General features: G+C 34.3%; 2 protein-coding genes, 1 long non-coding RNA gene and 2 pseudogenes across 5 annotated transcripts; 4 read left to right on the top strand and 1 right to left on the bottom strand.

The window, feature by feature from the left end:
• The first annotated feature begins 10,773 nt into the window (after window positions 1–10,773).
• On the top strand, window positions 10,774–11,976 carry LOC145600668 (F-box protein SKIP23-like). The gene has a single exon (XM_081656550.1). The coding sequence runs from the start codon at window positions 10,774–10,776 to the stop codon at window positions 11,974–11,976; it is 1,203 nt and encodes a 400-aa protein (XP_081512676.1).
• A 6,027-nt stretch (window positions 11,977–18,003) lies between these two features.
• Window positions 18,004–19,435, top strand: LOC145600667 (cytosolic sulfotransferase 15 pseudogene; annotated as a pseudogene).
• Window positions 19,436–27,336: 7,901 nt separating this feature from the next.
• LOC145603081 (valerianol synthase TPS8-like) lies at window positions 27,337–34,581 on the bottom strand. The gene is made up of 7 exons (XM_081659201.1): window positions 34,477–34,581; window positions 33,801–34,074; window positions 29,675–30,035; window positions 29,237–29,455; window positions 28,737–28,878; window positions 27,849–28,097; window positions 27,337–27,645 (listed from the first exon to the last, which is right to left on the bottom strand). The coding sequence occupies exons 1-7, from the start codon at window positions 34,579–34,581 to the stop codon at window positions 27,337–27,339; spliced, it is 1,659 nt and encodes a 552-aa protein (XP_081515327.1).
• A 5,590-nt stretch (window positions 34,582–40,171) lies between these two features.
• LOC145600666 (desmethyl-deoxy-podophyllotoxin synthase pseudogene) lies at window positions 40,172–42,228 on the top strand (annotated as a pseudogene). The gene is made up of 3 exons (XR_014104306.1): window positions 40,172–40,716; window positions 40,968–41,301; window positions 41,593–42,228. The product of XR_014104306.1 is annotated as a desmethyl-deoxy-podophyllotoxin synthase pseudogene (transcript).
• Window positions 42,229–47,193: 4,965 nt separating this feature from the next.
• On the top strand, window positions 47,194–49,954 carry LOC145602391 (uncharacterized). 2 transcript variants are annotated; one of them, XR_014104541.1, is made up of 5 exons: window positions 47,194–47,473; window positions 47,643–47,787; window positions 48,842–48,912; window positions 49,547–49,663; window positions 49,937–49,954. It is a non-coding gene; the product is annotated as an uncharacterized LOC145602391 (long non-coding RNA). The 2 variants fall into 2 exon arrangements; XR_014104540.1 differs by having other exon boundaries at window positions 47,194–47,787.
• Window positions 49,955–58,023: the final 8,069 nt, after the last annotated feature.

The raw sequence follows: 58,023 nt of genomic DNA, 5'->3' as shown, positions 1-58,023 counted from the left end.
ACGATTACTTTTTGGGGTGAGTGTGTTCTTGGGGCAGTTTATCTCATTAATCGTACTCCTTCATCTTTGTTAGCCAGTAAAACTCCATATGAAATACTGTTTGCTACACCACCAAATTTTGATGAGTTGCGTGTCTTTGGGTTTTTATGTTTTGCTCATAATCAAAAGGCAAAGGGTGACAAATTTGCCCCACGAAGTCGAAAATGTGTGTTTGTCGGATACCCTCATGGGAAGAAAGGTTGGAGATGTTATGACTTAGAAACCGGTGACATTTTTGTCTCTCTTGATGTCAAATTTCATGAGAACGATTTTCCGTTTATTTCTCAAGGGGAATCGAGTTTGAGTGTTGAGGGGGGTCACCCGAGGTTGTTGGGGTTGATAGTGATTTTTTGGATGACTTGGAGTACGTTTTGGAGGTTGGAGTGGAAGCTATTTTGGACGACACTCCTATTAGCCCCAACCACGGCCAGACCGTGGAGCTTCCTGCCACAGCTCCCAGCCACGGCCAACCCGTGGCAGCAGCCTCTAGCCATAGCAAGACCGTGGCCTCTACTGCCAACAACCCTCCAATGCTGTCCTCTGCCACGAACACTGCCAACAGCAGCCTGGACAACAGCTCCAGCGCTGCCAGCAGCTCTGATGGGGCGCCTACTTCCCCTGCTACGGTGTCGGACAGCCGTGAGGTGGCTGCTCGGACTTCCACTGATTCTACTTCTTCTCTTGTGTTGGATCGTAGTCAACGTCCAAGGCAAGAACCGGGTGGCACCGTGATTATGTCGCCCCCATTATTTCTTTACTTAGTCCATCTATCTCCCAACGTTCACCGACCGGTCCACGCTCCTCAGGTACTCCCTATCCTTTAGCACATTTTGTGAATTGTGATAAATTTCTGTGCGACACCGTGTGTTTATTGCAGCTATTGATACGGTGGTTGAGCCACATAATTTCAAGGAGGAAATGCAAGATGAGGGGTTGAAAGAAGCAATGCACAAAGAAATTGATGCATTGGAAAATAATGGTACATGGGTGCTTGAAAAATTACCTCTGGGTAAGAAAGCTCTTGGTTATCGATGGGTTTACAAGGTCAAGCTTAATTCTGACGGCACTCTTGAGAGATTGAAGGCTCGTTTGGTTATATTCGGTAATCATCAGGTTAAGGGTATTGATTATACCAAGACCTTTGCTCCCGTGGCTAAAATGGTCACTGTTCGTGCTTTTCTTGCTGTTGCTGCTGCAAAGAATTGGGAATTGCATCAGATGGATGTCCACAATGCATTCCTTCATGGTGATCTTGATGAGGAGGTTTATATGAAGCCTCCCCTTGGGTTTCATGGCTCTCAACCTGGTTTGGTGTGTCGTCTTCGGAAGTCGTTGCATGGTCTTCACCGGGAACCTCGTTGTTGGTTCTCTAAATCATCCACATCTCTGAAAAAGTACGAATTTTCGCAATCGTACTCTGATTACTCTCTTTTTACTATGCAAACTAGGTCTATTCAACTTAGTGTTCTGGTGTATGTTGATGACTTAATAATATCTGGCAATGAGTCTTCTACAATTGCAACATTCAAATCTTATTTGAGTGACTGTTTTCATATGAAAGTTTTGGGTGTATTGAAGTATTTTCTTGGCATTGAGGTTGCACGGAGTCCGGAAGGCATATTTTTATGTCAACGGAAGTACACACTTGATATTATTAGAGAGTCTGGCTTGTTAGGGGCACGTCCGGCAGGTACTCCTATTGAGCATAATCATACTCTGGCTAAATCAGATTCCTCTATTCTTTCTAATCCGGAAATGTATCGACGACTTGTGGGTCGTTTGATTTATTTGTCTTTTACTAGACTTGATTTGGCTTATGCAGTGCATATCTTATCTCAATTTATGCAATAACCGCGATAGGATCATTGGGAGGCCGCCTTTCGTACGGTGCGCTACTTGAAAGGATGTCTGGGTCAAAGGATCCTATTGAGTTCAGATTGTGATTTACATATTACAGGTTAGTGTGATTCCGATTGGGCTAGTTGTCCTTTGACGAGGCGATCTATTTCTGGTTGGTTGGTGTTTCTTGGTGCTTCCCCTATATCTTGGAAGACTAAGAAGCAGGACACTATGGCTAAGTCTTCTGCAGAGGCCGAATTTCGTTCAATGTCTAAAACCACTGATGAGTTGAAGTGGTTGAAGGCTCTCCTTCTGAGTTTGGGAGTCTCGCATCCCCGCGCAATAAGTTTGTTTTGTGATAGTCAATCTGCATTATATATTGCGTGAAATCCGGTCTTCCATGAGCGTAATAAACACATTGAGGTTGATTGTTATTATGTTCGCGATACGATTCAGGACGGTATTATTAGTCCATCTTATGTGACGACAACTGATCAACTAGCGGATATATTCACCAAGGCTTCGAGTAAAAGCCAATTCATGTATTTACTTGGCAAGTTGGGCATTTGTGATTTGCATGCTTCAACTTGAGGGGGGGGGGGGTGTTAGGGCCTATATTTAGTGTGTATAGTGTATAGCTAACGGGCCTATTTCATGAGCCCTATTCTCTTGTATACATATGCTACTCTATACTCTAATGAAACTACGGAAATTATTTCGTGACATAGATGTTCTTACATCCATCCGTCAAACTCTTTATTAACGGACTGAGGTGAAAGTAGGGAGAAACTAAGGCTCCGTTTATTTTGAAGGATAACGGTTAGAGATATCAGATATCGAAAAATATATGTGTGATATATTTTTCGTATGTGTCTTATTATGATAATAATATATTTTGATTTATTTATGTTAACCTAATATTTAGTGAATATATCATTAGGATATATGGTATATCTTTTAGAAATATTGTTTCCTATCTTATGAGCATAGGTTTTGTATCAATACTCAACCTATTGATGAATAATAATGAGGGAATACAAACCATTTAATTTTATTTTTCTCTAATTTGTCATGGTATCAAGAGCAAGTTAAATCTTGGGACCGTTCACAAAAATTTCCCCCCTGTCGGTGGGTTAGAAAATTGAACTCATCGGCGGGATTCATAAGTTTTACCCAAAGTTTTCCCTTGACGGTGGGTTAGAAAGTTGAACTCACCTGATGAATTCATAAATTTTATCCAAATATTTCGCTGTGCATTATTTTTTTTTTAATATTGTGAGTTGATTCGAGCATGATTTTGCTCCTTTTCACACGAGACAAATTTAAAAAGGGACTTTACATGTGAGGGGGAGTATTGAAGAATAGCCCTCCCAAGTGTCACTACATGTAAGTTTCCAGCATTGATTGAACAAGAGAGAGTTTATTACTTTATAAGGTTAAGGGGCTATTCCTCCTATTGCCATATGGTTTTTAAATGGAACCTCCTTTGGACTTGTGAAATAGACTCCCTCTCTTGGTTTGCGGGTGTGGCCCAGACCAGTATTTAACATGGTATCAGAGCCAGGTTCACAATATGGGACCTTAAATGGCTAAAGTTCACTGGGCCAAAGAGTAGGTCCATGTGAGGGGGAGTGAAGAAACACTCTAGCCCGAAAAATCACACGAGTCAAAGTTAAAATAAGGACCTTACATGTGAGGGAGAGTGTTGAAGAATAGACTTCCAAAGTATCACCACATGTAAGTATCCCATATTGGTTGAAGAAGAGAGAGTCAAACAATTTATAAGGCTAAGGAGCCAAACCTCCTATTGTCATACGGTTTAAAAAATTCTTTGTTTGTTTGATTAGAGGAAAAATTAAGGAGAAAAAGAAAAATGAAGTAAAAGTAAAGGAAGGATGGGAGGAGAGTATATAAGGAGAAGTAATCTTCTCTTCTATAGGAAAACGAATTTTCTTTTCTAAAGTGCAATTTTCCACCTTTAGAAAAGTTGTTTATTTTCCATCTCTTATCAAAACAAACAAAGTAAAATGAAAAGATAAAGGAAAATCATTTTTAAGGACACCAAAGAAAACAGAGCCATTACCCCGTGAACATCAGAAAGTGATAGGTGGCTGTTTCGGACTCGAATCTCAAAGTTCTTAAAGACCATTACGTGCTTCTATTAAGGTTTCCGTAAATCCTTTCAAAATAACGGTGGCAAATCTATTCAAAGTTTACAAATCACGCAACCAAGCAAAGTAGGGAGAGGTTAATTCCGTTTATGAAAAAACCAGGGTATAATCCCATCGACCGATCCCCTAAAACCATCTACAATTATACTTCAAATATACTTAGTTGTGAGAATCCATGACTTGAAACTACATAAAATATGCCAAGTTAGTATGTTTTGAGAGCATTTAAGACCAAAATATTTATACTTTATATCATTAGTATTTAAAAACACAAACCATCATCCCCATCATGCCACATGTAAACTTTATTTTTCACCAATGTCACATGTCACTTCCCTTAATTAATTAATCCCCTTTCTTATAATAAAAAAAAAGAATTAGCTTTAACTTGAGAGAATATGTGAATATTTGCCGCGGGCTTCTCATTCATCAAAGATTAGTATATATACAAGATTAGGCTTCTAGGTTAAGCTAAGCTAAACTAGGAAAGATATACACTAAATATATGCAAGATAATTACAAAAGATTATTTTCATAATCTAACAAACCTCCGCAGTCGAAACGGTAGGACTACGAGCGCTGAGACTGTCCCGAAATTTACAAATAAAACCTTGGGCAGACCTTTTGTGAAAATGTCCGCAATCTGGTATCGGGATGGAACATGTAGGACATGAACTTCGCCGCGTTGAACCTTCTCACGAAAAAAGTTTATGTCCATCTCAATGTGTTTAGTGCGCTGATGTTGAACCGGATTACTAGAGATATAAATCGCACTAACATTGTCACAATAAACCATTCTTGCTTTCGAAATAGGAAGAAATAGCTTGAGCAACAAATTGCGAATCCAGCAGGATTCAGAAACCACATTTGCAACCCCTCTGTACTCTGCTTCGCAACTGGACTTAGACAAAGTGGGTTGGCGTTTCGAAGACCAAGAAATCAGATTATTACCAAGGTACACACAATACCCTGATGTAGAACAACGAGTGTCCGGACACCTGCCCCAATCTGCATCCGTGTATGACACAAGAGAAGAAACAGGATATTTATGCAATTGTAAACCAAAATCCGTCGTACCTCTAATGTATCGTAGAGTACATTTCAACGCATCCATATGCTCAACACCAGTGAGTGCATAAATAAGCAGACCTGCTGAACTGCATAAGAGATATCTGGTCGGGTAAATGTCAAGTACTGCAAGGCACCACAGAGGCGCCGATAAGAAGTAGGATCGTCATACGGAGCACCCTCCTGAGTGCTCAATTTGCCTTTGGTGTCAACAGGAGTAGGCGAAGGCTTGCAATTTGACATTCCTGCTTTTTCCAAAATTCCCTGCGCATACTTCTTTTGAGATAAAAATAAACCATTTTTACCTCTAGTAACAACAATACCCAAAAAATAACTCAGAGGACCCAAATCCTTCATTGCAAATTCAGAGCTGAGCCGAGAAATAATATGTTGTCGGAGAGATTCCGAAGAAGCAGTGAGCACAATATCATCAACATACAGAAGTAGATAAGTAGTATCATTACCATGGCGATAGATGAATAATGAGGTATCAGTTTTGCTATTAGAAAAACCAATAGTAGCCACAAAATCTGCAAAACGTTTATACCAGGCACGTGGTGCCTGTTTCAAACCATATAGCGACTTCTCTAATAAACAGACATGATCAGGTTTATCAGGATCTTTGAATCCCATATGTTGATACATGTAAACCGTTTCATTCAAGTGACCATGTAAGAAAGCATTTTTCACATCTAGTTGATGAATTTGCCAAGACTTAGCCAAAGCAATGCTAAGAACCACTCGAATAGTAGCCGGTTTAACAACAGGGCTAAAAGTCTCATCATAATCAATTTCTTCCCTCTGAGTTTTACCATCATCAACAAGATGAGCCTTATGTCTCTCAAAAGACCCATCCGACTTTGTCTTATGCCGAAAAATCCACAATGACCGAATTATGCTTACATTCGGTGGTCTCGAAACCAACTTCCAAGTTCCATTTTCAATAAGAGCATCATATTCTTTATGCATAGCAATTTTCCAATCATGGTCACGAAGAGCATTAATCGGGTTCTTTAGAATGGGTGATATGGAGGTAGTAGTATGATGTGTTTGGTATTTGGGATTTGGCTTGACAATTCCATGTTTACTTCTAGTATTAATGGAGTGTGTAGGTGTGGGAGTATGAGTAGGATAAGAGAAGATATTAGGTGGCGGAGGAAGCACCCCACGCATGTCCTCACTAGCACCAGCAGGCTGGGCAGTGGGCTGCGTAGGTACGGCTCCCCTCACACCAGCACCCGCTGGTAACCCGGCGGGGATAGCAGGTTGTGGCACGAAGCCAGCCTGCTAGGTGCTAGGTGGAGGAGAGCCCCCTGCGTGCGTGGGGCTACGAGAAGGAGTGAGAGGCAGCATAGTCCGTGGGTCACCCACGGCCTGGGAAGCATTGCCGCGACTAGGTCGCGGAGTGGCCTGCTCAAGAGATGAAGAGTGAGGCAACAAGGTCCGCGGCTCACCCGCGGCCTGGAAAGGACTACCGCGACCAGGTCGCGGAGTGGGATGCTCATTTATGGGGGGAGGGTGAGTCGGGGTCATCAAAGATTGCCACAACAAGGGGTTATTTAGAGGACTTGGGTAGTCACCTAAAAAATCATATGTATGAGGTTGAGGCGTATGAATCTTTGAGAAAGGGAAACTAGACTCATCAAACCACACATGCCTAGCTATGAATATTTTCCGACTCGATATATCGTAACACTTATAACCCCGATGATTGGATGGATATCCAAGAAATACACAAGGAGTGGAGCGTGCTTGTAGTTTATTGATAGTGGAGGAAGAGAATAGAGGAAAACACAAGCAACCAAACACTCGAAGGTGAGAGTACTCGGGAAGTTTTTGATAAAGAATTTGAGAAGGAGAATTGTAGTCAAGTAGCTTTGTAGGCAAGATGTTGTGAAGATAGGTGGCCATATCAAGGGCATGATGCTAAAAAGAAGGGGGCATTGAGGCATGACACATGATAGTATGAACAATATTATTGATCGTTTTGATTTTTCTTTCGGCTTTACCATTTTGAGGTGAAGAATATGGACAACTTAAGCGGAAAACCATCCCATGTTGATGACTGAATTTTGTGAAAGGGTCGTTATGAAATTCACGGCCATTGTCACATTGGAAAGATTTGACCTCTCGTTCAAACTGAGTCTTTATGTATGTTCTAAGTCGAAGAAACAAGTTATAGACTTCGGACTTGGTTGAGATAGGGTAAGTCCACAGAAAATTTGTAAAATCATCAAGAAATAGAACATAATATTTGTGACCTTGAGAATTAGAAACGGGAGATGTCCATAAATCACTGTGAATGATAACGAAAGGCATAGTAGTATGAGACGTAGAATTGTAAAAATGCAATTTTATTAATTTTCCCAAAGGACAAGAGTGGCATAAATCAATTTTAGCCTTATTACATTGAACTGAATTACTACTACGCAAAGAACTAAGAATTGCATTTCCCGGATGACCAAAACGTGAATGCCACACAATAGGAGAAACAACTGCAAAAGCTGACGGAATAGAAGAGGATAGGACTTGACAATCAGTGAAGAAGGGATAAAGATCTCCACTGCTATTAAATCTCACTATTTTGCTCCCCGTATGCAAATCCTTCACAGAAAACCCAAAAGGATCAAATTCTATAGAAATTCGATTGTCAGTAGTGAATTTTCGAACAGAAATAAGACTTTTGATCAATTTAAGAACGTGTAAGACATTTTTGAGTTGAAGTGTGTTTTGGTAAAGAGAGTCATGACCATAACCTTTAATTGGAATTTTGCTACCATCACCAACAATAATTGCATTACTCATATTTTGACGCAAATTAAAGTATGGAGATAAATTACCTTGAGCATTTGTCATGTGAGACGTAGCACCCGTGCCCATTTAGTAATTTGGATTAGGAATAGACAATGTATGCATAGCTTGCTTAATATTGGTAGGCACATAACCCGTTGATGAAGGAGGATTGGTCACGTAGTAAGCCTGTTGTGGACGAGGGCCAAGAACTCCGGGCTGATTTGGCCGTGCTGACCACTGAGGCTGGGCTGGACCCTAAGATGGGTAGGGACAGGGAGGAGTGGCCCATGACCCTTGGTTCCAATAGGCCCAAGGTGGGGGTAGCATCCAGGGGGCCTGTTGCTGCTGCGGCGCGCCCTGCTGCTGCTGACCTGACCAGCGTTGCTGGTTCTGCGGCGGCTGCTGGTTGCTCCGGTTTGCGGTGGCAGGTGCGCCACCACCCTTCCCTTTACCGCCGCCCTTACCTTTGTTTTTCCGGCCACCTGTACGAGACTGCCCCCGGGAACCAGAATTTGTGGAGGTGTCTCCTTAACCCTGCTGACCCGCGAAATTGGCGTGAGAAAGATGAGCCTCCTTGTTGGTGTCAAGGGTTGTCTCGGCAGCGTTACCTTGCTCCTCAAGTTCGAGCATGGAGCGCAGTGTATCAAAGGAGGGCAGAGGATTCATATGGAGAACAGAGGTGCGAAACAGCTTGTATTCCTCCGTTAAACCTTTCAAAAGTTGAAGAGCCATACGATTATCGGAGACCTTATCCCCAACATTTTTCAAGCTATCCGCGAGAGACTTAAGATGAGTGCAATATGCCTTGACGCCATCAAATTGCTCCAACCGAGTATTTGTAAATTGAGCATCAAGTTGCAAAGCTCTGGCAGACTTGTTATTGAGAAAGAATTCCTCCAACCATTTCCACGCATCCAACGTTGTGTCATCCGGGTCAATAATTGAATTATAAGGTCAGTAGAGATGGTGTTATAAATCCATTGTCGAATGATGTCGTCAAGACGTTGGGTGAAAGCTTGTTCAGCGGGTGTGGGATCGGTTTTCTTGGCCGAAGGATCTACCTTTGGTGGAATGATGTGCTCGATCACCAAGTTCGCACGGCAGTGAAGATGGAAAAGAGTCGACCAAGTGTTGAATTGCTTGCCCTCATAATCAAGAGTAATGGGGATACAAGACTTGATGTTGTTCACAAGAGTAGCAGGATGAATCTTGCTTGATTCGGCCATGGAGGAAGGAAGAAGAAATGCGGAAGAAGAAGAGAAATAGGGTTTTCAGGAAAGAAACCTAGACTCGTGATACCATGAGAGAATATGTGAAAATTTGCCGTGGGCTTCTCATTCATCAAAGATTAGTATATATACAAGATTAGGCTTCTAGGTTAAGCTAAGCTAAACTAGGAAAGATATACACTAAATATATGCAAGATAATTACAAAAGATTATTTCCATAATCTAACATAATTCAATACATGTATGAATGTTCCCTTTTAAAAAGAAAAAAAAAAAAAACTGAACATGTATGAATGTTATATAATTGATTCATTTTTTCCTAACTTAATATCTCTAAAATTACATTCAATTATCACTGTACCCCTTCTTCTCCTTTATAAACTATTCATTTTCTAATTAAAAATATTATAATACAAAAGTTACTATTGTACACCTTATAAACTTTCCGTGCATTGCACGGGTCAGAAGGCTAGTTTATTTTTAGAACCCATGTCAAGACATGCAATTCTGTCATGTGTCACTAATTTGCCATTTGGCATATGATGCGGCGCCATGTCATACCGGTCCATTATGATCATTATTTCCTAAAAAAAATTTGTGACCATTGATATTTGAACCCATGACTTTATGTTTATTATGATTCAAGTTTTACCACCATTCTATAGACACGTTTTATGTCAATAATGTTATATTAAAAGAGTTAATTATGTTCATAAATTTCAAAAATACTTATATATATAGATTTTATACACGTATATTTAATCACAATTTATAATAACAAATGTGATCTCATCTCTTACATTTGCTCATTCATACAACTCTATAGTTTTTTGAAATATGTAATCCGAAAATGTGTTGCACTTTTTATGCTATATATATATATATATATAAAACAACTTAAGAACAAAATAAACTAATGATATCTAGGATACGTAATATTAGATGATAAATTTTAATGCTCAATTATGTTTGGAAAATAAATAAATTAATAGTACAAGTAATATTATAAAAATAATTAATCAATTTAAAAAATAAAATATAACTAATCTATATTAATAATTTAATATTTCACCTAATTATCATTAAAATCTAATTTAAATATATTCATAAAAATCCGGTGCATCGCCCGAGTTAAAAACTATTTAATCTGTTTTTATTTACTTGCAACACACCTTTTTGACACGCATTTTAAGGGAGATATTATACTAGGTAAACGGATAAATTAAATCACATAATTTTACCACCGATAAGAAGAAAGGGATAAGTTGCTACGGTGAATATTTCATAGCTTAATTAATTCGTTTACCTAATTTAATCACTTCCTTAAAAAGCGTGATAAAAGGTGTGTTGCAACTATTAAAAAATAGAGGAAGTATAATTCTTCTATTGATGAAACCATGTTGAGATTTATTTATTTATTTAATATAAATTGTTCATCCTCCTTTTATTCGTGAGTAATTGTTTAATATTTTATTGTTATTATCAATAATTGGGTTGTTACATAATCTAGACCCAAGCCTTATAAACACTGCACCAAAGTAGCACCTCATTTCATACTCATTAAGTCATTAATTAATCCATTCTATTTTTAAAACCTTCTTTATATTCAACAAGCTAAATAAGCTATCTAAGCCATGGCAACTTGGTCTGATCTCCCTCTGGAGCTCCTTGACCTCATTGCCTCCAGGTTTGATACCACGTCCGACACTCGCCCTTTTCGTTCCGTCTGCTCTACGTGGCGGTCCGCTATCCCCCAATCTCTCCCTATTTTTTTCCCTCCTATAAAACTCTTCAACTGTGACCTCCGCCTTACCAAACAAACATTTTTCCAACTTACTCCTTCCTTTGGTCACGACGACGCTCCCGAGTGGCTCATCAAGACTGAGGAGCACAACCCCGGGGCTCTCCATTTGTTCAATCCCTTCTCTAGGACCGTCACTAAACAATTAGCTCCTAATCTTCCTAGAAAATTTGATCTAACTAATATTAAAATCAAAGAGTTGGGTAGTGAGTACGTGTTACGTAACGTTATTATTAGTCCTAGTACTCGAAACATGGATTACTACAATATGGAGCATCAAAAGGTAGCAGTTACCTTTCTTAATCCTATTAGTAATAATGTTAATGTTGATTATGTTATTTTGTCCACGCATAACACGGGTAAATTACTTATGTATCAGTCCAAAATTGAGTCATGGGAATTTTTGGATGATTATACTTTGGGTTATGATGATAGGAGTATATATATTAATGATTGGTCGTTGCACTACGTGGATGTAGTAGAGTATGATGGTACATTTTATGCTGTCACGAATTCAGGTAGGACAGTAGCCATTAAGGTTATTGACTTTTCAGTCACAATAACATTAGTAAAAACCGCTATTATTGGTGGTAATAAAAAATGTCTTGTGAAAGTAGCGAATGATCTGTTAATGGTGGACTTGTATACAGATTTGACTCCTGAACTTATAAAAGTACACGGGGTTGAAATTTTCAAACTCGATAAAGCTGAACTGAATTGGATATTGGTTATGAATTTAGAGGAGCACACCATTTTTTTAAGCAACCATTCTTCATTTTCCGTGATTGGTTTAAAAGGATGCAAAGGAAACTGCATTTACTTTCATTTTAAGAATTTAGAAAATAAGGATTCATGTTTTTCGGAGATTAAAGTGGGAGATGTTGATGAGGTTGATGATTTTGAGTGGAAAAGTGACGAAGTTGGTGTTTTTGATTTTGAAAATGGAACTTTTGGACAAATGGAAGAATATTTGGAAGGTTGTCAACTATGTATTTGGCCTCCGCCAAGTTGGGTTAATTTAGCACGTATTACATAAAGTTCTTATAACATTCGTTCTTTCACAAATTACTTCCGATCTTATCATCTTATGTAAAAATGTGGACGTTTACGTTTATTCAAGATTCTTTTTGTTTTTTGTGGTTGTTGGTCCTCTATTCAATATTTTTATACTTTCTACATTTCACTATTGACATTTAAACACTACTCGTGGCCATCTGTTATGATTTATATGGTCTATAAAGTAAAAGTAGTTTATGTTTGTGTCAAGGGAACGAAATTAAAGTAAAAAACTTCTAAAACAAAATGAAATTAAAAGATAAATTAGGTCACAAAGTTCAGATTACAAACTTCAATTTCCTCGTGTGAATTAGTAGGAGGAGCAATTGTCTTCTTCTTTCAAAGCTTAACTTTCACTAATTTAATCGAAAAAACAGAAAATAAAAAATAACCTAATATAGGAAATTAAAATAGAAAATATATAAACATAACTCGAAATTGGTTGTAAAATAAGAATTAGTGATTAATTAACAAGGTTATATACGCAATCAAGGAAAAAAAGGAAGGAGGAAGAAGGAAAGAGATAATGAATGAAGCTAGACAAGAAAGAAAAAAGAAAAGGAAGGAGGAAGCCAACAAAAAAAAAAGAGCAATTGATCGATTACTATAATTAGTGCTGTCAAATTTCAAACCGAAAACGTTTAACTGTCCGAAACCGACCGATCCAAATGAGAACCGAACCGATTAAAAACCGATTTTTTTGAAACCGAAAACCGACCCGAACCATATTTTAGTAAACCCGAAACCGAATCGACCCGAATAATGTTAAACCGTACAAGAACCGAACCCGTTAACAAACCGAACCAAATATAAACCGAACTGAAAGAAAACCGAACCGAAAAAGAACCGAACCGTATCTAACCCGAAACCGGTTCCAACCCAAAACCGTTTAAACTGGCAAAAAAACCGCTTACACCGAACTGTTAGCAAACTGCTACCCGTTTGCACCGAACCATTTAAAAACCGAACTAGTTATAAACCGCTTCTAAATCGAACCGTTTACAAACTTTTTTATATAATTAAATGGATTTTTTTTTTGACGGGAATATAATTAAATCGAACCGTTTACAAACTTTTTTTTTTGACAGGATTATAACTAGTAAGATCAGTATGACTAAACTTGAAACAAAACATAATATGTATTCATAAAATCAATGAGAATTTGTTTATAATATGATGCCTAAATATGAAACGATTCACGACTTTATATAAAACTTGTGAACGCAAAAGGTTAGCAAGTACTATCAAATTTCAAACCAAAACCATTTAACTGCCCGAATCCAAACAACTCGATAAACAATTTATTTTTTTAAACCGAAAACCGACCCAAACCGTAATTTAGTAAACTTGAAATGGAACCGATATGAATAACGTTAAGTGGTTAAACCATCGAAGAACCGAACCATTTATAAACTGAACCGAAAAAGAACCGAACCAGTTAAAAACTGAACCGAAAAAGAACCGAACCAGTTATAGACTGAACCAAAAAAGAACCAAACTGTTTCTAACCCGAAACCGTTTCCAACCCGAAACTGTTTGAATCGGGATAAAAACCGTTTACACCGCACCGTTAACAAACCGCAACCCGTCTGCACCGAACCGTTTACTACCTGGACTGTTTACAACCCGAACCGAATTAAAACGGCTTAAGAATAATCTGAAACCGAATCGAACCGATAACCATTTAAACCGAACCAAAACCGACCCGTGAGACAATTAAACCGATTCCAAACCGACCCGATTAAATGCCGAACCAATTTCAAACCGAACCGAAACCGAACTGTCAAACGGTTTTGGCAGTGCTAACTATAATGAAAGAGGAGAAAGATGGAAGGTAAGAGAAGAGAGCTAGAGAAACTAAAAATAGAAACGAAGAAGAAAGAGGGATCCAAAAACAACAACAGGTGGTCACACGTGCAAACCGAAATTGACAGAGTATAACTTGCTTAATTAGGATTGATTTACAATACTGTTACTGTACATTGGGTGTTTAAAAATAGTTGAAAGATAAATCAAGTGACATAAACAGGGGAATAAACCCCAACCCTAAAGAAACAATTTCAAATAGAAATATCAATCGTCAAAGTTAACATATGAATATTGAAAAATAAAATTCCAACTTGTCAATTAATTAGGGATGGAGGGTATAATTTCCAAAGTTGCGATTAAAAGAAACAAGAAAGTGTATGCAAATTTTGTTATTTTCACCTTATTTTGCTGAATTGAAATTATTTTTTACTGAATTGAAATTATATTCTTTGGTCTAAAATTATTTTTTATTGAATTGATATTATTTTTACCAACCTACAATTTTTCTGCTATACTAAAATAATTTTTACAGAATAGAATTTTTTTTTATTGATTCTCTATTATATTAAATATATAAAGTTATTGATTTTTTTGAAGGGAAATTATTCTATTGAACTTAAATTTAATTTTCCTAATTTCTATTGTAATTCTTCTTGAAAGTTACCGATTTTACAAAATTGAAATTATTTTGACTCAACTGGACTTAATTTTACTAAATTGATTTTTTTAATTGATTTAACTTATTTTTAGTGAACATAGTTATTTTTACTGAATATTATGTTTTTTAAGATGAAGTGAATTTGGCCTAAATTGAATGTCTAAAGTACGTAAATTTTTTCCCAAAAATGAAACAATAATGCAATTAAATCCAACTCAAATTCAATTTTTCTTTGGTTCTTATTCACTTAGGTCCTGTACTCTTCACCTTAAAAAAATAATATTAAGTAAAAATAATTTTAGTTCAGTAAAATTAAGTTAAATTCAATAAAATTATGTCCAGTTCAGTAAAAATAATTTCAACTCAGTAAAAATAATAAGTTAAGTTCTATTAAATTCAGTTTTCTTAAAGAAGAATTATAATAGAAAATCAGTAAAAATAATTTCAGTTTAGCAAAAATAATTTCAGTTCAGTAAAATTAATTTAATTTCAGTAAAATTAATTTAAGTTCAGCAAATATAATTTTGTTTCAGTAAAAATAATTTCAGTTCAGCAAAAATAAGGTGAAGTGAACAGGACCTTAACCTTATTTTTATTAAGCTTAAATTAATTTTTTTTACTAATTAACACTTAATTATATATACAAATTATCTATTGTTACTTATAAAACTTAACTACTATAGAGATTAAAACTTACCTGAAATTAAATATAATTTATTTTTTACAAAATTATTTTTTGATGAATTTAATATATTTTATTATATTGAAATTATTTTGTTGGTGAAAAAACAAGGTCTAAATGAGTTGAGTCCTTATTGATCAACTGTATAAGTCTAGTCATAAAGTTTCATTCTCGCCCTTTATCATTTTATATGCAATAGACTATAGCTCACAAAAACATACAAGTACTTATACTTGACATTTTTTTAAAAAGAAAAAATATATACTTAACATTAAACAACTTTATTTAATTATATTAATTGACGAGGGTTATAGGAGATATTTAACAATCATGCCAGCTTGTTGCTATGATGCTATCATTAATATATTATGTGCTTATTAGCATCTCATTTGTACATACATTAAAAAACAGTCATGTATCAATGTATGTATTATTATTGCTACCTTTTTTTTTTTTTTTGATTCTTATTATTATTGCTACCTAATGCTTATTAACAAATCCCACATTATGAGAGTGAGGGATAGCTCAAGTGGTTAGAGCTTCTCTCCCGGTTTCAGGAGATCTTGGGATCGATTCTCACCCCCCCTCGTGGCTCTCTAAACACCAAAAAAACAAATCCCACATTATTAACAGGTGGGTTAATGACTACTCATAATAAAATACGTCCAATTTTAGAATCATATGGATTTATTTATAGAAAAATGCTATACATAACCGACTATATATATGAAGAGCTAAAAATGGAAAAAACAAATAGCAATATAATATTAATTAAATTGATTTGTGCGTATTTTTTTTTAATCAAAATTCCTAAATTAGGAAGGACATTTTGTAAAAAACTACCTTATAAAACACTCTTTTTGCAAGAAACTACCTAATAAAAAAAATGTTGTAAGAAACTACCTTATAAAAGGGTAAATGTTGTAAGAGACTACCATTAATCGGAAAGTCACCGTTGACTTTCAAATTCCGGCGTTGACCACATCACGTGTCAATCACGTGACTCTTACTTCACCCTTTCCCTCCTTTTTTCTTAATTGGCACGTGACGTGATTAACGCCGGAAAACAAAAGTCAACGATGATTTTTCGACCAAGGGTAGTCTCTTACAACATTTATCCTTTTATAAGGTAGTTTCTTACAACATTTTTTTTATTAGGTAGTTTCTCGCAAAAAAAGTGCTTTATAAGGTAGTTTTTCACAAAATGTCCAATTAGGAAAGATATTTAGTTCTTATACTTAGCTTAAAGACTACATATAACATTATCCTTATTTAAATAATCATACAATTTTTGTCAAAAATAAAAATAATCATACAATACCAAATATGTACAGAGAACCATTAATGGCATTATTGCATACGGAGTACCATTTATGGTATTATTAATGGCATTATTAGGAAGATGGTCGGACACTATAAAAACGTATAACCCTACCATGCCATTCATGATAATATTATTAGGGCAAAGGACATAAAAATGCATCAATATATTGTAAAATGATTTGATGCTTCGTGAATCTTTAATATACAATGCCTATTGGATTATTTTGAAAGAATCAAACAAAATTTGTATTATTTATACTATATTTTAGACAACTTTTCCTACTTATATTTTGTTATTTAACTAAGATTGCAGATAAATCACATGCCAACATATTATTGAAGTAAACAATTGCATGATCAATAGCCTTTGTCGACTCAAAAATCATTTGTAAAATAAAGAAAATCAAAGTCAAAGATTCCATTTGGTATGATTAGGGGTGTCAATCGGGTTTGCGGTTCGGTTTTTGGTTCGGTTTATCGGTTTTCGATTTACAACGGATCGGTTTTTAACGGGTTGGAATTATTATCGGGTCAGTTCGGATCAGTTTTAAATAATTTCGGGTCAGTTCGGTTAGGTTTGTTTTTATTACAGTTTCTTTTCGGGTCGGATTCTAATCGGGTCGGGTTATAATTGGTTCGGGTCATAATCGGTTCGGGTTAAAGTCGGCCGGTTTAAAAACGGTGTTTGTCAGTTTAAAGCGGGTTTTGGGTCAAAACATATCGGGTCCTAATCGGGTCGGGTTGTAATCGATTCAGGTCATAATTGGCTCGAGTTGAACTTAGTCGGTTTGACAACTGGTTTTGCCAGTTTTAAACGGGTTACGTTAACGTATATATCCTAGTATATCCTCAACATTCTATAATTAGTTATTCCAATAGATCATACGGAGTAGTAATTAGTTGTTTAGCTTTAATTAAGTCCCTTTTCTGTATAAAGATTTTCAGGAGCAAATAATAATAACAAATCTAGAGTTAGTTTTTGATTCAGATTTTTTTAATACAATATAGTGTTCGGCTTTAAGTTACAGGTTGTAAACGATTTGGGTTTATCGGGTTTTGTCAGGTTTAATCGGTTTCGGTTTACAATGGGTCGGGTTGCTATCGGGTTCGGAAGTACTCGGTTCGGGTTGTTCTCAGTTTCGGGTTGTATAAGTTCGGCTTGATAACGGGTACGGTTCATTAACGGTTCTCAAACATTCGAATCGGTTCAGTTTCAGGTTTTAAAAAATCGGGTCGGGTCGGTTTATGGTTTTAAAATAACAGGTTCATAGTGGTTCGGTTCCTTTTCGGAACAGTTCGAAACGGTTCGGATTCACCAGTTCGGGTCGGTTTTTGACAACTCTAGGTATGATCTTTGATCCATACTATTAGGTTCGATTATTGTATAAAAAGTAAAATATCAAAAAACATCTTTAATTAATTAATTAATTAATGAAATTAATGTAATAAAATTATGCACTTCTCAATTACTTCTTCATGCTCCCTTTCTTAGCTCTTAAATAGTACGTAGAACTAATTGTCCATTTCATGAAGCAATGGACTTCTCTAAAAAAACCACGTTATTCTCACCAAAAACAGAAGAAGAGCTAACCCGCCTTAAAAACTCACTACCAAAAGAGCTATGGTTCGATGGCAATCCCATGTACTTTTACCAAGATTTTTGGACCCCGAAATTTGAACCCATAGCCGCTTTTCAACACCATTTTGAACCTCAAGACACTGATGTCTTGGTAACCAGCTTTCGCAAAGTCGGTACAACTTGGCTAAAATCCCTAGTGTTTGCTATTTGTAACCGTACAAATCACCCACCTTCAAAGAGCCCCTTATTTGCCCATAACCCACACGAGTTAGTCCCCCATTTAGAGTCCATCATATACGGAAAATCAAAGATCCCGGACCTTAGCAACCTTAAAAACCCTAGGCTTTTTGGTACACATGTCCCATATCGGTCGTTGCCAATTTCAATCAAGGACTCCAATTGCAAAATCATCTATATTTTCCGAAATCCTTTTGACACCTTTGTATCCTCTTGGTTATTTTACCAAGCTGTAGACGATCTGAAGGCTAATATGATTAATCCTGATATGTTTAATCGGTTTTTTGACATGTTTTGTGAAGGGAAAGTTCCATTCGGACCTTTTCCTGAGCATGCATTGGGGTATTGGAAGGAGAGCCTCGAAAGGCCAGAAAAGGTTTTGTTTCTCAAGTATGAAGATTTGAAGGCCGATCCTAAACCTCAATTAAAGAAAATGGCGGAATTTTTAGGTATCCCATTTTCAAACCAAGAGGAGGAAGGAGGTGTTATTGATGAGATCGTAAAGTTATGCAGCATTGATAATCTGAAGAACGTTGCGATTACAAACAAGATTGATCAATTTTATCCAACCGTTGAGAATGATAAGTTCTTTCGAAAAGGAATAGTCGGAGATTGGATCAACCATTTGACTCCATCCATGGCAGAAACACTTGGGAAGATCATGAACGATAAATTTCAAGGGTCCGGCTTGACATATTTGTCAAAATGATTGTCAATTTCCTTAATTTGGTTATTCACTCAAGTTAATTTGCTGTTTGTATGTTATTTGCTTTTTTCATGGAATAAGTCTCAAACGACTATGTATTTTCTTTAATTTCCTTAAATATAAATGTTCTTATTTCATTGTTTTGTACGTAAGAACTGTAACAAACTTGTCACCTTAAATATTTGAACACGAACATTCATTATGTAATCTTTACAAGTTGATGTTGAATTGAATTTTTGTTAAGGGAAAAGGTTTTTTTTTTTTTTCCTTCACAAGAGGGTATGCACATGCATACCCATAGTGTTAAATAGTTCTGCCCATGGCGATGGGTATTGTACGTGCTACGTCCTATATTGCATCCACATTTGAAGCCAAAAAGTATTGACAGGTGAAGGGTATGAAAAAGTATAAAAATCAATCCCGAGTTTCAAACATGCATCAACTTATTAACATTTTGCTTGAGTTAGTCTTTAAACGATAATCATTATATTATTGCGTGTTTTTTCTTTTTTTTTTTGGATGGGAAGATTCGAGGTTTCATTTATAAAATAGCCAAACGACACTTATAAACAATTTTTGACAAATTTAAAATTCCAACAAAAATGTATAAAACCCTAAAAATAACATCGCAGAATTGATTGATAATAGCCTTAACAAAAAACTTCATCCGAAGCAATACAATCTGTGAGTTCGCTCTAATTCGGCATAAGATCTGCAGATGCATAATTTTTTGGATGAATATACTTCCGTGGTCTTCTAAACTCTGGTAGAAATTGCGAAACATTCGATCTTCATTCTTCAATAAACAAGTAATTAAAATCCCTACCATGTGTAGACACCAAATTTTGATCCTACCTTTTTAATTATCACTATTAATTATTTTTTATTACTATAATTATTGTTTTTTGCAAATAAATATTATTATTTTGCTAATTATTTTTATAAACTTAATGGCGTTTGTTTTATTATTTAAAACGAAGGAAACGAGTAATAACAATGATTTTCATTCATAATTTCCAAAATACATGTTACAATTTGTACTTCTAAATTACTAAATTACAAAATATTGAAGTACAACTGACACTACATGCATTTTAACCCTGCTCCACCAAAGTAATTTTCGGGTTTTTACTTGTGGATTAACAAGTAAATTAATACGGCCATTAGGAGGACCACTAGCCCCACAATGTACATGAAATACACCCTTATCATCCTCATGTCTTCCTCAAATGTAAAGACAGGCTGATCTTCTTGGTTTTTTTGAAACATGGTGGTTGAGTTTAATGGTGGTTTTTGTTTGATTTTTTCGGGTAAGGAGGAAGATGGAAGAAGATAAGAATTAAGTGGTGAGTGGAGATTTTGGATAAGGGTAATTTCTTTATATAGTAAAAAGTAAGTATTTTAGACGGTATTTTTATACGTATATGTATAATAATCGTATAGTATAAAGTACAATATTTTTTGTCTTGCCAGGGGAATTTGTCATTTTCCTTATAAACAAGCATTGTTTAACCCTTTAGAGTATAGTAAGCATATTAATATGTTCACTTAGACTGTTAGAGTGTTTGTTTATTTTATCTAGTGATTTTTGTTGTGTTTTGTGCACTACCCTATTATATGACCAGTTTACCTAAGCTATAAAGTCCACTATTCTAAAGACTCATGTCCGACCAAGGTAGGGAATGAAATGACAAACATTCTCTTTCTTGAGTGAGCACTTTTTATCATTATGAGCTATGGATTAAGATAATACCACTTTTTTTTTTATTTATATTCCTTCAATCTATTTTGGATCCGATAAATTTCAATTCTGGCCAATTGTACCAATATTATCTAACATGATAGATACGTGGATGTGAGTAAATTACGGGACAGTGGGATTTTGATGGTTGATATTACGCGTACAATGAATGGTGCAATACGTATTTTAGTAATTATATTGAAGCAATCATATATTGAATGCAGCGTATACGACGGATCTGGTAGTATGCTTTTCATCTTTATTTTGGTTGTTTTGTGCACACCATACCATCGTAGGCAATGGTGGTATGTAACTTTATTTTTTTTTAATTTTTTTTTCTTTCTTTACTTTTTTCTTTTCCAATCATTTTATTTTGCTTATTCAGTCTAGTTTGTGTGTTCTTTTGTCAATTTTTGATGTACGATTGTCAATAGTGAATTAACGTTACTTTTTTTTATCCCCCGCGGTTAATATTGTATCCAATCAATTTCAATTTAGACCAATTGTATCAATATTTATTTGACGCTAATTGGGACAACTGGATTTCATACGCGTCATATATTGTATTTCACTATTCAAAACACTATTTGGCACTATTCCAAATAGTAATTTTTGTTATGATAATTTACTTTGCCGACATGAATTTGGCTTCCGTTTTATTTGTTTTCCTGTTGTTTTGATCTAATTTTGTATCTTTTGTCTTTGTTTTTTACGACTATGATAAATATAAATTTGTGTTTTAGTAGAGTAAAGCAAGATATAAGAGTTCACTTTTGTTTTAAAGGTCATTCGGTCAAGGGATTATATTTTACTCTTGACCACCTTAAATTTATGTCGTATGACTTAATATTGTATAATGTATTTTCACGTTGACCATGTCAATCTTATGATTTTATATGATTTACTTTTTAGTAAGGATTATTATTTGAAATGCTCGTATTTATAAGGTTTTGTCGTATGTTTAAATATTCTTGGGTAAATTTATATGTACTATCTAATAAGGGCGGGGGTTATTTTTCTTTTTACTTTTTTTTACTTACTCTTAAATATTTTGTCTAACCCTATTAGTATTGTAACCTAATGTCTTTGTGTATCTTTTAGAGCTGACATCTCAGAGCAGATTTTTTTATTGTATAAGTGTTGTTTTAACACCTTGGTGAGTATAATAGTCACTAATTAAATTTAGGCACTTTTTATTGTATACAATGTGAGTATTATTTTTTGAGTTATGGCACGACTTGGTCATATATATATATTTTTTTATATACCCTGGCATTTTAGAACCTTTTTATTATCTGAATATTAGAGTTGATTTTATTACGGTTTTCTTTATTTTATCAGTTTAAGCGTTGCAAAACAGATTAGTAAGTTTGTTACATGTAAAACAAGAGAGTTTAATATCAAGATTCTCATTATTACCAAAATCTTGATATTTACCAAAATAATCCTTGAATTTTAATTTATTTACTTTCTTTTATTTACAAATTAACCCCTTTGTTTTCCTATATATAACCCCCTAATTCTCAAGTTTTAGACACACCAAAAATTCTTACAACTTCTCTCTCTAAAAATTCTCTCTAAAAATTCTCCTTTAATCTTTGTTTTAGTTAAAATCTCTCTAATTTAGCTTTATTATTAAGTTATTAGCTTATTAAAAAAGCATCTTATTAAGTTGTTTTTTTATTTTTATTTAAGTACTGTTATTATCTTTAATTCCTATAAAAATATACAAAAATATTTCAAGTTCAAGTATTTTTGTTATTATTATCTTTGTTAAAAATAGTAGTTTAATTGCTTAAGTATTCCTATTCTATCTTAAAACCAAAAAAAGTTTATTTCTTAAGATTTAATTTTATTTTTCAAGTTTATTTTCTCTAATAAAAAAATCAAAAAAGTTCATTAGCTTTACTTTGCTTTAGTTTCTTTTAATATCTCAAAATTCCAAAAAAAATTACTTAGACTCTTTAATTTCATTTTAACTAAGGAGTGATCATATTTTCATCCTTGATAAATCAAAGAGGTCATCCAAAAAAATTGTTACATCTAGCTCAAGGTATTATCTTCAATTCTTTTTTTAATTTCCTTAATTATTATTATTATGCTAACTAATATGTTTGTTTCCATGTGATGTTACCAATAAGGGTAATGATGATATTAGATGCTAAATTATCCCTAAATCTTTCATTACTCCACATTAGAAAGCCAAGCCTATTGGTGAGGTGATAGGTTACAAAAGAGGGGGGTAATTCCATTTTGCATTGCATCTCTTTCTAATGCATTTTAAATATGAAAGGTCAAAACATTCATGTGTCTTCCTAAAGCATATTTTTAAGAATGATTTATTTCTTTAAGTGAGCTTAAAGACCTAAGATATTAAGAGTTTAAGCAAAGGTTGTTCAAGAGTTAAGATTTATTTACCACGTCCCTAAGTTGTCCTGTTAAGTAACCATTACGACCAGAATCAGTTCCATTTCTTTAGCTCAAGTGATAGAACTTTTCAAGAGCTTTCCAACCATATCTCACAATAATTTTTTCGATTTTTCTATGAGTTTTAATGATTTTTTTAGTTCAAGCTATCAAAAAGATGAAATATGCACGTTTTTCTCTTAATTGCTTTTTAAAATTTTTATTAATTTCTTTTTAAGAACCTAATGGTGGTATGAAACCTATATTACACTATATTATATATATATATACTTCTTAACTTATGAAGTTTTAATGAAAATGTCTTTAATCTTATTTTAAAAATGATTTTAGAAAAAAGAGTTTTCACAAGCCTTAATTCTAAGTGTTATTTTAAGAAACTTTAATCTTATTTTAAAGATGACTTCAGAAATAAGAGTCTTTAATTCTAAATTTTGTTGTTTTAAAATCGTTAATCATATTATAAGATGACTTTTGAAATAAATGATGTCTTAAGGACTTTAATTTTCTTTTAAGATGACTTCAGAAATAAAAGTATTAACAAGCATTATTTTCTTTTATAATTTCGTGAACCTTTTTATTTTAAATCCTTTTGTGACACAAGAATGAATCATAACTTTGATTGTTTGTTTTTAATAAGTAATGATAGTTAATATGAGGTTATGGCCTCATTTCCAAACGTGAGGTTATGATTATTTATTTAGTTGTATAAGGTTGTAACAATTATCCATCTCCACAAAAATAAACTTATATCTCATCATAATTACCCAATGGATTAATTGACAATCGGATATGATTAAATAGTTTATTGTTCCCTTTTATTTGGAAGTAAGGCCTTGACCGGTGTCGTGTTTTATTTGGCCAATTCCATTAAGCCTAAACACATAACCCTTAAAACCTTACAAAAATTAACCTTGAGTGAATTTAAACCTAAAGTGAGATTATATGGTGAACCCTTACAGTTTCGCTCCAAAAAATACCTTGACCCACTAAAAAGTCGTCAATCGGGACGCATTTGTTGAATTGTCTTATTCAAAAGACATTTTTGGTGATCACTAATCGGAGTGATTTTCCTCAACCAAGGTGGTTCATTTTACTTTTATGAGTGAATCCGTCAAAGATCACTAAAATCCCACTTACAAAAATAACGTTTATGTCAACAACCCAAATTAAAAACCCAATGGAATTGGTTATTTAAAACATGGCATTTGTCCGAACTACGAAGGTTTTGATCCGTGAGTGAATTCAAAATGTCACTATGATCGATACGTAGTGCAACTTTGGTGCTCAAACCTACCTTGTATTAATTATTTTTTGTATGTGGTTAATGTGTCTTAAAACTCGAGTTTTTTTTAACAACGCAATAGTAAGAGCCCGTTCCTTAGAACGGAAGGGAAGACGAGTTCCAGACATTCGATTCTCTTAACCTAAACCCCGAACCTTGTGCCTTTTTTGTATGGAGTTAGCAGTTGATTTTATTTATTTATTTAATTTTATTTCTTAAAATTGACTGTTTTTAAATCCGTCCTTATTCGGATAAAAATAAAGTGGCGACTCTAAGTTTTGTTTATAAGTCTTATCAGACACTTAAGTGGAACCTTTTATAGACTAATTTCTGTCCACTAAAAAACCAGGTACCACACCATGAACACCATCTTAAGGATGATATCTTTTTATTGAAAGCAATTAAAGAGAATTTGGGGCTTTCCACCGGTAAAAACCAGTGGAAGCCCCTACAAAATTCACAAATAAAAATCAAGAATGAAGAAGATGAAGAGACTAGAGAAGTATGGAAGGATTGAAGAAAAAACAATGAAATACCCCTAGCAAAAGAGGCTAGGAAAAACCCTCCCAAGGGAAAACCCTAGAGGGAACTATCTCTCTCTAAAAACGAGAGAGAGAAAAAAAGAAGCTATTCATTTTATGTGTTTTTTCAATATTATTATTATGTATTCTTCTCTTACTACCTTAGATGGCAATGATATAAAGCGTATCAAAATTTCATCAATTGTATATTGAGTCAGTATAATTTATGTACAATATATGCTAATTATCTATGCACATGTCTTGCAAGGTAGCTTTTTAATTAAGAGTTAATTATAGCATAAGAGAAGCTTATAATTCGAAAATAAATAGATGGATTACAGAATATATAATGAAAAGGATTTGGTCTGGTTGGAGCAATTAATTACCCACAATATGAAATGAAGAATCGTATATAAGTTTGGTGAGTACGTTATTCCACTTGTTAACAATAGTTATTAGGATGAAACCATGCTAATTAATAATATACGTACGTAATATTCGAATCACGGTACTATAATTGATGAATACAATTAATTATTTCTACCATTGATTTGAATAATGTTTCATAGATTAACAAATTTATCGAAATAAGTTTTTGGTTTAAGATGGAATGTTTAAGGAAGAAGATGACATAGGTTGATGATTAAGTTTAATTTTAATGTAAAGATGATTTAAGTTGGAGATGATATGTTGAATTTTGCTATTTTTTTTTCGATTTTAGTTAAAATAATTTTCATGTGGTTAAAAAAATTATTGACTAACCAAACAAGATCTTGATAACTGTGTAGCATAGGTGTTAGATTGGATGGCTAGGATTAGATGAATAAATATCAACGATTTAGATTTAATTTCTTATCATGCATGGTCGAATATAGTCATCCGTAGTCGACAACTATGCTCAGGGGGCGGATATAGCTTTCATTGAGAATATGCACTTGCATACCCCTCAATTATGTATTTTTTTTCTTAACTAGTAATTTTCCTTTTTAGTTTGATTTATTAGATATAGGCAAATTACGTATGACATATATTGAAAAGGTAATTCCCTCAAATATATATATATATATATATATATATATATATATATATATATATATATATATATATATATATATATATATATATATATATATATATATATATATATATATATATATATATATATATATCGCTCTCTATTTTATGTCAAATCATTGCAAATAATATATAACGGAGGTAGTATATATATTGAAAAGGTAATTGAAGGATAGTGGGTAGCAGACTAGCAGTTATATAAATAATAAAAAGTGTTTATTGAAACAATAAAACAGAAGTATTATATTTATCTCCTCTAACTCTCTAGTCTCTACTTTTTTTTTTTTAGTCTCTACTTATATTCTAATCAAAGATTTAACTGCTCTATTCAAACTGCAATGTTCAATTTAACAATCACCCATAGATTTTATTTAATATTTATTTGGTGACTAGTACTCCGTATGTTATAATATGTTATCTTTAATTAGACTTATCGGATCGAGTATGAGTGTTTACTAATTGTCAAATTTTCTACATATACTAAGAAACCATCTTCAATCACGTACAAATAAGAAAAAAGAATCAATAAAATTTTAATTATTATAGTTTTAAGCTTTAGAATATTATGTAGTATGAGTGGTTTTTTTTTATTTTATTTTATTTTTTTTTTTAAAAGATACTATATATTTTATGTGTGACAGACCGGAAACTATATTTTATGTGTGGCTGGTCACATTGTGTGACTAGTACTTATTTCGTTGTATAATTGTGCATAGCCTCTTTTAGAATCCTGGATACGCCACTAACTATTCTAGAATTTTTATACTACCTCCGTGAACGGTTATTTGCAACATATACTATAAATGTATGCTAATTATTATGTGCAACAAATGAGTTTTTTCCTTTTTAGGTAATCATTTCTCTCTATCTCTCTCCTCATCACATGCACCCAACTTTTTCTCTCTCCATTTTACTCTCACAAACAAATTTTGCCTAGGAGTCCGCAAACACCCCCTTGTTGCAAATAATAGTTAACGGAGGAAGTATATTAAATAGTGTTTCTTTAGGAAAACTATGGGATTGTATGTTAAGAATTAACATATGCTTTGATGCTTTACAGACAACTTTTAATGTTTTACTAGCATAACAAAAGCAATAACATTCAAGGTTTCTGTACTAATGAAATGTGGAGATCGAATGTGAAATGTACCAAGACTACCAACAACATCATATCAACCTTATTACACATTGCATATAGCTAGGATTTACTTATCTTAAAAAGAAAAGGGTATGCATATCTTTGTGTTTTACACAAGCATACTGATATTCAATGAAAATGAAAATCGGGGATCGTAATCAAATTAAAGGGGAATAGGTTTAACATAAGTTGCAATTATTTCATTCTTGATGAGCTTTGCAGAGTAAGTGTAGCCATCAATGACCTTATAAAGGGCATCCAACACTCGAGCAAGGTTGAGGGCACGTTTAAGAACTGGCTTCTGTAGGTGTTCATCGCCGAATTTAGATTCATTCAGGAACTCTTCATTCAAATCCTTCCATGCATCTTCAACCATTTTATTAAATACATGCACCACTTCTTTTCTAGTCATGTCGTGGTCCTTCATATAACATTCCACCCCTGAAGCAACATGCCCTCTAGTTTGTTCCTCCTGTTATCATGGTCAATACGATCGATGCACAAAAGTCAAACACATATAGTACAGTACGTACGTATCATCATGATAAAGAGAGTATAGTGATAAAACTTAATAAAGATGGTCAATTATTAAAAATTATGACATTTAACACGTGCGTACAATATATCTAATGACTAACTATCTATAGCGAAAAAAATAATTGAAACACAACATACCTCATGACTAACTATATCATCCATGATACGACCGATGATCTCACATGCTCTAATAGCCTTTGGAGCTTCCATAATTTGTTCAAATGGTTTCTTTTGCACAATTTCTTGCATGCCTAGTAAGCAAGAGGTAACAATGATTTGACCAACCCCTGTGATTCTTGCGTTCTCCATATATTCTTCAAATGTTGGCACAAATTTTGCCTTGTACCACTTTGCCTCTGTGAAGTAGCTTCTTATCAAATCTTTCACCTGAATCATGTCATATATTATATAGGTTTCAACCATGGAATCATAAAATATAAAAATAGTAGGTTCAACCAAGAGGCGTTATACCAAAAAATTATTATGAATACTAGACGCTTGAACATTTATATATATTTTTAATCACGTATAAAACTATGAATACTAGATGCTTGAACAAAGATATGAAATCCATTATTTTAAAAATCTGATATCATGAATAACGCATGGGAGCAACATTATGGAATGAGGTCTAAGGGTGTGTTTGATAAAGAGTTTTTAGCTTATTTTATCCAATTAGATGTTTGACCAATTAAAAAAGCTAATACGGGTGTTTGGTAAATAACTTATTAAAAGAGCTTTTTGGACTCAAAAAACTCTCTTGGAAAAAGCTCATTATAACAACTTTTTAAAATTAGCTTATTGTAAAATAAGTTTTTTTGTCTCTTTAATACACTAAAACAACTAACAATCAACAACTATTTACCAAACATTTCACAATCAGCTAATCATAACCAGCTAGTCAAACTAGCTACTATAACCAGCTAGTCAAATCAACTAATACAATCAGTCATATCAATCAGTTACCAGCTAATTACCAAACAAGGCATAAGTTAAAATAAAATTAAAAAAAAAAAATGGCCTTACTCGATCTTTGGCGAACTCAGCAGCGTAAGGCTTTCCTAGACGCGTCATCTCTTTTGCAAAGTCTTCATAAATATTATAGACGAATTGGAAAACGAGTTTCATATAATCTTCAGGAAACTCCTCCATCGCGTTCAAGTCCCACCTGTATAACAATATGTGAAAGCATTACGTATTATTGTATGTATGTATATAAATTGATGAACGAACATTTCTTTCGACTTAGCTTCTACTTCCTCCGTTTTTTAATAGTTGTAACACACACTTTTTCACGGTATTTAAGAATGTGGGATTCACATGATATAATACACTTTAAAATGGGTTGATGAGTGGTTGTTAGGAGTGTAATTTAGTGGGTCATGTGCTTTAAATAAGGGAAATAATACAATTTTTTTCTCAAAATAACTTTCCATTTATGGTGTGTTGCAAATATTATGACATTTTCAATTTATAAAAGTGCTGCAAGTATTAAAAAAACGGAAGAAGTATGAAATACTAATTACCTCTCAAACGCATCAGTGAGGAGCATAAGTTCCTCAAATGTGCCATATGCATCATATGTGTCATCTAATATCGAAATCACTAGGAGAACTTTCACTAGTAGGATTCTAGCAAGAGAGTATTGAGGTTCATAGTACATAGATATCGACCAAAAATGGCATTCCACGCATCTTTGTCTTGCATAAGGAAGCTTGTTTTTAAAATCTAAGTCGTGCCACCACCTATGTAACATTAGAGAAAAGAAAAATATATTAGAGCTCTTCATACATTTACTGGCACCCTTTCATATAATTTTATTTCAAATAATTTAGTCAAATAACAATTGTTAAATTCACCCTTTCATATAACCTAAGCCACAACAAAATCAACCAAGCTAATAAGTATGTAAAACAACTTCAAGATTTAAGAAAAATATTTACTATAAAGATGAGCAAACTGACTTTAGGATTTGACTCAATTCTTGCCGGTACAGCAGTTGCATCCTATTGCAATCAATCTTAGCAAGGCTTAGAAGCGTCTCGTTTCGAGACTCGTCCTTCTCATATAAGGAAATGAAATGGCGACTCTCTACCCTCTGAATGCCAAAGTGAACAGCTTGTTTCAATGCATGGCGAGCTAGCTCAGATTCAGCCCCCTTTATTTTTAGGTTATCGGTAGTAAAAGCTAATGCTTCTTCTAGGATAGATTCACCATGTACCCTTAAGTGTGCAGCTTCATACAAGCTCACCATACCCTTTAAATCATTCCTTTTTGTTTCTTTGAACTTGTTGCTTTCAGTTTCAGTGAATTTATTGAATACATCTTCAAATAAAATGGTTTGTAAGCGCTTTAAATTGATACTTAGCTTCTTATCTTATGGACGTTTCTTTAATATTGCAACGAAGATACTCCATCTGTCTTACTTTACTTGCAACATTTTGACTGGACATGCTTGCTGATATACATGTTTGACCATCGATATCTTTTATTATATACTTATAAAAGTTATGAAAAGTTTATATTAAGAAACTATACATTAAAATAGACCCAACAACATCTTACATGACTACATTGACTTCATATAATAGCTTAAAAAGATGGTCAAAGTGAGATGTGTGAATAGTGATAAAAGTCAAAACGTTGCGAGTAATTTGGGACAGAGGGAGTATATCTTTCTAGAACATTACATAAACATTGCACTATATTCACTCTAGGAAAACAAACATTTTGTTATACTCATACTTCAATTACCAAAAATTCCCTTATTTTTAGTACTTTTCATTTAAACATGCAATGGATGCACTTGGAATGTGGGGTCATTTAAACTGCTAGGTCGTCGCCCAGAAGCGACGCGCCACATTGCCCGAGTGTGGTGTCAAATGAGCAAGGGCGTGCCATTGGGGCGTTCCCTACTGAGCGACGCGCTGCACTTCCCAGACCCGGGTGCAGTGATAAGTATGTAAGGGTTGCTAGGTCGTCGCCCAGAAGCGACGCGCCATATTGCCCAATTGTGGTGTCAAATAATCAAGGACTTGGAGTTGGGATCAGGAGGGAGCGTGGGAGAAAAGAATTTAGTTTGCGGATTGGTTCTTGGAATGTGGGGTCTCTTACGGGAAAATCAGCAGAATTGGTAGAAGTAATGAAAAGACGACGCGTGAACATCATGTGCCTCCAAGAGACAAGATGGACAGGAGAAGGAGCTCGAGGCTTGGTTTTGGGGTATAAGGTATGGTATGTTGGGCAAGAAACGAGCCACAGAACAAGGAATGGTGGAGCTAGGAACGGAGTTGGTGTGGTTCTCGATGAGAGGTTGGCAAAAGAGGTGATCGAGGTCTATCGGAAGAACGATAGGTTGATAAGGCTGAAGTTGCTATGTGGCAAGGAGATTGTGAATGTTATCAGTGCTTATGCTCCCCAAGTGGGTTTAGATGCAGAAGAGAAACGACAATTTTGGGAGGACCTAGACGAGGTGGTGCAGGGTGTCCACCACTCAGAGAAGTTATATATTGGAGGGGATCTAAATGGGCACGTTGGGGCGAGCCGAGATGGCTATGAGAGTGTCCATGGAGGCTTTGGGTATGGGCAGAGGGACGCCGGTGGTGAAGCTATTATGGATTTTGCCCAATCATATGATTTAATTTTGGCTAATACTTGGTTTAAGAAGAGGGATTCACACTTGATAACTTTTCGGAATGGAGCAAATGCAACTCAAATAGACTTCCTGCTCACAAGGAGCATAGATAGACAAAGTTGCATAAACTGTAAGGTTATCCCAGGGGAGAGTGTGGTCACCCAACACCGGCTATTGGTAATGACTATTCGTCTGAAAGAGAAGGCGAAGAAAAAAGTTAGACAAGAAGAACCAAGGATAAGATGGTGGACCCTAAGGGATGCAAAAGCTAAGGTTTTTACAGAAAAGGTAATTGAAGAAGCGGATTGGGATGGAGAGGTGGATCCGGACATGACCTGGTTACGAATGAAGAACTGTTTCCTAAGAGTGGCCAAAGAGGTCTTAGGGGAAGTAAGGGGAAGAACTTCGGTACAGAGAGATACTTCGTGGTGGAATGAAGAGGTGAAAGCAGTAATTAAGCAAAAAAGGGAATGCTATCAAGCCTTAGGAAAATGTAGGAGTGATGAAACCTTTGCAGCGTATAAGGAGGCTAAGAGTAAGGCAAAGGCAGCTGTTCGCCAAGCAAAAGAAAAGGCATATCAGGAGGTTTATGAAAAGCTTGATTCCAAGGAGGGAGAAAGGATCATTTATAAGATGGCAAAGAGAAGACAAGAGGCAAGGAAGGATATTGGCATGGTGAAGTGTGTCAAAGATAAGAACCAAATGGTCCTAGTGCAAGAGGAGGGCATCAAGGACAGGTGGAAGGGGTACTTCGATGAATTATTTAATGGAAGTAATGGAGTTGTGATAGGAGATACCTCTATGAGTGATGAAGAAATCAACATGGAGTATGTGCGAAGGATTAGGAGAGTAGAGGTGGAGATTGCACTGAGGAAGATGAAACCTAAGAAGGCGGTTGGCCCTGATGGGGTACCGATAGAGGTGTGGAGGTGTTTGGGTAAGATTGGTATTGATTGGTTAACAAACCTTTTCAACAAGATATGGACGGCTACAAGGATCCCACAAGATTGGAGGAAGAGCACCTTGGTCCCGGTTTATAAAAACAAAGGAGACGCTCAAGATTGTTCTAACTATCGAGGAATTAAGCTTATGAGCCATACTATGAAGTTGTGGGAAAGGGTGATTGAACAAAGGTTGAGGGCATGCACAAGCATTTCAGATAACCAATTTGGTTTTATGCCTGGGAGATCTACTATGGAGGCAATCCATTTGATAAGACAAATGATGGAGTTTTATAGGGTAAAGAAGAAAGATCTTCATATGGTCTTTATTGATTTAGAGAAGGCATATGACAAGGTGCCAAGAGAGATACTTTGGTGGGCAATGTTGAAGAAAGGTATCCCACGAAGGTATGTAGACCTAGTTAAGGATATGTATCGGGATGTGTCAACAAATGTGAGGACATGCGGAGGGTTGACAAAAGATTTCCCTATTACAATCGGATTGCATCAAGGGTCTGCATTAAGCCCTTTTCTTTTTGCAACGGTTCTAGACGAATTAACTAGACCAATTCAAGATGAGGTTCCATGGTGTATGCTGTTCGCAGATGATATCGTTTTGGTGGATGAGACTAAGGATGGGGTTAATGTCAAGTTGGAGCAATGGAGGCAAAGGTTGGAATCTAGAGGGTTTAAGCTAAGTCGGAGTAAGACTGAATATTTGGTATGTCGTTTTGGCACTCAGAGGGGGACAAGCAATGAAGTGGTGAGTTTGGATGGAAAGGATTTGACCATGAGTGAATGTTTTAAGTACCTAGGGTCGATCATCCAGAAGAATGGTGACATTGATCAAGACGTGACCCACAGGATTAAGTCAGGGTGGCTTAAATGGAGAGCGGCCACGGGAGTGCTATGCGACCGCAGCATTCCCTTAAAGTTGAAGGGAAAATTCTACAGGACTGCCATAAGACCAGTGTTGCTCTATGGTACAGAATGTTGGGCTTCTAAGAAAGAGCATATTAAAAAGATGGAGGTTACGGAAATGCGCATGTTAAGGTGGATGTGTGGAAACACTTTAAGAGATAGAATCAGAAATGAGGTTATTCGCAAGAAAGTAGGTGTGGCGGGCATTGTAGATAAATTAAGGGAAAATCGTCTGCGTTGGTTTGGACATGTAAGACGGAGACCCGAGGGTGCACCGGTGCGAAGAGTGGAAGAGTGGGACCATGGAGGGATTAAACGAGGAAGAGGGAGACCAAAGATGACTTGGTTGGAAGGAGTGAGGAAGGATATGAAGTGCATGGATTTACGTGAGGATGAAGTTTTGGATCGTAAGGGATGGAGGAGAAAGATTTATGTTGATGACTACACGGAATAATCAAATTTGGTTCATGTTAGCCGACCCCACTTTTGGGATTAAGGCTTTGATTGATTGATTGATTGATTGATTGAATGGATGCACTATATTTCAATGTGTTCAAAGTGTAATAAATAAAATTAAAAAATTAAACTCCTTACCACAAGGCATCTTGTGTCCATGTTGCCTAAAAACACGAAACTGTAATGCAGTGTTGCTCAAATCATATTCCATATTGAAACATTTTTGAGAAAGTTGTGAAAAAAGGCAATTCAATTGTTCTTCGATCTCATTCTCATAATAATAAGATATCCCTAGACGTTCCACAGCATCAATCAAAACCATCTTCTTTTCCAAATCAATAGATTTATCTACTATCATCATTTGGACTTCTCGCTTCAATGGCTCAATTTGTGTTTTGTAGTTTTCCATTTTCTGCATGCATGGAATAATAGTCAACTCAAACAATTTGAAAATCTAATAAATTAAGCCAATATAATTGTATAAATTTCATAAAAAGGAGGTACAACATAAGCTAATATGATAAAAGTCATTACTCAAGTGTCATAGCCTCATATAGTCATATAGGTAAATTACATATTATATAAATAAATAATATAGTTAATCGAGTTGTGAGATTTCATAATTTTATAGATCAAACTTAGTAAAGAATTTTTCTGAGTTGAAATTTCTTATAATAAATAATTTATTTATTACTAACTCATTTGGACAGAACTACATTTATAAATCTATAAAATTAACCTTTTCAAAACTATACATGTGTTACTAAGTATAATAATACGACTTAATTAAAAAAAGATGGAGTAAAATATTTACCAAAACGTCTTCGGAGGAAAAGGTAACAAAGCGGTCACCCCATATATCAGGGGGAAAATAAGCAAGAGGTCTAACCGTAGCAACTTTAGCTTGAATGGCTTCCATTATTCTAGGAAATAAGTTGGTATGTATTAGCTACTTGTAGTATTTTGTAAGAGTTAAAAGGAAAATGAATAGATTTGAAGTTGTGATTTGTGATTACTACTCCGTATTGGGAAGCTATTTATAATGCCTGTGATTGTAATTAAACTGAATTTTTTAAATTTATTATGCATGCATGAATTAGGTTATTAGTGGAACAATGACTTGGCATAAAGTAGGCAGCAGTAGTAGTTGAGTCAATCATATACTAGTATGACAAATTTTTAACATGTATTGAGGACCTGAGGTTATAGGGTTAAGTTTTGTGACAAGTATATACTAGTATACTACTAGTTAAATTTTACTTTATTTTCACATATATTAAATTTTCACATAATAGGCCGACCCTAAGTTCAAGTCTAACACTTCTAATCCAAAATAAGTATTTCACTCGACGCGGTTGTCCAACCTACTTTCCTTGCTTCTCTTGGCCAAAAAGATCTCCCACTTGTTTGCAGTGGCGAATTCAGAATTTTCGAGATGGTGGCTCACCATTAATTATGGACCACATCGTCCACATGTGAAAGTACAAATTTTTATTCAGATCTAATTCATAATTGATTTCAATCCAAAAATTATATAAAAAAAATTATTTTACAACTACATTGATTTCAATTCAAAAATAGGACACAAAAAATTATATTACAACAAAAAAAATCCATCTTACAACCCAAAGTATTACAAATAACATGTAACAAAAAACTAGTACCCACCATTAATAGAAGCAAAATAAATAAATAAAAAAAAATAAAAATTAAAAATTAAAAGGTGAAAAGACTTTAAAAAAGAAAGCAGCAAAAAAAAAAAACAGAAAAAAGCGAGAGTGAATACTACTAGCAATCTAGCATTGGGTTTGTTTGGCATCGTTGTTTTTTGGTTTTTTGTTTTTCAAAATCATATAATATATATTATATAATGAATTAAAACTTAGTCAAATAGACTATTAATATCATGATAATTTTAAAACTGACAATAAGAAAGCGGAAACCCTTTTTTCATGTTTTAGGTTTTTGGTTTTTTTATTTCATAAAAACAGAATATTGAAAACAAAAAAATGATACAGAATATTGTAAACAAAAAATGATGCCTAACAATCCCTTACACCGATTATTTTTTGATTTTTTTAGTTGAAATTTAAATATGTTTTTGGGTTTGGTGATGCGGACCAATGTGGCTGCACCCAGGGCCAGCTCTTAGCATGAGCAGCTTGAGCAATGACTCAAGGATGCAAAAGATAATTTAGTGAGATGGCAACGTAAAAAAGAAGGAAAAAATTTGTTGCAAATATAATACAATATGCATCCATTTTTATTTTTTTTTTTGCAAATGTTACAATTATTACAAAACAAAGATATTCCGTAGTATAAAATTTATCAAAAATATTGTCGATGTTTATAAAAATTAAAATGTCTCTATATTTAAGGGACCCCTTTTCCAATTTTCGCTGTGGGCCACGTAAATGTCCGAGATGATACTAGCTCCGCCACTGCTTGTTTGCCATATGAATCATTGTAAAATGGATCATTAAATATACGAAAACTCTATATCCTCATAAATGCTCATCAAACAGCACTCAAATATTCGGTCAAAGTTTTTATGTCAAACTAAACAACCATTGAGAACCATAATTGAGAGCCTTCATTCATAACTCCTCTTGTTTCTGCTACTTGTAGCAATGTTTAATCACGCCTTTTAACCAAATTAAAAAAATAAAAAAAATAAAAAAATAAAAAAAAAAATTTGAGAGCCATAATTTTAATAGGATAATCTAACACCATTTTTTTTTAACGTAATTTGATTTAGTTGAAACAAAATGTTTGGGTCCAATTTACTCTAATTGGGCCGGTCCACAAATGATTCAATTGCAAAGCTCAAGGTCAAAGGTTCAACTCTTCCAAGTCATGCCAAGTAAGTTAAAGGTCCAGTCAACATGACAAACCCATTTGACTCAAGGCTCATTTCTTCCATTATGCAAAGGTATAAAAGCCATCAATCTTCTCACTCTACATTCGTTCATATCAAGCCTTAATACTCTTGCATAGCTTTCTCTCTATAAACACTGTACTAACTTCGGCATCGGAGGGGCCTTCCTCGGTTCAACCCCGAGGCCAGTTTACGCGGGTTTGCTGTGTAGGAAATCCTCGGCACAGTCATCATTTGGACCGAGATCAGTATTCAACCCACTTGAAAGGACATGTCCGAAGGTCCCATTGTTTTCAACCGAAACACAAAATAAGTTTTTTTTTTTTAAAAAAAATTAGCTAAATCAAGTCCATGTTTGACTGATAAATATATGTTTAGAAAAAATTCCTACAAATTTAAATATCACTATAAAGTTCAAACAAAATTGGTTCACATGATTTTGCAAAATATGAATCTTGATTTAAAAAATAACGGTTATTTTAATCCTGGCTTTACAAATACTTTCTCGTATAATTAATAATTAATTTCAAAATAACATTGCGTATCTCATTGTATTGTAGATCTTGACCAAGGAATCGTAACATTATTAGCATAATCAAAAGAATACAGTGAGTGGAAATCTGTCCAATCCAATATATTCGATCTGCTATAATTTTTAATTGCAATGATGAATCATAAACAGTGCACATGTTTCACTTCAAATACATAATTTTTAGTATTATTGATCAAAAAACACAGCTAAGTTCATTATCCCACGAGTACTTTGTAATTTAAAAATGAAAGTAAGATTACTAAGATACAAAATTTAACATTGCTGCCAAGAAAACATTGTATATGCGGAAGATTTCACGTATCTTTTTGGTCGTCACATTGTATAATTATTAATTAAAAACTATCAAGATTCAATTATACTACAACTTATGAATGGTTTCCAAAATTGAGAATGGATTCACTAGAAACAAATATTGATTATTAAACAATGGAAATTATCAAAGGGATAAAGCTAGTATAATTCTGAGCTACTCACTCATTTAAGCTTGATATAATTGTTGTATTTTATAATAATGAATTATGCACGTTATTCATTTTTGTATATTTTAAATTATCATCATACAACATGATACCAAATTGAGACCTTTTGAGTATAGTTGATAAGAAAAGCAATTATGGTTTCATATGTGGTTGACCATACCGTGTGATTGGATCGGAGTTAGTTATTTGATTAGGTTTACTCGGTTGGTCAGGATTTACTCGATCGGTTAAGGGTTATTACTCATGTGTCGATCAACTGGCCATACGGTGTGGCCGGCCAGCCACACATAAAACGAATACTCAATTAGCTAATTGTTAATTAATCTATTATTATCAAATTAAATATAATTAATTCATATTTTTCTATATTACAAAAAAATTGAAATAACATGCCATGACTCAGGGCACCGTATGAGTCCATAATTAGTTAGTATAGTTGATATTTTGTCCAATCTAAGCTAAGAAATACGAAGTATAATTTTTAATCAAATATTTAGTGTAAGTATACCCGACATATGATCTCGTCAAATCCACATAACCATCGTCATGAACTCGGCTTGATTCTACGGAATTATTTATATCTTCAATTATTTAATTATTTATGTATTTGACAGATCAGAGTATCTACACATTATTGAGTCACTTAGGTGTATGAGTGTATCTTTCTCTTTTTTTTTTTTTTTTTTTTTTGACGGATCCTTCTCATAATCTCATTATTTCAAATAAAGTAATTTATTTACAAAAACTATGTGCATGTGCAACCATTGTCAATATATCACAAGAAAAAAAATCAGGTGAAATTAATAAAACAAATACAATATCTTTATTTGTTAAAAGAAATTGAAAAACAGGAAATGCGCCTATGCATGTGAATACGTGACAGATTAGAAGATTAAAAATATGGCTGAAAATAAAGTTATAAGGAATAAAATAGTACAAAAAAATATGGCTAGAAACATACTTTTATACTACCTCCGTGGCTCTGTGTTTAATAAGTGTTACAATTTGATCGATACATAATTTTAGACAATTTAATTGACTTAAATAAATTAAGAGGTGACTGGGTAGTTGGAGTATTAAAAAATTGTAAAAAAAAGATAGTGAGTTAATAGTTTATTAAAAAATAATGAATGTAAGAGGAAAAAAAATTATACTTGTGCATAATACTTGACAGAGTTCTCATTTTTCGTCCGTCCCACAATACTTGACACATTACTAAATATTGAATGGGACTACTAATAAAGTTATATTTTCCCACATTTTCTCTCTCCTTACTATCCTACCTAACCGCCACTTATTGTTTTCTTTCAATATAAAAATACAAAAGAGAATCTTGTATATAATAAACAAATCTTTTAAATGGACCCACTTATAGTTTTTTTAAATTACGTGTCCACCTCAACGTCTCAAATATTATGGAATGGAGGGAGTAGTTTTTTGCAAATAAAATGAAGTGTAACACTTATTAAAACATAGTGGCATTATTTGGTATATGTAACATTTATTAAAACACGGGTGAAGCATGTTTATACTTTCTCTGTTTTTTAAACTGAAACTTCTTAAGTTTTTGTAGCGTACTATACACCTAATTCACTTTAACTAATGTTTTATAATTATATATAAGAAAAAATATAGTCTTGTCATCAGTTATTTAAATACTTTATTAGTTTTATATTTTTCTAATCTCATATCATAATATTAAATTTTCCAACAAAAATTTACACGTATATCGTGAGTATGAATATATAATTCTTCTAGGATTTCATAAGAAAGTATGTTAATATAAAAAGTTAAAGAAATTTAGATGTACTCTCTCCGTGTTTTAATAAGTGTTACACTTACTGATTCCGGCCGTGTTTTAATAAGTGTTACACTTTCTTTTTCGCAAAAAGTTACATTAAAATATTATATTTATCTCCTCTCATGGTCCCCACCCAAACCCAATATTACTTTTTTTTTTTATTATTATATTTTTCCTCTCACATTCAATACTTTTCAATAACTTATGAACCTCACTATCTTTCTTTTACAATTTTTTAATACTCCAACTACCCCACTTACCTCTTATTTTATTTAAGTCAATTAAATTGTCTAAAATTATGTGCCGGTCAAACTGTAACACTTAAAAAAAAACACGGAGGGAGTATGAATAATGTAAAAAATCAAACTGTACCAATTATTATAATATAAACATTTATTTCAACATGTGTTATAGAGGTAGTCAAAGTTAATCAATTTGATAAACAAATCTCGTTTATCAAATGGCATAATAATAAATAAAACAACATATATGTCCAGTCATTATGACATTTCGTAAATATATCAACAATAGTAGGACTCATATTTAATCACAATTTATTTAAAATTTTGCCATTTGATGAACAAATTTTGTTTATCAAATTGATTAATTGGTACTTTCTATGTGTTTTTATCATCTAACACAGGTGGTTTAGTATTACTCCGGGAATGAGTATATTTTAATGTGACAAATTTTCTCCAATTCAACTATAAAAAGCGACAAGAAGTGTCATTAATAGATCACACAACATAGCTATTTTCAGCAATCAAAACAAAAGTTGAAAAATCGCCTCTTACAAATATGGAGATTCCAATGTTTATTTTGCTAATAGCAATATTCATGTATTATGTCATAAAATCCATGAAAAAAACATCACCAAAATCACCTCCATCCCCTCCTAAGCTCCCCTTGATAGGAAACCTCCACCAAGTTGCCTCTAGAGACACACTCCCGCATCGCCGCTTTGCCGAGCTAGCGAAGCGATACGGGAGGGTGATGCAGCTGCAACTAGGCCAAGTGCCGACCATCATTGTGTCTTCCGCAGATATGGCTAAGGAAGTTATGAAAACTCATGACTCTGTCTTCTGTAATCGTCCTATTATTATGATTGCAAAAGAAGTGTTTTACGATTGCACCGATATCGGATTGGCTCCCTACGGTGAGTATTGGCGGAACGTACGTAAGATCTCCGTGCTCGAGCTCTTTACCACCAAGCGAGTTCAGTCGTTTCAGCCCATTCGAGTCGAAGAGGTTACTAATCTCATCAACTCCTTAGCTTCCGAAAATGGCCGTGTTGTTAATCTCACCAGGAAATCATTTATTCTTTCTTGTGATATATTGACAAGGTTTGTATGTATATATTTTTCTCGTACTTTTATTACTAATAATTATTAATTTTGTGAAAATATGAGGGTATATGGTGTATTTTAAAAAAGGCCAAGGATGTATACGGTGAATAAACAAAAAAAACTCAGGGATATATAGTGAAAAGACCGTTATTATTATTATTATTAGAGATGGTTATGGCCTGGGGAGGTTCATGCAATCATGCTGCATCCGAATATATATTAATCGGTTCTTTCAATTTGTATATCAGGTCAGCTTTCAGTACGAAAGGCAACGAGCAAGAGCCATTCAGAAAATTATTATCTAGCGTCACGCAGCATTGTACGGGATTCTGTATTGCAGACCTTTATCCGTCTATACCATTTCTTCACAGAATCAGTGGAATGAAAAGAAATTTTCAAATAATTACCGAGGAAACAAATAGGATATTTGATCCTATTATTGAGGAGCATAAATCTAATAAGACAGAAGATAGAAAGGATGAAGATTTGGTTGATGTTCTTTTAAGACATCATCATGTTGATAATATCAATAATCCTGATAGTTTTTCTATGACTACTGATAATATAAAAGGAGTTATAATGGTAAGTACAACTCATCGTTAATTTTTTTTCATCATCATTTGTAATTTATACAAGTATTTTTTTTTTAATTATTTGATTCATCTAATTAATTAAATACAAGTACGTAGTTTTTGATAGAATATCAACTTAATAGACATGATTCTTTTCAAATAATTAAGTGGAGATAATAACGTTCAAATTTGTAAAAATGTTAGAGGTGTATATACAAGCCAATAAGTTCATAAATTTGGTGTTTACCTTAATTGGGTTCCTTCACGTTGAGATTCATAACGTTTGTTCACATGTTTATAGGAGCTACTTGGTGGAGGAACTGAAAATTCATCGTCGATGATTGAGTGGACGATGGCAGAACTCCTAAAAAACCCAACAACATTGGATAAAGCACAAGCTGAGGTAAGACGAGTATACAAAGACATACAAGGGGCAGTTGATGAGTCGAGGTTAAAAGAACTTACGTACTTGAAACATGTGATTAAAGAATCCTTACGACTACATCCTCCTGTCCCTCTGTTAGCTCCAAGAGAATCGATGGAGAGATGCCAAATTTATTCATATGACATTCCAGCCAAAACTCGTGCCATTATCAATGTATGGGCTATTGGAAGGGATCCTGAGTATTGGCCTGAGCCTGAAAAGTTTAATCCTGAAAGGTTTGAAGATTCATTGATCGATTACAAAGGAAGCAATTTCGAGTTGCTTCCATTTGGTGCTGGAAGGAGAGGGTGCCCAGGCATGGCATTAGGTGTAGCAATGGTTGAGCTACCATTAGCTATGTTGCTCTATCATTTCGATTGGAAGTTACCCAACGGAATGCGACCCCAAGATCTAGACATGGATGAATCGTTTGGTTTGACAATGAAGAGGAAAAATAACCTGCACGTAATTCCAACCCTTCATCCTTATTCTAATTTAAAAATGGGGAGCTGATGAGTAAATGATTGACCTCTTAAGCCGCATAACTTGGAGCCACTAGCTAGCTTAAGTTATTAAGCTTGCATATTATGATCAATGGTTTGTGTGCTTTTTTAGTTTTTTTATTTGTATGTGTGTATTTTGTGAGGGTTATTATTGTGTTAAAGTAATTTCTAATTGTTTAAAATACGTACTACAGTAAATAATAAATGTGATTTTGTGTAATTTTTCCAAATCTAGCCTATATCTAGGGTTTATGACGAGAACAAAGGTGTACCAATTTTTCCAACTTGTTTAAATGATGTGTCAGAAATGCATGGGAAGAACATATTATTGGAGATTTGGTCATTTGATTAAGGGTTATAACCAGACCAGCCATGACGACTAAACCTGTGATTATTGTGGCCTTGTCATTTTGCTTTATACTGTTCACTGGGACATACTCCGTTTAGTTTGGACCCCCGTTTCTTTGTTATGCATTAGCTCATGCATTATAATACGAGATTATTTCAAGCTATAGTTGTGACTAGGCTTGGTTATTGGACAGGGCTATCCAATGGCAAAAGAGTCGGGCTTATAATTAAAGAATTTAAACCCTTTTATTAATGGATAGGGTTTTTATAGCGCATATTCTTAGGTGTACACTCTTGTACCTAGAAATAGGTGTAACTACAGCACGATATGAACATTAGCTTTTCAGAAAGTGAACATAGGTATAACAAAATATGAACATTAGCTTTTTAGAAAGTGAACATAGGCATAAAAATGTGTGATTTTCGATTTTTTATGTGGTGACTTTGTGATTAACTTCGATTGATTAGGTTATACTACCTCCACTAACATTTAGTTGCAACTTTGGGGTATTATTTGAGAGACATAATATATTCCAAAGTTGCAACTAACTGTTAACGGAGGTAGTATATGATTTTCTTAATTTTAATGTGTAGACACTCATTTGTGTCTCCCCAAAACCAAACCCAATGATGAATACCTTTCACGTCGAACCATAATCAAATGAGGTGAAAGTGTGAAAAGTCAAGTGTTGCGGATAATTTTTATTAAAATTCTCTTCTCTCTGTTTTTGAAAACAACCTTATTTTATTAAAAATAGCCAATCCAGTTTAGTTTGGTCCGTAATAAGGGTCCAATAATAATGTAGTTGGATGGGGCTCGCAATGAGCTTTCCAACGATATATTATAAGCCCAATTCAGATGAATATTGAGGAAGTTATGGCCAAAATACTAAATTGGGTCCGGTTGTTCTTTACATGCGGCCCAATGATCTAGAGGAGGGCCTATTATTAATTATTATTCCTAAAATTACTAGGATTAATCATAGTCTTCTAGAATTCTCTAGAAGGTTCTTTTAAATCCTAATTGAGTTAAGATTAGTAATTATATTTTGATAAGTTTTATTTGGAATAAGATATTATTATTTTAATTATACGATTTTAGCTTCTGTACGGATTCCATAGATCAAATTTGGTAAAAGATTGGATTCCGCGTGGAAAGCGCGTGAAAACAGGCTGTTGCCAAACGACAGACCTGTCGCCGCGCGACAGAGTCAATTTCTGGCGAGAACGTGTAGTTTTATTCCTTATCAAATTCTATGATTTTTCGGACTATTTTTTCCTATAAATAGGGTCCTCGTCCTCTGTTTTTCAATCATCAATTCTCATCAAGGCTTGATTCTCTCTCTCTTTCTAAACCAACCCTTTTGCAAACACAATTCCGCGAATACACAAGATCTAGAAACACCTATCCAAGTTCGAAGTTGTCTTCGCCCTAGACGTGCAAGGTTGATAATTTCTGAGGGTTTGGTCCCTAATCTAGTCTAAACTTTATAACTCTTTCATTCAATTATTTAATTTAATTGTTTAATTTTATTATTTCATTGAAGTTTACTAACGCGTGTATTTTGTTATTAGAAAGAGGTACGAGGCATCAAAGTATGTAGTGTTATTGCTCTATTCTTGTAAAAAGCATGCTTAGATTTATTTAATTCCTAGTATCATGTTAGGATGTTATTAATGCTTTCTAGTATCATGTTTAGGGTGCCTTTTATTCTTTCTAATATCATATTAGTACCATGTTAGGTTTAAAGCTTTGATCTTTATTGCTTAGTGACATGCTAGGATTTGTTATTAATCTTGTTAGTATCATGCCTAGGATCTTGCTATTATATTTAAGCTTTATTATTAGCATGATTATGATTATATTTATGATTATGATTATTATTATTATGATTATTATTATGGTTATTATTATATTGCTCGATATTATATATTTATTGTTATTGCTTGATCACACCTTTTATGCATGTTAAAGGGAATTTGTACTTGGAATCACGCTTCATAAGATAATTAATAATTTGGTTTAGGCTAATGTGATTTTAATACAAGTGATCGCCAATTATAGTTTTATTTGTGCATTAATATTCAACCGACATAGATAAACAGGTTTAGGGTTAATCTAATGTTTGCATGTTAGTAAAAAAGCGCACATGAATACAAGCAGAATAAAGTAGAGGCCTATTTTATAGGGCGAGTCCTTTCTTTGGAAGATTGGATTCGTACCCTCATCCCCGAACCCTATTTGGTTCAAGACCTTATGGAGTTGACGATCTCCTGGATCGTTAAGGGGTGTTACCTTCACCTCGTGATTGGTTTACAAGTTCCTAAAACTTGTTGGCGACTCTTTTGCTCTTTTTTCTTTCCCTTTGGATGTCACCATACTTTAGTGTATGATCACAGTGGGGTTCAAGCTTGGGGTTATAATGCTTGAAATATTCCCTACATAATGAATTGAATATTATCTGTTTTTCTGCATTTTTTTTTATCAACGAACATAATCATGCAAAATCTGAACATATGCATAGGTTCCCATGTGAACATAAGCTTTTCAGAAAGTGAACATAGACATAAAAATATGAACTTATGCATTTCGTAAAGTGAACATAACATTTAAAAAAAAATGAACGTAAGCATTGGTTTTCTTAAAGTGAATATAAGCATTTAAAAGGTGAACATATGCGTAAAAAAATATGCACATAAACATTTAAGAAAAACAACACATGCATAAACAGATTTAATTAATATTTCATGAACAACATATATTTACATTATGAATATTTTAAATTATATATGAACATATAATATACAATTATGAATATAATGCATTTAATTATGAACATAAAATTTGGAAGAAATAAAAAATAATATGATTATGAAACATATGCATTATAAGTATTAAGTGTTCATTTTCTTACATGTTTATTTTATATTATTTGATGTTCATTTTTTTCATGTTCATATTTTTTTTACTAAATGTTCATTTTGTAGAGCGTAGTGTTGATTTTGGCGAATCGCGGATACATTGTCTGGGATATTAATTTGGGCCGCGTGTTTTGGGCCTTCCCTTGTTGCACTTATCTTAGATGCATAAGGATGCACCTAAGACCAATTGTGACATATCTTATAGGGCTTTTAAAGAATTTTCAATTAAAGCCAAATAATTAAAAGAAAATCTAATAGGCAACCTAATAAGAACAATGAAAATAATACTCGTACATATTCCAAAATCAGTTTCAAAAAAACCGCTTACTCTCTCTCCTCCATCGAAGTAGCTTCTTAATTCCGTCTCCTCCATTGAAGCAGTCTATCGAATATCAATTTTACTTAGTAAGTTTGCGTAATTCTAGTGGTATGTTTGCGCATTTTATTTTGATTTAGAAATCACATTGTTGTATTTTGCTGGAATTTAAATTAGGGGCTAGGGTTCTTGTTTTTTCATGAATTGATGATTTTTACCGTGACCAAAAGAAAAGGCTAAGAGCCCAATCTGATAATGCATTATCATTCCTAGATTTCGATGAATCAGACAACATTATGATTAAGTGATTATTTCATCACCTAACCTCAACGTTCAAACTTCGGGTCCCCTTCATCACAAATCACTACTTCCAAAGTCTGATAAACAAGCCTTAAAAGAACTTAATTGGAATGCGACGATGAACGATGAGTACAGTGCTTTAATTAAAACAGGGAAATGGGAGTTGGTGCCTAGGCCTACGGGAGTGAATATTGTTAATTGTGTATGCCTCTTTAAACACAAATACAAGTCTAATGGTGACCATGAAAGGCACAAAGCTCGTCTTGTATGTGATGGCATGACGCAGGAAATTGGTGTGGCATGTGATGAGACATTCGAACTATTCTTAGTTTAGCCATGGCTAAAAAGTGGTTGATTCATCAATTAGATGTCAAAAATGCCTTTTTACATGGTGATTTGCAGGAAACTGTTTATATACATTAACCCCCGGGCTTTGTTGATTGGAGAGCTCCCTCTTATGTTTGTCGTCTCCGAAAGGGATATGGTTTGAAACAAGCTCCTAGAGCTTGGCACCAGCGCTTTGCAAATATTCTGATCAAATTGGGTTTTGTCATTCCTAAGAATGTCAACTCTCATTTTACTTTCCAGCAGGGTGCAGTGATGATATGATATATTTGCTTCTATATGTTGATGACATTATATTATCTACCTCATCTGACAGGTTGCGTACAAGTATCATTTCTCAGTTGCAAACTGAGTTTCCTACGTCTGACTTGGGGCATCTGAGTTACTTTTTAGGGATTGTAGTGACTCGTACTCTCTCTTATTTGCTACTTTCACAGGAGAAGTATGCACAACAGATTTTAGAGCGTACAGGTATGGCCTCTTGTAAACCTACAACTACTCCAGTTGACACTAAGTCCAAACTTAGTCACTAGTAGAAAAATACAAAAAGGCACCGCTCAATGGCCACCGGTTTTCGAAAACCGATGGCTTAAAAAATGAGCGGGATTATATATATTTAAATTGCCACCGGTTCAAACCGAACCGGTGGCATAAATGGTAAAGGCCACCGGTTTTGAACCGGTGGTTTTGTTAAAAAAAAAAACCGCGCCTCATCTCTATTAGCTTAGCTTTTCTTCTTTCTTCTCTCTTCTCGTACTCTCTCCTTTGTTTTCTCTCTCTTCTCGATTTCTCCGTCTCTTCTCTCTGCTCAAACCCTCCTTTCTCTCTCTTCACTTGCCTCCTCTTGCTCCATCTACCGCCGCTCCACTTTTTCTTTCTTTCACTCCTCTCTTTGCAACACTACTAGGTAATTGAGTATTTGAGGGTGACAGCGGTGGTGAATGTTGTCGCCACCATCGTAATTGACGGTCTATTTATTCACTAGTGCCAGATCTTTGCAGATGTGGTGGAATTCTTCACGAAGGTATGTTGTTCTTCGATTTGTAATCTAGGGTTTCCGATTTTTATCAATTTAAGGGTATATTGTTGCCTTTAAATACAATAATTGAATCCTACAATATGTTAATTGAGCGAGATATTCGAAATTATATACATGCATGTGTTGGTGAGTTTATTTTTCCCTTTTATTTTAGTCGTTTATTGTAGAAAGTTGAGGATGATAATTGGATTACTAAAGCCGTGGGATTAACTATTGAGGTTTTGACATTTTCTGAGAATATTGCGCATCATCTGAGACTTGGTTGGATTTTCCTATTGAAGATGATGAAGATTTTGAAGGTATATTTATTAACTTTGCCTTTTTTGAATTTTATTTGAAATGTTCTGAATAATATTCTGAATTAAGCTCTTCTGTACATTTGTTTGTATGAAATTTGGTCAATATGTCTATTTAAAGATATAATCTTTATGCTGCTTGCATTTATTTGAAGGTGGAAATTTTATATTGTTTGATTTATTGTGAATAATATTCTGAATTAAGCTTGTTTTTGGTCTTATGTTGTTTGATTTATTGTGAAATTGGCTTCATTGTCATTGGATTGAGCATGCATATCGAAGCGGAGTATTGGCAGAAACTATCTTAGATCATGATTTATTGTGAATAATATTCTAAATTAAGCTTCGCTTGATGAACAAAATGCAACTTTTTGAACTGATGAGATGCACCCACCCGTACACGGTCTAATAGGTAGGAGGTGTTAGTGGGTACTGAGGAGATGATTTGTTATTCAGGAGTTAGATTAGCTTAGGATGGCTCTATGGTGCTGCATTATGTGTTAACTAAGCATATGAAGTTTATTATTCTACTAGCATGTACAACTCCTTTGAACCTCGAACAGAAAGCATTCGCATCTATTAGATTTAGTTTCCAAAATGATTGAAGTTTTGTTTCTAGCTGTATAATTAAGGAATTTCTTAAGCAGTATTCTTGATACTAATAAATTTCATAGCAAATTAGACTAGCTTCCTTACTCAAGAATGGATTATTGTGTAGATTCCTGCAAAAGTAAATGAGGCGTTAAGGACTTAAGGGGCGAGGCTCATGGAGAGTGCTCTGATGCTTCTTTAGTCTAAAAGCCACACCTCTGCCTTAGAGAGCTTATCTAACTGAATGACTTATAAAGTTTCTTAGTTACAGTAATGGAAATTATGAACATTTGTGTTTATGTGTGTGTGTGCGCGTGCACCTTGATATTATGTTGCTTGATACTGCATCTGAATATTGAACTCTGTACTGAATATTTGGTGAGTTGGTCTCATATACACTTCTTTTCTCCATCATACATTTTTCTCTTGTTCAGTGTTTGACTTCGCCTTCATTCCTTTCTTACAGGGGATTGCTTTAATTGTAAGAAGGCTGGCTTTCCACGTTTAATGGGACAGTGCTGGTCCTGCTGTAGCAGGGTAAATTTCTTATCTTGGATTCTTCATTGTATTGCTGTTTAGTCTTCTCCAGCATAATAAGTGTGATTACTAACTACATTTTCGCCTTCATTTTTTTTTTCTTGTGATATCTCTTCTGTAATCAAATCTTCTTATAGTAAAATATATAACTCGTAGTATAATGTAACTTATTGTTGTTTTTTTTTTCTTTCATGAGCGGGTATTTTTTTAAAAAAAAAAAAAAAAATTGCAAAGTGGTGACTCTGGCTATTATTGATTTACAAACATTAAGGATTGTAAAGGGTCATTTTTTTTATTCTCCTTTATTCACCTTCCTTAAATTAGAACACATATGCAAAAGGGAAATGAAACTTGTAATTTTTATCTTTAGCAGATTTTATCATGTCTTGTAAGTTTAGAGTTAATTTTTCTTGTTTAACTTGTCCTTCGTGCATTGTGAATTCTAGCTTTAGAACATACTTCGTATAATATTAAGTAGTTCATTTCATTGTGATTAAGGCAAAAGTTCCTGAAATTGTACATACAATGGCTTTGTTTCTGTTTAGCAGTTGTTGTACTTTTTTATTATGCATCAAGTCATTAACTATGGATTATAAATGTATACCTTTTCATGAAAAATACTTAATTTTGATAGTTATGAAATTGCAAAGGAAATCATAAACTATGCCAAACTGGTGGAAAGGTTCAACATATAACCAAAGAAGAGAGTTGGGAAGAAAAAATAGCAGAGGCAAGGCAAAATGATAAAATTGTAAGTTAATTACTTTTCATCCTTCTTTTAGTTTTTAAATCATCCTTGGAAAGCAATAAACAAGTTTGCTCACTAGACTTGCTGCTATCTATCTTCTACAAATTTGGCGCTATTGGATAACCTTTTCCAATTCGCACTCAAACATTTTGTAGCAGTTTCTTCCTTGAGCTCTTCACATTACTCTTAACTACAGTACTACACTACTCTTGGCTTTACTCAATGTGCTCTTACTGCTTTATTTACCTTTGTGGAACCTGTCACTTTCTATTTCAGTTATGTCACTAGCCGATTGGTTGTGAAGATTGGTGTAGGTTGTAGAGTCAAACACGAACTGCTTGCTAAACCCGCTGGTTTGTTTCTTTTCTTTAATTCTATTTTTAAAGAAAGAGGAATTAAGGTTACAAATACCCCTGTTGTTTTGATTGATGATATTGCGGATTTGTCGATTGGGCTTAGCTTGCTGTATTGCTTTGCTTTGGTGTTAATTCTATGATTGTTGGGTTATTAATTCTATGATTGTGTTGAAGTAGGATTGATTTGCTTTGGTGTAATTTGAGTAGAAAGGAACTAGTTTCAAAGTGGATTTTGAAATAGGTTTTGATTATATTGTTTGGGGGTGGTAATTTGAGTAGAAAGGGAGACAGTATCACATTGAATTGTTATGCTTGGTGTAATTTGGCTCTCATGAAATTGAATTGGTTATGCTTTGGTATAATTTGAGTTGAGTAAATGCCAATATCACATTTAATTTGGCTTATCATCTTATTGTTATTAACATGTGTTAATGATGCATTTTGAAATTCTGTTAGCTCTGTTGATTTTTTCTATTAAGTTTTGTAGAAATTAGTGTAATTTGAGATAAGATACTAATTCTTGCTACTTCAATTTTTGGTAAAAAAATAAATAAATAAAAATTATCTTGCTGAATTTGCTATATGTAACTCATTGCGTGAATTTGCTGACTTAGTTACTGCTGCCCTGCCAAGGCTACTGCTGCAGCTGGCCTCGCAAGCTAGGTTGCAGCTACTGTTGCCCTGCCGAGCCTGCTCACTACTAGAAAAAGGCTGATTTCCGACGGATTTGTTCCGACGGACACGAAATTCCGTCGTAAACTTCGGAATTTTCGACGGATTTTTATTCCGTCGTTTATTTCCGACAGATTTAAACATTCCGTCGGAAATCCGTCGGAAATTTACGACGGAACAAAAATCTGTCGGTATAAATACACTTTCCGACGGAATTTTCCGTCGGAATATTTAATTTCCGACGGAATTAAAATCCGTCGGAAATTTCCGACGGAAAATTCCGTTGGAAAATTAATTTTCCGACGGAATGAAAATCCGTCGGAAATTTCCGACGGAATATTCCGTCGGAATATATGATTATATATAATAAAAAAAAACCCGGCCTTTTATAATCTTCTAGGGTTTTCTCCTCCTCTTTCTCTCTCCTCTTCTCCTCTCCTTCGTTCTTAGCTCTCCTTTCTTACTGCTCCTCCTCTTTTCCTTCGATCCTTCCCCTTCTCTTTCCTCTTCTCCTTCTACTCCTTCCTGTCTTCTCTTTCCTCAAGGTGAAAAATTGACCATCAACAGCAACAACAACAACCCACACATGATTATCCTCTTAGCTTCTTTCCCCTCTTTATCTCCCACCACCAGTACACCCCACCAGCACCGACATCAACAACAACAACAACAACACCAACACCAACAATAACACCAACATCGACTACAAAAATCAACAACAAATTCCTCCAATTTCGCCCTTTCTCTCTCCTCACGAAGAAAACAAAGGTTTTTAGGCCAAATTCGACCATGAAAACTCTAGATCTAGAGTTTTTGTGGTCGAATTTGGCCTTCTAAACCCAATTTCAAGGTTTTATTATGTCGAATTAAGGTATGTGTAATTTTTTTTGATTTTTTTTTGTTGTTTTATCAGTTTTTTTGAATTTTGGTGTTCGAATTTTTGGGGTTGGGTCGGGATTCTTTTTTTTTTTTAAATTTTTGGGTTGTGGTTGGCTTGTTTCGGTGCCGGTAGTGGTGGTTTTAGGTGGGTGGTTTTGGGTGGGTTCGATTAGGGGGTCGGTTAGGTGGGTAGGTGTTCTGGTGGGTGTTTGTGTGGGTGATGGATCGGGTTAGGGTTCTAATGGGTGTGGTGGTGGGTGTGGGTGGTGGATCGGGTTAGGGGGGCTGGTGAAACGGGTGTAGCTGGCCTGGCAAGGTTGCAGCTACTGCAGCCCTGCTAAGGCTGCTGCAGCTGCTGGCCTCGAAAGGTTGCTGATGCTGCTGCTGGCCTCGAAAGGTTGCAGCTGCTGCTGCCCTGCCAAGGCTGCTGTTGCAGCATCCCTAGAAAGGCGGCAACTGCTACTACTCTGCCGAGGCTGCTTGTTTTGCTTGATTGTTAATCTATAACCTTTGAGGAAGGCGAAGTAATGATGGGAGGAGGGGGAGGTGGGTTTTAGGTAGGCCTGTTCACGGATCGGATATCCGATCCGAAATGTGATTTCGGATCGGATATCCAATTCATCGGATGTCAGAAATTGAAATCCGAATCCGATCCGAAAATTTCGGATATCCAATATCCGATATCCGAAATCATTCGGATCGGATATTTCGGATATCCATTATCCAATGTTTAATGAAAACTCAAAATTTTATGGTTGTATTCTTGTAATCCTGTACGGCTGTACTTGTTAATCCTGTACTTTTTTTTTATTTTGAAAAACCTGTACAATAATTGTAGTAGTCTTTTTTGCAAATTAAATTAATTAAAAAAAACCATTAACTAAACTCCACAAACACAAGCAGAACTGCAGTAGCATACTAGCAATCTTAGTGCATTACAAATCCAACTCCTCAAATAAAAAATACAAACTTTAATAAAGTCTCAATATTACAAAGTTTACCAAAGTCTCAATATTACATTTTACTAAATAATAAAAACAGTAGCAAAAAAAAAAAAAAAAAAAAAAACAGTAGCAATAATACTCCTCAAATGCATGCCTCAAATGTAGTCATCAACAACCGAAACCTGCTAAACCAAAGTGTGGACAGTTCTATACCAAAAAAAAAAAAAAAGTTAATAGTTATCATTTAACTCAAGGCTAAAAAAAGTTAATATAAGAATCTGAATTCTCCAACAAAAACTTAAACTCACATAATTATGTTGAGTATAGCACTAAAGCAGTAACAGAAAATAAGAATTTGAACAAAAATTAACAAAGAAGCAAGAAATTCAGAAAATAAGCAACAAAAAATAAGCACGAAATTCAGAAAATAAGCAATAAAAATTCAACAAAATTAACACAAATAGCTAGAAAACTAGATGAGTAAGATGACAAATGAACTAGCAGAAAACTACAAACAATAATTTGACAAAAAATTAACACAACTAGATAGAAAAAAGTAAGATAAAAATCGATATTCCAAACAAATACTAGTAGGTCGAAAATCTAACAAACAACCAATTTTCCCAACAAATAGAACAAAATTTAGATAACAAAACGAAATTCACAACACATATTAAAATAAAATTGACAGGAGAACCACCAAAAACATCAAAACAATGAATTTGAACTACATACCTTGTTTGAGGCCGAGCAAATACGAGTAGAAGGAGATCTGGGCGAGTGGAATGAAGGAGATCTGGAGCGTGGTGGTGGGGTGGCGCCGTGGCAGTGGGGTGGGGTGGTCGACTGGTCGTGACTCGTGGCAGCTTGAGGCCTAGAGCGGCTGAGCGTAGAGAGGGAAAGGGAAGAATTTAGGGTTTTTAGTGAGAGAAAGTGAACAAGTGAATAGGTTGTCTATTGTCTACTGAAGTACCGAGTACTGATTATTAATTTTTTTTAATAATATTTATTTTTTTAAAATAAAAATATATTTAATTTCAATATTTACCCTGTACAATATCGGATATCAGTTCGGATATCCGATATCCGATATTTTTCGGATATCGGATATCCGAAAATTTAGAAATCAATATCTGAAATTGTATCCGATATCCGATTTTTCGGATCGGATATCCTAAAATTCGGATCGGTTGCGGATCGGATTTTCGGATTTTCGGATTCTCAGATAGTTTTATACAGGCCTAGTTTTAGGAGAGGAGAGAATTAGCTTTAGGCTTTTATAGCCTCTTGTATGACCATTATTTTCCTCCTATATTATTTTCCTCCTATATTCTTTTTCTTCTATGCTAATCATTTAATTTTTTATAATCATATGGCTTCATGTTTGATTGGAACTTTTGGTATGCTGCAGGTACTATGCTACTCATTTAATTTTTTATAATCATATGCTAATCATCTGGCTTTAATTTTTTAACTTTTGGTATGCTAATCATTTAATTTTTTATAATCATATGGCTGCTGCTGCATGCTTCTACGCTATTGCTTCTATGCTCCTGATGCTGCTGCTATGCTCTACACCACTGATGTTCGACTCTCGCTGCTGCTAATCTGCTCTATACTAATCTGCTTCTGTGTTGCTGTGCTGCTACTGTGCAGCCACTTTGTTTGTAACCTTGTATTTTATTTTATTTTTTTGGACAAAAATTGTAATATTACATCATTTTTTTATAAAAATATGTAAGTTTATGTATATGTTAGTGTTTATACATCAATTTAAGTGAAAAAATGCAAAAAAAAAAAAAAAATTTATTTTTTATTTTTTTTGGCCATTATTGGCACCGGTTTTGAACAGGAACCGGTGCCAATAAACCTGACCAAAAAAAGCGCCAAGGGTTATTGCCACCGGTTAACCGGTGGCAATACTAGTTTTTGCCACCGTTTTTGAACCGGTGGCCTTGCTTCAGTTTATTGCCACCCCCCAAATGACCACCGGTTCAAAACCGGTGGCATAGGGGGGTTTTGAACCAGTGGCCAAATGATATTTTCGCCTAGTGAGTGTAGATGCAGGTTCACCTTTTTGGGATCCTACTTTGTATCGCATGTGCTCTTCAGTATCTTACTTTCACCATGCTAGATATCGCATATGCGGTACAACAGGTGTGTCTTTTTATGCATGATCCCCAGGAATCTCATTATGATGCATTGAAATGCATTCTGCGTTTAGGGTACCATTGATCATGGCTTACATTTATATCCATCTGCTTCTCATCGCTTGATTACTTACACTGACGCTGGCTGGGGGGGTTGTCCAGGCACCCGTCGATCCACATCAGGTCATTCTTGCTTTCTTGGGGACAACCTCGTTTCCTGGTCATGTAAGCGTCAACATACTTTATCTAAATTTCAGGTGCTGAAGGTGAATATCTGGGCGTCGAAGATGTTGTCGGTAAGGCATTTTTTCTCCGTAATATTTTTTACTTGAGTTACATTGCCCTCTTTGATCGGCAGACTACTATTGTCTATTGTTATTATAATATCAGTGTTATCTACCTTTCTAGCAACCCGGTACAACACCAACGCACCAAACACGTGGAGATGGATATTCATTTCATTCGAGAAAAGGTTGCTTTGGTCAAGTTCAGATTCTGCATGTTCCATCTAGATATTAGTTTGCGGACATTTCACGAAAGGCTTGCCACGATAATTATTTTGGATTTTAGATCTAGTCTTAGCGTACGTCCTTCTCCCACTATGATTGCGGGGGTGTGATAGATATTATGGTTATGATAATATTTGTCGCAGATTAGGATAATAGTTGTATATATTATGTATCCTTATCGTACTAGGTTTACGAGATTTATAAAACTCTATATATATTGATCAATGGTACACAGATTGAGGAGTTTTCCCGAAATCCAACAATAAGAAGGATTTTATGTGCTGAATGCACATAATTTTTGAACAAAATGTGCAAAAAAAATCAAATCAAATTTGATGTGTAATGCCTTGTGATTTTGACCGTTTGTGGTTTAACTTGTTCTTATATCCATTTCAAGGCAAATAGAGTCTAATACGTACTATGTAATAAAAATAATCAGGCGAAGTTATTCTTGAAATCACAAAAACAAAAAAAAGTTGTGCAATGCTTTGATTTGAAAAATAATTTTGGCATACCCCTATGTGAGAAGAGCATAGATAACTGTGCTCTCACATAGATAATAGGTGTGCCAAAATCATTTCCCCCTTGATTTACATGATATGTACTATGATAGTTGAATGACACTTAGCGCTTGGCAAAAATACATATACTTGGTAAACATGGAGAAACTTGGAGAGCCAATAAGAAATAAACTAGGTAATGTTGTACGATTTCAGTGCGTTTTGTGTGCGTCTAGCCACTGCACACTATGTGGCCGCTTGTAAAATATATATAGAGTAACCTCTAAAATACTAACCGAGTTACTCCTATAATAATGACCGAATAACTTCTTTAATAATGATCGAGCAACCACTATAATACTAACAAAGTAACCCCTATAAAGCTAAGCGAATAATCCCTATAACACTAACGATGTTACCTCTATACACTACAAGATATTATATCAAAGAGGGCAATTTAAATCACCCTCTTAGGTTCAAATTTCTCCCTATTAGGCAAAGAGGGCGATTTTGAAATCGCCCCCAAGTTGCCCTATTAGCTCCGTCCTATTAGCTTCAAAGGGCATACAAATGTTTCGCCCTCTTTGTTAAATATCAAAGAAGGCAAAAAATTTCGCCCTCTTTGATCAAAATCAAATAGGGCAAAATTTTCGCCCTCTTTGATTGAATCAAGCAAGACGAAAAGTTTTTTTTGCCCTCTGTATACAACTCAAACAAGTCAATTAATATTGCCCTCCTTGCTCAAAATTCGCCCTGTTTGATCAAATTTTAAAGGGCAAAAATAAAGGCGCCCTCTTTGTTCAATTTTTAGTTTTTTTAAAAAATAATTCTAAAAGGGACTACATTTAGAGCGAAGAATTAGAGCGAAGAATGTCGAAGAATTAGAGTGAAGAATGTCGAAGAATTAGAGTGAAGAGTCATAGATTTGCAATTTAGGGTTCATACATTTTTGGGGGAAAACGTTTAGAGAGAAACGTTTAATTTTTTATGTCCTTCTGTTTTGATAGAGAAAAACCTTTGTTTTATTTTATTAAAATGTTTATTGCCCAACGAGGGAAAAAAAGGAATTCGCCCTTTTTGCTATTCACCAACGAGGGCGAAAATGGAATTCGCCCTGTTTGTTTCTTTTTTTGTTTTGTAAAATAGAAAAAAATGTTTACTCTGTAATGTTTACCTTTGATTTATTTTATTGAACATCGAGGGCGAAAATGGAATTCGCCCTCTTTGCTCTATTATAGAGGACGAAAAATAAATTCGCCCTGTTTGCTTTGAAGTACAAAGACGAAAGTAACATTCGCCCTCTTTGCTCTGTCATAAAAAGGCAATTATAATTTCGTCCTCCTTGATAGAAACTAACAAGGAAAAATCAAATTCGCCCTCCTTGATCAATGTATATCGCCCTCTTTGATCTTTTTTCTTGTAGTGATAATGATTGGTGATCGCGGGATTGAGTAGGTCGTTGGTCTACTAACCCTAATCAAATTAGAAATTTATAAAACCTAAACTACCCTAATACGAGTATAGGGGTAAGTAAAGGGTCGAACCCAAAAGGACTAAGTGTATGAATCTATGCTAATTAGACTACTAGGAAAGCTTGTGAGATAGAGAGAGGTACAACCAAACACAACTAAGAACAAATAACTAAAACTAGGGAAAGTGGAATCCAATTACATCAATGCATTCAACAAAATCATACAATTAGATAAAATGCCCTCGATTAGGAACAATCAACACATTTAACTCACTCTCGCACAATTAAGCATGTTAATTATCCTACTAAACTAATTCACTCTCGTGCAACTAGCCTAGCAAAGGTATGGAAGAATTTAGACCCTCAACCAACTCACTCTCGCACAATTGATTGAAAGCACAATTAACAACATAGAATCAATTAGCTAGAAAGATTCTAATCCATAAAAGCATCATCCGTACACAATAATCAAGAAACAATTTCATACTAACCACAATCAATCATTAAATTAATTAACATAACCTTCATCGATTTCCCTAGAACAAAACCTAAGCTAACATAATGAACAAAAACATGGAAAACAAGGTAAAATAATAATAAAAGCAAGAATCAAATAACTAAACTAATTAATCTACTCAAAATAACAAATAAATAAGCAAAAACAATAATAAATGAAAGCAATAAAGGTGAGAGAAAGTTTGGAAAACTCATTGAATAATTGAGAAGAAAAATCCACAAATTTGCTTCTTCAAAATCCCAAAAACTCCATGAAAAATCCAAGCTTTCTCTCTCTAAACTACTCCTAAACTAGAGAGAGAAAATCCTAATCTGAATTGCTCTGAATTTTGGGCGCTCTTGTTGTGCGATTTGCGAAGCTGATTG

This window comes from Chenopodium album, chromosome 21, assembly GCF_948465745.1.
Source record: "Chenopodium album chromosome 21, dcCheAlbu1.1, whole genome shotgun sequence".
Lineage (NCBI taxonomy): Eukaryota > Viridiplantae > Streptophyta > Magnoliopsida > Caryophyllales > Amaranthaceae > Chenopodium > Chenopodium album.
The sequence above is the reverse complement of the archived record's forward strand: the minus strand, read 5'-3'. Positions and strand labels throughout refer to the sequence as shown.

Coding starts and splice junctions, on each gene's coding strand:
- LOC145600668 (XM_081656550.1), top strand. CDS start 10,774: ATGGCAACTTGGTCTGATCTCCCTCTGGAGCTCCTTGACCTCATTGCC.
- LOC145603081 (XM_081659201.1), bottom strand. CDS start 34,581: ATGGAAGCCATTCAAGCTAAAGTTGCTACGGTTAGACCTCTTGCTTAT. Junction 34,075..34,476: donor TTTCCTCCGAAGACGTTTTG/GTAAATATTTTA, acceptor CCATGCATGCAG/AAAATGGAAAACTACAAAAC. Junction 28,879..29,236: donor CTCACTGATGCGTTTGAGAG/GTAATTAGTATT, acceptor ATTGTTATACAG/GTGGGACTTGAACGCGATGG.